At 38.1% G+C, this 70,996-nt stretch overlaps 6 protein-coding genes across 7 annotated transcripts; 5 read left to right on the top strand and 1 right to left on the bottom strand.

The window, feature by feature from the left end:
• Positions 1–236: 236 nt before the first annotated feature.
• Positions 237–14,532, top strand: ppardb (peroxisome proliferator-activated receptor delta b). The gene is made up of 8 exons (XM_028452504.1): positions 237–625; positions 3,897–4,289; positions 5,526–5,677; positions 5,808–5,946; positions 6,275–6,477; positions 8,493–8,699; positions 8,791–9,034; positions 11,602–14,532. The coding sequence occupies exons 2-8, from the start codon at positions 3,956–3,958 to the stop codon at positions 11,847–11,849; spliced, it is 1,527 nt and encodes a 508-aa protein (XP_028308305.1). The 5' UTR covers positions 237–625; positions 3,897–3,955; the 3' UTR covers positions 11,850–14,532.
• An 809-nt stretch (positions 14,533–15,341) lies between these two features.
• On the top strand, positions 15,342–20,942 carry mkrn4 (makorin, ring finger protein, 4). 2 transcript variants are annotated; one of them, XM_028453542.1, is made up of 8 exons: positions 15,342–15,516; positions 17,767–17,895; positions 17,976–18,211; positions 18,282–18,349; positions 18,432–18,718; positions 18,800–18,907; positions 20,006–20,105; positions 20,180–20,942. In XM_028453542.1, the coding sequence occupies exons 1-8, from the start codon at positions 15,485–15,487 to the stop codon at positions 20,291–20,293; spliced, it is 1,074 nt and encodes a 357-aa protein (XP_028309343.1). In that variant the 5' UTR covers positions 15,342–15,484; the 3' UTR covers positions 20,294–20,942. The 2 variants fall into 2 exon arrangements, with proteins under 2 accessions (XP_028309343.1, XP_028309344.1); XM_028453543.1 differs by having other exon boundaries at positions 15,378–15,516; positions 17,791–17,895; positions 17,999–18,211.
• Positions 20,943–22,130: 1,188 nt separating this feature from the next.
• On the top strand, positions 22,131–34,216 carry fance (FA complementation group E). The gene is made up of 10 exons (XM_028453335.1): positions 22,131–22,510; positions 23,499–24,066; positions 24,604–24,648; positions 24,777–24,833; positions 29,148–29,291; positions 29,374–29,497; positions 32,084–32,159; positions 32,260–32,326; positions 32,435–32,560; positions 33,930–34,216. Exons 1-10 carry the CDS (start codon positions 22,305–22,307, stop codon positions 34,032–34,034), a joined length of 1,518 nt encoding a protein of 505 aa, XP_028309136.1. The 5' UTR covers positions 22,131–22,304; the 3' UTR covers positions 34,035–34,216.
• A 1,262-nt stretch (positions 34,217–35,478) lies between these two features.
• Positions 35,479–38,641, top strand: rpl10a (ribosomal protein L10a). The gene is made up of 6 exons (XM_028453336.1): positions 35,479–35,562; positions 35,995–36,066; positions 36,149–36,229; positions 37,952–38,100; positions 38,175–38,347; positions 38,428–38,641. The coding sequence occupies exons 1-6, from the start codon at positions 35,558–35,560 to the stop codon at positions 38,596–38,598; spliced, it is 651 nt and encodes a 216-aa protein (XP_028309137.1). The 5' UTR covers positions 35,479–35,557; the 3' UTR covers positions 38,599–38,641.
• Positions 38,642–40,948: 2,307 nt separating this feature from the next.
• LOC114466929 (lymphoid-restricted membrane protein) lies at positions 40,949–45,808 on the top strand. Its single transcript, XM_028452805.1, has 10 exons — positions 40,949–40,960; positions 41,033–41,099; positions 41,194–41,254; positions 41,345–41,372; positions 42,783–42,923; positions 44,043–44,174; positions 45,047–45,206; positions 45,281–45,321; positions 45,397–45,447; positions 45,536–45,808. The coding sequence occupies exons 1-10, from the start codon at positions 40,949–40,951 to the stop codon at positions 45,806–45,808; spliced, it is 966 nt and encodes a 321-aa protein (XP_028308606.1).
• Positions 45,809–48,867: 3,059 nt separating this feature from the next.
• Positions 48,868–68,054, bottom strand: inavaa (innate immunity activator a). The gene is made up of 10 exons (XM_028453260.1): positions 67,978–68,054; positions 58,513–58,609; positions 56,721–56,854; positions 55,088–55,210; positions 54,750–54,984; positions 54,589–54,642; positions 53,199–53,418; positions 52,958–53,107; positions 50,386–51,025; positions 48,868–49,497 (listed from the first exon to the last, which is right to left on the bottom strand). Exons 2-10 carry the CDS (start codon positions 58,574–58,576, stop codon positions 49,405–49,407), a joined length of 1,713 nt encoding a protein of 570 aa, XP_028309061.1. The 5' UTR covers positions 58,577–58,609; positions 67,978–68,054; the 3' UTR covers positions 48,868–49,404.
• Positions 68,055–70,996: the final 2,942 nt, after the last annotated feature.

Below are 70,996 nucleotides of genomic sequence, written 5' to 3' on the forward strand. Positions count from 1 at the left end.
ATTTGAAATCCATGCGACCCCACTTGAGGTCACGACCCCAAGGTTGAAAAACCCTGTCATAGGGATCTAAACAGTCGCCTGTTTACTTCTGTAAAGCTGCGCAATGCTATGCTGTAGTTTCGCTATCAGTAGGAGTGTGTGTCCCCAAATAAAAGTCCAAACAGGACCTTGACTGGTCACTGTGTTGGGTGAGAGGGTGAGGGGAGGGGAGGGCTGTGTGTTCTGGCATGTGACGCAGACATGGAGGAGGCGGGGGGACCCACACACGGCTCTCAGCTCTGCTCGGTCGGGCAGCGGACGGCGGCTCTGCTCTGTGTGCTGTGGAGGATTAGCAGTGAACGGCGGTGATTTGCATGTGATGCGGTGGCTGTCAGCTCCAGTCTGGCTCTGCCGTCCCCGCTGCTCTGGAGGTCCGCCCGGCCTGGATGAGTTGGTGTGAGTCTCGCTGACGTTACTTAGCTCACGCTATCGGCTCACTACTGCTGGGCACTTCAAACAAGTTGTGAGAGGATCGATCCCGGACGGGACTGTGTCCGTCCGCTTGTTTGTTTTAGCCTGCACGGACTAGTTGTTCGCCTGGTGGCTCGGCGGCGGCAGCAGCAGCAGCAGCGCTACAAAAAAAGAGGTAAGATGACTTTAAACTGTCAGCTAACGTTTATTTAAAGGCACACATGGGAATGTGGGTCAGCCACGCTCACAGCCAGTCCCTACTTACTACTTAATATTCAAGGTTAGGCGCTAACTAGCTGACTTAGCTCCTAGAGCCCACACGTATGGAAGGCGGCAGCCGCTCAGTGCTACACCCAACAGTTTTCCCTTTAAAATATCGTGTTTATAACTTGGCCGTATTTTCATTTACTGTAGTTGCGTATCCGGTTACACTCCAGTCAGTGACTCGAAGAATCCACAGCAGCGTTAGCATTACATTTCCAAAAAACCAGTGTGACAGGTTGTCACCCGGTGTTTTGAGTTAAATAGTTTCCCAATTAAGTGATGACTTGCTCTGTGAACGAGGACCAAACATGGAGCTGCCCTCGTAGGTGCCGTATTGTTTATATCTCAATAACTTAATTTGGCACTAAAATGTTGATAATCTGTGTATGTACGTAATCTTAGGCAATTGCATTGATTAGAAACGTACAGGTGTCGGTAATGTTTTATAAACAGGTCGTAAGATAGTGACAGCGAGCTCATCATTTTTCCGGTGGGCAGGATTCCCAATCGAAATGTGACGTTTTTTTTTTTTATTTAAAAATTATTATTAATATTTTAGAAATGTTGCAACTAGGTTATATAAAACAAAAAGAGAGGGAGAGATTTTTTATTTTATTTTTACTTTTTATTTTTTATTTTTTGACAGTCGGAAATCAGCCCAAGTTAACTTGGACACCAATAGATTCATCGCACCGAACAAGTCTCAACGCTATACTTAGTTTTTATGGCAACAGACAGTAGTGAATTACGCGTTTCTTACTGTCTTCAACATGAAAACACATTTAGACTACACCTTTAAAACTGAAAAAAAAAAAAAAAACAAAAAACAAAAACAAACATGCATGAACAAACAAAGGGAGAGTCTAAAGGTGTTTGTCAATGCAAAGTTGCATATTTGTATTTGTTTATCTATATATGCATTAATCCACCAGGAGGCCTGAGATTTAAAAAAAAAAAAAAAAAAAAAAGTATCCCCCACCCCCAAAGCCCTCTCCTCTACTCTGTGCAGCAGTGATCAACATTGCTCAGTATGTACACAGGCATGGAGCCCGACCCTAAAGCACCCACCGAGTACACTGGAGCTGAGGAAAACAATAATACAGATGTCTCTCAGACCCAATGAAGACAGCACACAGATAACTGAGCACAGCCTTGGGCCATAATGTTTATGCCGTAGGCCCTGTTTGTCTAAAAAAAAAAAAAAAAACTTCAATTAATTTCCAATTTTGTCCTGACCTGCATGTTCTACTGTAGGATTTATTTTTGTTTTACAGTTTTTAGAACAAGAATGTGGACAGTGGTTGATAGTTATAGCCAAGAATCTAGGCACTAGGCCAGTGGTTCCCAACGTTTTTCTTATTCTTATCATGACCCCATTTCTATATCACAAAAATCTGGTGACTCTCATAGACTTTATTCTCTCTAAAATTAGTTTTTTGATCATGGTTGTTATAATGTGTTCCAGTATTAGTGCACAAAGTGACAATATGCACCAGCGTAGAGATTTTTATACTGCATTTTATTTTAACTTGATTCATAATTGAGAAAGTGAAATTATAGAAACACAATTGTGTGAGATTCCGTGTGGCATTTTAATTTGATTAAGATCATTGTTATTTAAGCTCCATTATTTACCGCTTTTAATATTCTTTAAGCTCGATGAGCTTTCTTCCTCTTACTGCACTGTATATCTGTTTCTGTGATATTATGTGTTGTTTTATAATTGTAAAAAAAATAGATCAATAAAAAGTGTAAAAAATCAAATTTTAATGAGCAATTTTTGTTTTATTATTATTATTAGACATTTCAGATGACCCCACATAGGGTCACGACCCCAAGGTTGGAAAAACCCTGCCCGAGGCATTGTATGGTAGGGATGTCCTGATATAACTTTTTCACTTCCGATATGATACCGATATTGATCTGATACAATATCTGCACAAATCATACATACTTTTATGACTTATTTTGTAGTGTGTAATGTTAGAAAAGGCTTGATCAAGTGATGTTATTCAAGCAGAGAATAATAGTCAGCAACAGTAGGTTACTGTGTTGGAGTGTCACAGTCACCTATGGATAGAAGTGCTGGAGGCCGATAAAATCCAATATTCGGTTTTTTGGCTGATATTGGACCGATATCCGATATCAATATCGGATCGGGACACCTCTAGTGTGTGGGTGTAAGTTGATCACAACAATGCTTTTTTTTCACTCTTCTTTTCCTATTATTGCAGGTGATCTTGTTTGTTTTTAATGTTTTACAGATTTATTTCACACACTTCTCTTTTGACTTTTTAATTGGCTTTTGTTTTTCATGCCAGTTGCATTAAGGTCAAATATAGTTGAAAGGGAAGCAACGTATCAGTTCTTAATCAAAAACCGATAACGCAACAGCATCAAAACATATTTGTTGACACTTGCAATGAACGAGCTGACGGTGTTGTTATGAAAATGTTCTACCGGTAAATGTTTCCTGTCAGTTTGTATTAAGACTGAAGCCTAGGTCATAACATTTAAAACCTTTTATATTTTGATGAAAAACAGGCTGTTTTCAGTAGATCATTATATGGTGACAGAAGTACTTGGAATCACACAGTTGATAAAGAAAACAGCAACTGTCATTAGTTAAATTGTGATTTAAGAACAGAGTGGGATGAGTATCGATGCCCAAACTGTAGAAGCACCTCTGTTTTTAATCATAGAAAGCTTCAGAAAAAGGATTTGCTAACTTTGTCTACACACAAACACGCAGCACTCCTGTTCCTGTTCCCTGTGCTTCCTTGGTAATCCAGGCATGACCACACAAGCGTGTGGATATCATGACATAAGCCTATTACAACCAAGGTCAACTCAGACAAACCTAGTAGTAACCTACAGAGTGCACAACATGCAAACATGCTAGTGTCAAGGATCATTAAACCCAAGTTCTGTTTCAGGTAGGACAAAAACACCAGATGCAGTCGTGATTAAATCCACTTTGCAGATGTTTCTGCCTCAGAGCTTTTTTAGGATTAAAGTCTAAAGTGAATTTGCTGGATCCTCCCAATCGTCCTCTCTCTGATACATTTGATATTTTGAATCTAGTGATGCCAGGCTGTTTCTTCTGTATTGAACATTTAGATATTTGCATTTTGTTAATATTTAAACCTGATTCCTGATTCCTTTTTTTGTTTTTTAAACAGTGGAGCTATGATGGCTACGTGACAGGAGATGAACTGCTGTGTCAGCTCCAATAGGAACCATGGAGGGGTTTCACCAAACTGCCACAGAGCAGCACGAGGGAGTAAATGGCTACTCTGAGCCCAGGTCCCCTCAGCAGGACACAGCGGACGTCAGATGGATAGCACCGGTAGAAGAGTGCGAAGGCTCGGACAATGACGTTGGCACAAATGTGTCGGACTTGACAAACCTGTCGAAGGTAAAGTCCAGGGAGAGCGAGGATGAGGAGCAGACGGAGGATAAGTTAACTTCTGATCGACTGGAGGTCGACCAGAAGAGACGACAGAAAGAAGGTGAAGATCAGGAGGGGAACGATCACAACAAGCAGGTCAGCAGCGCGTCGTCCAGCAACACAGGTGAGACTTTGAATTTAAGGTATTTAATGTATTACCAATAAACAAATCATGTGCAGCTTTTTATAAAAAAAAAAAGCACATTAAAAGGACTTTTTAGAACGATTTAATACCTTGGGAAATAGACTATGGAGAGTCGCCATTTTGGACAGTATATGACTCAGTTTCGTTGATCGGCAATGGTGCATTGTGGGAGGTAACAAGTCTGTTTACATTGTGGGAAGTGTAGTTTTTCTGTTGGCTCTCGGTGCAAAGCAGCCGTGCGTGACCTCTCCTTCAGTGATAAAGTGCAGCATCCTGGTTGTATGTTAGGAGAGGATTAAATATAATTTTTCTAAGCAACTACCTGACGGACAGAGCTGTTGTTATCAGCAGAAACAAGGCTGTGTAGTGAGGTGTTGGAAGTGCAAAAATATGGCTGCTAGAAAGCGGTGTGAAAGGATATCTGTTTATTGATGTGATGAATGATGCGTCACTAACTTCGGGGATCAGCACCTGATGGCGCCCTAACGAGCAGGTAAGTTCTCCTTACAGAGTTCATCATTTACAAGGAAATAAGAGGGAACAATCTGGTGGGGATGCAATTCGTGCCATGACACCCGCCAATAGTATCCCCTGCAAGCAGAAATGTAGTAGTGCTCTGAACAAGTACGTTTACAAGCTGCATTGAGACTTTCCGTGGAGGAATTGTGTCAGATCGTGTCTGATTTCAATCGTAACTTTGGCTTTGTGCCCATTAGCTTAGCCCACAGATCCCTCTAATTTCAGCTCTGCTTAAAGCGGCCCTCGCATATCACAGTATTTGGTCCGAATGGAAATGTTTTAAGTGTGTATCCCGTACGGAGCAAACGTCTGGCTAACTCTGACCTAGTGTCATTATTTGGCTAGGAGACGCAAAATAAATGTTCCTGTGGGGTTTTTCCTCTTGTTGTTATAGCAACCCTTGTCTTTACACGCCGCCAATGTTCAGATTGTGTAGAAGATTAACTGAACACAGTTGCCTAGCAACAGCTAACAAGAATCAACAAAAGTACGTCATATCCTGAGCAAAATGTTAGTTTATGCCCCAAATTATAAAATCATTCTAAAAAGTCCTTTTAATGTGTTTTTTTTTTTTTCTTTAAAGGTGCTTATATTTTGTTGTTAATTGGTAATATGTTGAACACATTATTGTTGTATAGATTTGCACTACAGGTACACTTTAACATCTTTAATCATCTTTTTTCCCTTTTAATGCAGATCTCTCGTACTCTTCATCACCTTCGCTGTCGGAGCAGCTGCGTCTGGGCCGAGAGGAGAACCCAAGCTCTGGGATCAGTGTGGAGTGCAAGGTCTGTGGGGACAAGGCCTCTGGCTTCCATTACGGGGTGCACGCCTGTGAAGGTTGTAAGGTAATGGTTTGATTTCTCTCTGTAGATCGAATTTGTTATATAGAAAATAATAATAAAAAAGAAAAACTGCTGTTTGGATCTGTATCCTTTGACTTTCCCAACATTTTTTCTCTTTATTTTTTTGGCTCAGGGCTTTTTCCGGCGAACCGTCCGGATGAAACTGGAATATGATCGGTGTGAGCGTTCCTGCAAGATTCAGAAGAAGAATCGTAACAAGTGCCAATACTGTCGCTTCCAGAAGTGCCTCGCTCTGGGAATGTCTCATGATGGTTAGTGTAATCATGTCCATGCAGATCTAGGAGTAAAGCGACTGTAATAGAACAGTGAGATAAAAAAAAAAAATATTAGTACACAACCAAAATAATCCTGAAAACATATCTAAGATGGAAAAAAAATATTAAATCTTAAGTAAACACCAAACTACTCTTATTAGTTTTAAAATCAACTTCAGTTTTTGCGATATTGATCACAAACTAAGCTGTATTTGTGCCGATGTGGTACAAATTAAATTCTCTAAACCGATCTTCCAAAAAAGAAGCTTTTTAGAAGCTCTGCCCCAAATGAGAGCAGCGTGTGTGTGTGTGTGTGTCTGCACAGCGATCCGATACGGACGTATGCCTGAGGCGGAGAGGAAGAAGCTGGTTGCAGGCCTGATTGCAGAAGAGCTCAACGTCAGCAAACCCGGTGGCTCCGACCTGAAGACGTTGGCCAAACAAGTCAACACAGCCTACCTAAAGAATCTCAGTATGACAAAGAAGAGAGCACGCAGCATCCTTACAGGCAAAACCAGCAGCACATCGGTAAGGCTTCTGTAGGAGCTCTGCATGCAGCACAGTCATGTTTGAACCTTCTTTGGTCTGCATGCCTTTCATTACAGTCCTCCGTGTTGATGCAGTCAGCTGAAACATATGAAAACAAACACAATGGCTGTGTTTGAAATGGTATACTACTAACGTACTACTCATACTAAGTCTGATGTCTAAATTAGTATGTAGTGTTCACATTTGATAGTAGGAAAAGATTGAGTACGCGACAAATACTCTGATGCATACTATATCGGGACATTTTTTAAGTATGCACAGTGGGCACAATAGTCATACTCAACCGCCCCATAATGCATTGCGAGCGGAATGTAAAATCGTGCTGGGACCGGCTTCAACCTAAAAACCAAACATCCTCTTTTCAAAACAAAAGCATCTCTTCTTGTTTTCCATTAGTGTTTTGATGCTTTTGTAAATAGGGCTCTTGTTTTGAAGTTAACCGGAAGTTTAGTCAGTAGCACAATGGCGCATTGGCGGGTTTCTGAAACTCTCCGTGAGTTTTATGGATCAAATGAGCACATGTTGATATTCTACTCGGTCACTTTCTCACTTAAAATGCTTTCAGAACTTTCAAAGGTGGAGAATGAACTGAGATATTTAGGCTCAGTGTTCTTCAGGTTTTTGTCGTTGTAGGTTCGAAATGCATCTTGGGAAACTTGGAAGTATGCTTTAGTGCAGCGACTCTCAACTAGTTGGTCGGGACCCAAAAGTGGGTCACCGACCTGTACTGGGTGGGTCGCAGACAGCTGGTCAAAAATAAATAAATACTTAATGTTGCATGTTGGACTTGTCTTTTATTTTGAAAGAAACTTTTCTTTTGATAGGCATGCTGTAAAATGCATGTTGCACAGGAAAATTATTAGATTTGTCTTAAAAAAAAAAAAAAAGATTCTATATGTGTGTTTTTAACAGCTTTTTTTGAAAAACTAAATTTGGTTTGTTGAATTCTTGGGTCGCGATTTAATGAATGTGGCAAAATGTGGGTCCCAGGGTGAGACCAGTTGAGAACCCCTGCTTTAGTGAAAACAGCCTTCATCTTAATCATACTTACTGTATATAGTAGATAGTACTGTATATACTCATTGAGTTTGTAGTGTATAGTACGCAGTCTGCCATTTCAAACACAGCCAATGTTCATCATTTTCGTCAACCCGCTTTTTGGACAACTACCGCCTATTTTAAAGCAAAGCTAGTGGAGTAACGTGGGCACTGGAGGCACACTCCTCTTTTTACTGAGAAGAAGAGATAGATGGAGTAGAGCGAAGAATGGTCCAGGAAACTCAAAAACCTGCAGTTTCGTACCCAATGTTACCAAATCAGCGGGTTTCTTGCTATATGTTACGATTTTTCAGACGCTCCTGGTCGCCTCTGATTTAAAATGCGTCCTTTCACCTATTCCTTGTGTGTAATGTGAAGTTGCAAAAGTGATGAGAATGAAGTTTGTCTTTTTTCTAGTATTTCATACCATGCACTTTTATAAGGATGAACTTTAATACTGATGAACCTTTTATTTGGACAGACTTTTACTCGACCTTATGTTGTTTTTATGATAACTGTGTCTGTCTGGCTTGAATCTTTGAAGTGTCCTTGAATGTTGTTGGGAGGGGCAAGTGCAATTTTATTGTACTTTGTGTAATGACAATAAAAAGATTCTATTCAATTATCATTGCTGCAGCGAAGCATCAGGACATTAAATTCCAACTGCAGGTGTATTCTCAGCTTGTTTTTCCCATGAGTAATGAATTCTTGTGGTCTATCATCACTATGCAATAAGCGTTTTCTGTTTTTGAGATGTTTATTTTATCCTTTCACTGCTGATTAGCAAGAGCTGCAAAAGTGATTTGACAATGAAGATACATTTTATTCTGTGTATAGGTGAACAGTTTGACACCAGGTGCATTCACACGACTCTCAGTGCTTCTGCAACTTTCCATGAATGCCATTAGAAAATCTTTGCCATTACCGACCAGTTGTTTTTGTGGTCCCTCTTTCAGCCATTTGTGATCTACGACATGGACACGCTGTGGAAAGCAGAAAGTGGTTTGGTGTGGAGCCAGCTGGTCCCGTCTGCTCCCCTAACCAAGGAGATCGGGGTTCACGTGTTTTACCGCTGCCAGTGCACTACGGTGGAGACCGTGCGAGAGCTAACCGAGTTCGCCAAGTGCATTCCAGGGTTTGTGGACCTCTTCCTCAATGACCAGGTCAGTCACCACCATGTTTGTTTTACAACTGGAAAATTTCCAGAAACCCGCTCAGGGACACTTATGTTTGTATGTGTTGCACTATCTGCAGGTGACTCTGTTAAAGTATGGCGTGCACGAGGCTATTTTTGCCATGCTGCCATCTCTCATGAACAAAGACGGACTTCTGGTGGCCAATGGCAAAGGCTTTGTTACGAGGGAGTTCTTGCGCAGCTTGAGGAAGCCGTTCAGCGAGATCATGGAGCCAAAGTTCGAGTTTGCTGTTAAGTTCAATGCTCTGGAGCTGGATGACAGTGACCTGGCCTTGTTTGTTGCTGCCATTATTCTCTGTGGAGGTGAGACACACTGCTGCATGAACAGTTGTATTACATATTACATACTGTATTAGTTACTGGGCACGGTATGAGCCAGGGTGTCGCAAGGCCAACCCAAAAAAAGTGATACACAGATTCACTCCTGTGGGAATTTAGAGAGCACACACGTTTTTGGACTGTATGATGATAAGCCAGTACTGGGTCATTTCAACAAATGCAAATGCACTTTGGTCTAAAAAAAAATTCTGAAATTTTGTCCAATTTTTCCGTGATTATTCAATAGGCAGGTAAACTGTAAATGTTTAGTTTGATTTAGAGTTTCTCTAGGTACGTAATGGCACTGCTGGGGGTACTTGAGAGAGAGAAAATGGGAAATTAACAAAATAATAATTAAGAAATTTGGGGTTTTATAATGTTTATTTTTAGTTAAATAATAGTCATAATAATGATGATGGAAATGATCTTGACTAGAACATGAACTGAAAATACAAAGGTCAGTTAAGGTCCCACACAAGGCGGGAGATGACTGGAAATGATAAAAACTATAGAAATAAATCTATTCAGGAGGCAATAAATACTGTTTTATGTACTTATTAACAAAATTAGAGTCTTTAAAGTGTGTGCGATCACTCATTCATTCCATCGTCATCATCAAGTTTTTTCATAGAATTCTGAGCAAAATGCTGCAGTTGGACAAAGAGGGGAATTGGATTCAAGAATAAGAGAAAGGGAGCCACTGGTTTGATTAATGCTTATTGAGATATAGCCAATTTAACGAGGGACGTGTCAATTTTTGTGCATTTTTTTTTTAAATTTTATTTTCAGCTTCAAATATCTCGGGAACTACATCACATGGGAAACTGAAATTTGGTTTAGTAATAAAGCTCCACCTACTTTCTCCGAATATACAAAAACATCTGCTATACATCCTATCTGGTGGACATGCCAGCCCCTCAAAATTGTAAAAATGTTTTCTGGTTTTTGGGCTCGAACATAAACAAAGTTGTTCAGTAAACAACTTAGCATATGCCTCAGCTCCCTGTCATTTTATCAGCTTTGAGCTATGTACATAGACATCACCATCAATGATTAGTCATATATGCATTGGTTCTTAGGTGACTGTCTCTTGAAATCTGAAAAAATACTTTTGTTTTTTTAAACTATTTTCATTGGCCCATAACTGCATGTGGGAATGTAAGAAAAATAAAATCTGATTTCTGTTTTAATTTATAGTACAAAAATTGCTCTTTCTTGAGATATAAAACAAATTTTCTTTATGTGACTTCTTAAACTTTTAACTTAACTTTGAGGCTATTTCACCCGTCTTTTACATTAGGCCATTGTAGATTACCCATGTGCCTTATAAGCCTTTGTTATTTATTAGTTTTTCACTAGTAACCTAAGAAATATCTCAAAGTATTCATCTGATCAAATGATAATCACTGAACAATTGGTAAAAATGTCAGAAGTGCGTGGAATGTCCTGAAAATGTGTTAAAATTACATTAAATGACCCAGCTAGTTTCACATCCATAATAATTGAATAAATGGATGAAGTTTTTTATCCTAAAGTATTGCTGTTGTTATGAAAAGCTTGAACTGTGGGTAAAAAGTGGAGTGGGTGTAAAAAATGGAGAAATGTCGGTTTACATCTAAACATATTTCAGTGTTTTGTACACAAGACGCATAATCTAACACTTAATAATGTAATGATTAAAGGCATTTTAGTGAATAAATAAACAAAACATTTGTTAATGTGCTTTGATCAGTAAGTATTTGTGTTAATAAATCTATAGGTGAAAAAAATACGAGAAGACTGGCTTAGATCTTTTCTAACTTTCATACTTAACCGCACAGCTGTGTTAATGTTGGTACATTTTACATAAAAAGCTCCTAAAGCAGGGGTGTCAAGCTCATTTTAGTTCAGGGGCCAAATACAAAGCAGTTTGATCTCAAGAGGGCCACAGATTTTACGTAGGAAAACGAGTAATTTTAACATTATTGTGCCCTAGTTTGCACTTTTACGTACATTTCCTAGATTTGTGACACATTTCTATTTAATTAGGGAAAATGTTTTGTAATAATTTGAGGAAAATTAAAAGATTTTGTAAGAATTATTCTTTATTTTTTCAATAGTTTAACATTAAAAATGACAGCCATTGTGCAATATATCCACTATCCAAGCAAAAAAAAGTGACAGATATAAGTTCCTGCAGGATCTTCACTTACATTTTTTTTTATTTTGTGACCAAGTTTTATTTAATTTGGGAAAGCTTTGTGGAATAATTTGAGAAATATCTCAGGATTTTGGAAAAATTGAGAGTTCATTTAAACAAATTGAGACTAAAAAGCACAGCCATTGTATGATGTAAGCAGTGTGAAAACTGTGAGCCCTGCAAATATTCTGGAGTTTTGTTGATTTTGTGTATTTGGAGGGACTGGGATATCTACAGCTGAATTAATTATTAATTTACACATACGCTGGCCCCTACATCTTGAGTTTGACACACGTTCTAAAGACTCACTGAGACACGAGTCGCTCTGAACTGATGTGTTTTGTTTTTTTTTTTGCGTCTCTTGTCTTTCCAGATCGTCCGGGGCTGATGAACGTGAAGCAGGTGGAGCAGAGTCAGGACAGTATCCTCCAGGCTCTGGACCTTCACCTCCAAGCCAACCACTCGGACTCCGCCTACCTCTTCCCCAAGCTGCTGCAGAAGATGGCCGACCTACGTCAGCTGGTTACAGAGAATGCACAACTTGTCCAAAAGATCAAAAAGACTGAGTCAGAGACGTCGCTCCACCCACTACTACAAGAAATCTACAAAGACATGTATTAGCATTCTCCTGCTCAGACTGCTTTTAGCAATACTGTTACAGACTGAACGGACATAAAAATCAAAAATAATACACTGCATCAGTTTAAGTACTGTTCACCATACGGGCATGGATTTTACACACAGATGGGTCGGACACACCTGTAGAGCCTCGACCTGTCTTCACAATGTGAGCGTGAATCCCAGCACTGTGTGTGTGCGCAAGAAAGAGTGATAAGCATCTGGAATCATTTGCTGTGAGCCCTAGTTTCCCACGCTGGTCACCTAATGGGAGGATTGATATGTTTTTGCACTGCGGCTGCTCCAGTTTCTCCCTCGCAGCAAAGCTGACCCCACAGAGAGAGAGAGGGTGGCTTCCTCCTCCTCCTCGTTCACCTCGGCTCTGTTTTCAGGAAAGCATATCATGTTCTGACACCATGTGGCATCGTAGACAAAGGCGTGTGATCACTGAAGCGATTGTAACAATCTCAGACTTTAATGAAGTTTAAATGCACAACAGGCATTTGTTTACATCATTACCCTCATCTGTGGAGCGCTGATTGTAAAGTTGCGCATGCCTAAAGAAACGGCAACTTTTCGCAACAATGTCAATGTTAAATGTAAATGTTAAATAATAAATCTAAATGTTAAATATAAATTTTGAATATAAATCTAAATGTCATGGGTGAAACTAAATATTTAGCTGATGTAGAATTTCAACAGAAGTAATAAAATGAAAGATCATTGACGTCTAAATCTAAAATATTAAATCTAAATCCATTCATTCGTTTTCTGACCCACTTGTTCCTGTTTTACAGGGTCGTGGGGGTCTGCCGGTGCCTATATCCGGCTCACACTAGGCGTTACGCAGGGGTCGCAGTCCATTGCAGGGCAACACACAGACACACAACCACTCACACTCGTATTTACTCCAATGGGCAGTTTACAGACTCCATTCAACCCAACAGTCATGTTTTTGGATTGTGGGAGGAAGCCAGAGTATCCGGAGGATACGGGGAGAACATGCAAATTCAGCACAGAAAGGACACAAGTGTCCACCCCAGGGTTTGAACCCAGGACCTTCTTGCTGTGAGACAGACATGCTAACGACTAAGCCTCCATGTGCCCTAAATCTAAATATTTAATTCAAATGTTAAATCAAAATATGAAATTCTAAATGTTAAATCAAAATATGAAATCTAAATGTTAAATCAAAATATGAAATTCTAAATGTTAAATCAAAATATGAAATCTAAATGTTAAATCAAAATATGAAATCTAAATGTTAAATCAAAATATGAAATCTAAATGTTAGACCACGGATAGCGCTCGTTTACGTCAATTATCTTTTATTTTGTTACTTCCAGTGAATTTGCTTATTAGCCAAGTATTTAGTTTCACCCATGACATTTAGATTCAACATTTAAATTTAACATTTAGATTTAATATTGACATATTTTTACAAGAAAAGTAAAATAAATTTCACAAATATTGCTGTAAATCTGGTCAAAATTAACATAAAAAATTCACATATGTTTTTGTTGCCAACTGTTGCAAAGTGTTGCAGTTCATTTTAGCATGCGCAACTTTACAATCGGCGCCCCATACTCAATATCACAACCCACATCATCATCATCATCAGTGGTCATCGTCGTGCCATTTGGTTTGAGGAACACAAACTGGGCTGGATCCAGCAGTGTTGAGCTCTTGTATAGTATGATTGTGCAATATCATTCATTTTCCATTGGTCAATAAAAGTGGGATCTCAGGTTTGTGTCTGAAAACCAACTGCTTGAGCAGTATTTTGCAGTCTGTGCAGCACACATTTCATTTCTGAGGTTGACACTATGAAATCACGACGCAGTGAAGTACAACGAACAGCTGATCTGTTCTTTATGTCTGACATCCAACATATGAGCTTCCCATCTTAGAAAAAAAAACATCTTATGTTGGATTAATCTATGTAATTCTGTTAATAATTATTTGTAATTGTTGATCATATTTGTCTTGGCGCAACGTAAGTATATCATGTTTTGTGTTCTATGCCTGCCTGTTTCAGTCGTACCAAATATCAAGCAAACCATCAGACTTCCATTTTTTTTATTTTTTTAAATGCAAGTATTTGTATAAAACCCGCAAAACTGAACCATGAGAAGTACACACAGCGTCCTGTACAATGTTTTGAAGTGTATTGAAGATGTACACATCAAAGTTATACTCTCTGAGTACGCTTTGATTTGTCTGCATGAAACTGTACAACACGCATCAGCGTGAAGATGCTGTGTCCGTGAGCTCCTCTGTTACCTTTCATATTCTTTGTTTCTGTTCCACCATGTCCACGCTTTTGCACTCAATCCACGGTCAGTGTGTGCTCTTACTGTCGTCAATCCCTATCTACCTCTAATGTTAAAGCGAACTACATTATTCCACTGTCTCCTCTCCCTCACAGTCATTTTTCTGCCTTACTTTCTGCTGTGGGTACACATTTTTGCAAAAATGTTATACTTAAGGTTTGAAGTGCCAAAGGTGTGCATAGATGGACAGAGAAATAACACATGTATGTCTGTAAGTAATGGATTGATGTATTTCTTTACACAAAGAAAGTTTGAGACTTGAAATATTTTTTTTTCTTTATGGTTACATGTAACCAACCTGCAGAATTAGTCAAGTCATATTTCTATTATAAACGTGGATTACAAAAAATAAATCTTGTTTTTTTTCTTCTTAAACTTACAAAAAATTAAAATTAAAGAAGTTAGTAGTTAAATCATACGCAAAAACTGCAAATCACAAAGCAGTCGGTCTGACATTTATTTTAACTACATATGAAAGAACAAAACACTACATGACACGTTGACCTATGGTCAAAAAAGCATCTATTTCCTTATATCGTCACCAAAACAAAGATTTATGTGTTTTTTCTTTTAAAAAATAAAATAAAATAATGATATATATATTAAAAAAAAATTTTCATTTAATAAAATATTTGCATTAGGAATGACATTTTAATGAAAGAAAAAAGGTGTTCAAACGTAACTTTTTGGTATTTTATTTTATATTAACGTACATAAGTTTTATATAATGTTAAAACTTTCATCATATTTTTTGTTTTTGGGCAATCATTTGTGTAATTATATATATTCAAACTTTTGTCATCTTTTTTGTATTCGGACAATAATGTGTCTAATATATTATTATTAATATCATTATATAATTACACAAATTATTGTCCAAATACAAAAAATATGACAATTGAAACAGTTTTTTTCAAATTGTTCAAATGGGTTTGTTTTTTTTTTGCTTTGCCCTCAAATGTTTATTTACATTTCAACACTTCTTTTATTTTCTAAATTGAAGCATTTGTTTTTTAGTTTGAATAACAACAGGGACATTTTGATGACATTTACAACCCGGCCGTGGCGTTAGACTGCGCACTTTGTCGAGTGTTGTTATGACGTCATACTAATGCGCGAGTAGTTGATATGGGGGCGTGGCATAGCCGCTGTTGGTCCAACAGGTAACGTGCGGGCTACGTCACAGCGCCGCGTTCCTATTGGTCCGTGGCGCCGTTAATTGGTGGAGAGTAGCGGCTGTTTTCTATTTAGACACAGCGCTGACCGTTTGTCTTTGGCTACCTTCAACGCTCACAGAGAGGGTTAATGGACGACCCCCGGAGAGAACGCCTCTGTTGGTGAGCAGTGACCCACCGGAGATAGACCTTTAAATTCCTGCTAAAGATGCTGTCTGGGACAGTTTATATTAGAAGTGTCATTTAAAGCAAAGTTAGGCCTGCACAAATTGACGTTAGTCGATAGCTGCCATATTATTGAATAGTTATCTATCTGTGATAATATTGACCTGCAAAAAAAAAGTTGTAAATTATTGGCAATTTGTGGTGTTGGTAGTTTCCATGGCATTTAAACGCAGCATTTATTTGTGGTGACTGTTTACAAACGCCAAATGCACGATATAGTCTTATTTTATTTATCGAGCCGTTTTTTTCTTTAACTCCTGTCAAACTGTCATTGTGTAGTCTCGAAAAAAACTGTTTTTAAGCCTTAGCTTGTTTTTATTTTGGTGCTTTGAGTCTATAAACATTAGTCTGACTCTTGGGTGACTTTTAAAACATGTTTTCTCAGGTAAAGTACATTTTAGGCAGTGTTTGAAAGAACAGTCCCTTCAATTATGATTTATGGAATATAAACGATATTGTCGGTCTTTAATCTAGGTTTTTTTTTTTTTTCAATCACCGTCAATTGAATGACAAGGTGCTTTTTGTAAAACTAAAATTCATTATCTCAATACATTAACAATAATTGCTGTCAATGCATTTAGAGCAACTGTTTTTGGAATGGAGAGTCATATCTTCTAATCATAAATGTTATGTGTTGAAACCACATAACATTAGCCCAATGTCTCTACCATTGGCATTTGAGCCAATACAGTGGTTAACACGTCCCAGTAAATGATTTTAAAACAAGAAGGAAATCCAAGTTGGCTAACCCTATGTTCATTATTTAAAGGGGCCATATCATGCTAAATCCACTTTTTTAGCCCTAAAATGCATTTTGTTGTATATTTAGCGTGTTTAAAAGTACAGAAAAGTTCAAATTAGTCTCTTCAGGTGCTCCGTTGATATCTTTATATTCTGTTTTGGTCATATTTTTCAATGTATTTTGATTTTTCTATTCTCTATTATGTTTTTTGAACAATAACGTCACAGTATTTGCAGCGGAACTGCCAAATTAGGACATCAACTCCAGGCCCAACACTTTGAGCAATCCGCCATTTTTATTTCTCACTTTTATTTTGTAGTCCAAGCTCCAGGATGCCGAAGTTACGTGAGGAAAGGTCAAAATGTTCGGTTGTTGGATGTAGTAACCCACACGCTTCATTACACCGTCTCCCAGCATCAGAATATTTTCGAAGTGCCTGGTTTAGTTTTATTTTTCATGGAAATGTACCCACATCTGTGGGTAAGGTCATTTTTGTGTGCGCGACGCACTTGAAGGTTGACTGCTTCGGCAACCTCCGCCAGTATAAAGAAGGATTTGCCGAAAGACTTTGTCTGATTGAGGGTTCAATTCCTTCTATCTTGGGAGACGATGAACAGAGCACTTTGGTAAGCTGTAAATAACGCTAAAAAGTGTGACGATAAGACGTCCCGTCATTGTTTTGTTAGCATTAGCAGTTGCACCATTGTCAAATGTTAGCACTGTGCTCATTTTAGATCCTTGATGATATGGCCTACGTGATTTAATTCAAGTCTAAAGTTTTCATTAGTCATTTCATTCTGCCGTTTTTGTCTCCGAAAAGACTATTAAAATGCATTTCGTGACGTGAGCTTGGCGCTAGCATTAGCTTGGTGCTTGTGTTAGCTCACTTGTTAGGGTTCTGCAAGTTCATCATCATTTTCATCTCGCTGCGCCGGGTCCGACTCTGGCTCGAACATGTAAGGCTGGATGGACAAGTCTTCCGTTGTTGACATTTTGTAAATAACGTGTGAATAAAAAGTTTCTGCCGCTAGACAATCGTATCTCTTCTATCAAACTACAAAAATGGCCAAACAGGGTGGAGTTGAACCGAGTGTCACCTCTGCAACCTGGAGAGGGGGCGGGGTATGAAGTGTCAAATTTGCATTTAAAGAGACTGCACCAAAACGAGTTGCTCTTAGAAGCACATCAGAAAAGGGGCCTGTGGAGCTATAATAATGAGGAATTCAGACCCAAGCATTGCAGTTCCGCTTTATATAGACCACAACTGTTTGATTTATATGTAAAAAAGGAAGGATTTAGAAGCATATGTCTCCTTTAAGGAGGAACTGACAAAGATCTAGTTCAATTTAGAAATTGAATTCACTTCTGCAATAAATAAGAAATATTGATGCGCTGAAAGCAAAGTTGTTTCAAATGCTATAAAGTGTTCCTCTTTTTCGTGACAGGAATTTCATTAATGGCTATTGCAGATTTGGGCCCAGGTGCATTTTTCGTCATGAATATCCAGTTCTGCCAACACATCAGATATGTCGGTACTTTCAGAAAGGTTCTTGCTGGTTTGGCGACCGTTGCAAGTAAGCTTACGACTTTTCCTTTTGGTTTAAAAGGCATGCTGAATCATGTTTCAATCAACTGATTACCTGTCTTCTTTAAGGTACGCTCATATCATTCTGCCAGAAACAGATGCTGCAAGAAGAGGTTCAGTGCCAATGGTCTCTTCCAGAATGGTGGTCCCTGTTCCTCCTAGCAGGAGAGGCTCTGAACCCTCTTATGTGCAGACTGGGGTGAGGGTGGGGCAGGATGGGAACTCGGAGACACTGCACATCACTTCAGACACTCTATATGCTGGCCCAGAACCTGAAGCAAACGTCGTAGGACAACCAGCGCAAGGTTTGTTTTATTATTTCCTACTTCAAATGAAGTTTGCTTTTTGTCAGATATTAATCTCTGATTTCTGCAGAGGTCGACTCTGACACTCCCCAAACATTGGAGTCAACACAACTAAGTGCAAGCAGTGGGCAAAATGAGGTTTGCATTAATCGAGACTATCCCAGTTTTTAGAGATGATTTTTATAGCCGTGAAATCTTTACCTATAGTCTTTGTCTTCAGGAGCCTTCTTCATTTGAGAGATCTGAGGAGGATGCCGGTACCTCCCCTCAAGCTGGAAGTTCTTCTGCAGCTGCTGCAACCTTCAATGCCCAAAGTGAAGATGAGGTGCAGCGGCCCTTCCTCCTCAGCAACACCATCATCTGTGGGATCTGTATGGAACTGGTGTATGAAAAGCTGGATCCCAAGAGTCATGTTTTTGGAATCCTGCCGAACTGCAATCATCCCTTTTGCTTGCAGTGCATCAAGACCTGGAGGAAATCTAAAGACTTTGCCCCGGATGTGGTGAAGTGCGTCACGTGTAAAATAAGACCTTACCTTGTAGAATGATCAGTGGGCCAATTAGAATCCTTTCATGCTCTTTTATTCAGGACCTGCCCACAGTGTCGAGTGAACTCTCCTTTCTACGTGCCAAACAAGTACTGGGTGGAAGGACCTGAGAAGCAGAAAGTAATAGCTGTGTTTAAAGAGAAAGTTGGGTATGTTTCAGCTTATTTACTGTAACGTTAGATGTGAAGGTCATGTGCTTGCTTGTGTTGATGACATTAAGAGACAATCTGGGGTTTCAGTCGCTTACAAAAATTTAAAATATTACTTTTAAAAAATTCACTGCATCCAAAAGTTCAGACATAAGTTTGATAAGATTCTTACAAACTTAAACTATAGATGTGAGGTAGAAAATTTGGGTGTTGCTACAAATTTCAGATAGATGCAGATTGGAAGAGAGTGGGAAACTTATGGAACGCAAGCTCAGGCTTGATCTCCCTCTAGCTAGCCAACTTTGATGAGGGTGTTTAGAAGGCCAAAACATCCCCCGAGTCAAAGGAACGCTACTGATGATGCGTCCCAAATTGATATCCTTCCCATATCTGAGACAAAGCTCCCAGACATGGGCTTCTGTATTTGTGGAACATTATTTTTGGAAGCTATTGTTAACTCTACGGTAAGGTTGATAAATCTGCTCTAAAATGAGTTCTTGAAACAAATGAGATGAGGCTAATATTTATTTAGATAAAACATTTTAAAAAGCAAGATTCCAGTGTGCTTCTTTGAGCTTCAGTTCAAATTAATAAGTTGAATAGCCCAAACCTTAAAAGGTCAGCTATAGTAAGGAATTCAGTTTATATGCTGTGAAATTACTGCTTGTTTTGGTTTTCCAAATGAAGTGAAGGGATTATATTTCAATGCCTTTGTTGGCACTCCATCCACCCTCCCTCCCCCCAATCTACATGAGGGGCGGGTGAAGCACCAACTAAAGGCTGCCCCCCAGTGGCTGGAAATCCTTTCCTTTTTCCACCCTAAACCTCTGATTTTCCCCAGTTTTACACTGTCCTCCCCAATAGGGAACTCAGTTGAAAATCTGCCTTTTCCCCTCTTATCTCCTCCTGTTGTCCTCTCACTTTTCATCTACATACGGGGCACCCTTGTGGTGACCCACAGTTCTCCCGCCCTTGTCCTCCCATGTTATGTGATTGTCTTTTCACGTTTTTTGAATGGGATGAAACTGAAATGTAATTTTGGTGCTCTGTAACATGTGCACTGACAAATAAAGCTGATTTCTGATTCTCTTTCTCCAGAAAGAAGAGCTGCAGCTTCTATGCACGGTCCGGCTCCTGTCCCTTTAAAAAGGACTGCCTTTATCGTCATGACCGACCTGCATGCCACAGGCCTCTGCCGGTAAATCAACGATTGGATTAAGTAATGTAAAAACTCATAACCCATATTGTTCACTAGTGTAAACTCTTTCACAGTGTCTTGGGGATGACGATGAAGATGAAGACTTCATGACTGTAGAACTTTTTAGTCTTCTCATAGCAATGACCTTGCTGGATGGTGATGACGATGAGCTTCTTACTTCAGAGTAGTAGTTTCTGAGCATTTTTGCCTATTACTCAGTGCCTGAAAGCACTGAAAAGGAATTTCGAGAGAAATCACCAATTTGACCCGTCTATCCTCGTAGGCTTTGCTTCTCCTTGAGTAGCCTTTAAGATCAGGGAAACGAGCCATACTCTGAAAACCTGTGCATCGAGCACGTTAGAGTACTGCAGGGGATGATATTCTCAACTCAGAGCTGAGCTAGTCTGAAAACACACACTGAAGTCTGCATAGAAAGTGGTGTACATTGACTTTGCCCTTGATTAGAATAGACTTGTTAATAATGTTCAGTCCTGTTGATGATTTATCCCTACAGTCTTAACCTTGTCAGACTCCTGTGCCTTAGATTCACTTCTAGCCTCTCTCTGGATTCACACAATGGGATTGAGTTTTCCCTTTGAGCAGTTTGCACAATTTTGAGGTTTTAAAGTGTGTGGATGGTAGTTTTAATTGCCTAAAGTAAAAAAAAAAAATAAAAAAAAGTGCCGAAACCTATTGTCCTTACAGATTACGGACCTTATTTCCATTGAACATTAAAAAGAAGCCTTTTTACTTTCTTTGGCAAGATTATTGAATGTTAAGATTTTAGATTTTTAAACAAGTTGTACTTGTCGACAGAAAATAAAACATTGTTTCACATTTCGTCTCTGAAAATGTCAATTTTTATTGAAGGTGTAAAATGTTCTGCTTTGTAGTGCTTTAATTGCTTGATTCATGTCAATTTGTTAATGGTTTCAATCTGTTGAGAGGCATTACTACTCTCACATGTCTGTAAGAAGATAAAAATGTGTTTAGACCCAAAGTTAAAAGAAACATGGGTCATCATGGAGCAAGGTAAAAACATGACAATCCGATTATGGTTTACTGGGTCAGGCTGCAAAATGTACCCTAGAGAATCATTGGTGCATATACTCCCCACAACAAGATCTTCTAAAGCTTTGGGTGGCATTTTGTCAAAGCTAAACTAAAAGCAAGATGTATACATCCTTGATTAATATGGAATTGATCAGTTGGTCTCTCAATGCAATTGGCCTAAGACAAAAAGAACGGGCAGAGGTGAGCCTGCCTGTCCGAACACAACATATCTGGCTGGATACGTGCTTGACTCCTGGGATAAGGGGAGGGTCGTGTGTCTGTCCAAATTTTTTCATTGAGGATGTGGAAGACAAATACATAATTGGATTTATGGTGGTAGGCATGCTGCTGATTGGAGCTGGCAGCTTTCTGACCCATCGCAAAGTCCGTACTATGTTGGCAGCTGTTTTGGGAAGGCTGCCTTTCTTTCCTGATGGATGGGGCAGGGCTCTTAATATTTGTGTTTTTAATGTGGGGTCACCTAGAAATTAAATGGAGTCGTGTGAAATATCTAACTGGTAAATAAAAATACTAATTTGAAAAATATATTTTTTAAATGTAAAACACAATTTTAACTGTATTCTATATGCATTTGTAATCCAAAATATAATCAAAAAATAATTCCAGAGTGAAATTTTTGATATAATGGGGTCATGATCCAAAAGAGGTTGGGTATGGAGGTAGGTTTGTGACTTTTATTCAATTAAAAAAACAAACAACTTTTCAATAAAAAATTGTTTACTTCAATTAAAAAAATGAAAAATAATTCAGAGCAATAATTTGGGTATTTATTTTTTTGGCATTTGAACACATTTTACTTTGAAAACATTTATTTTTGATTGACGTAAACTTGGCTAAAAAAAAATTTTAATGGAGATTTTTTTTGTTGATTAATAGACAAATCTAACTCCATAGTTGGGAGCCATCTTTTTAGATGAACCTGTTGCACACTTTAGGTCGGTAGGTGGCGGTAATGCGCTCAAAGCTGATCTAACGGCAGCACAAACCAGAAGAAGTGGTGTGCTCGTAAATATCTATAATATAAATATCTATGGTTGAACTTCTATCGTCTCCTCAGCAGCTCCAGGTGAAGTTAATTAAATGTGGTCAGAACTGCTTTTATTCTGAGCTCTGTTTGGGAGGCTCATGTTGCTGAGTAGTTTTGACGGGCAGAAGAGGCTGTTGGCCCGGGCTCTGATGTCTGGAGTGTCCGGGGCTCACAGAGCCAACACAGTCCTTTATAAACTACAGCGGACAAACCAGAACATTCTGTGTGACTTCATAGACGCTTTGAGCAGAGATGAGCTCAAACAACCACAGCAGGAGGAGGACGGAGGAGAACCACTCACTGTGTGAGTAACCAACGACTCATCGGTTTATTAGTGAACTCGGGTAGACGAATGGCGGTTGCTATCCGTACGGTTGTCGTATCAATATACTGACATTCTGTCCGTACGCAGCGCCCCTATTTGGCCAGTTTAGTCAAGGTCACGTGACCGGTCAGTTTAGGTCACGTGATAGGTCAGTCATTGGTCAGTTTAGGTCGTTTGGTGATAGGTTTAGGGTTAGTTTTAGTCAATCCTAACCCTAAACCGCGACGTACGTGTACTTCGGTAACCGTACCAATAGCACCTACGGACAAAATGAATCAAATACAATATTATATTTTAAAGTTGTATTGAAATGTTTGTTTTTTGTTTGTTTTGGCACATGAGAGAGAATATTCTCATCTACTTATTTATTTATTAATTTTGTTCCAGAAGGTGCATAAGTTATCTTCAATTCCGAATTTTGAATAATGTTATTGAGGTTGTTTTTGTTTTTTTCCTTTTTTAAAAATGATTTCTTTTCAGTTAGTTTTATCTGTTGTGGGTGTGTGTGTGTTTTTTTTTTTTAAATTTATTTTATTTTTTTTTATGTCTATTTTTTTTCTCAAACAATAACTTATTGTGTCCTTTAGTGTCATTTTAATGGGAAGAATGGAATTGCAGCTTTATGCTGAACAGGGATGACCTTTGATGTGCACAAAATGTGTCTATTTTTATCAATCACATAGATCATAACTTAACAATATATATATATATAAAACACATTGCACTAAATAAAATAAATAAAATATAAAATAGTTTCTTGTCTTTATACTGCTGCGGCTGTGCTTTACTTTGGCTTGTCAATTAGTTATTTAAATGATGTGCTAATGTTAAATAACAGCAATATTGCATTTTCTTTATTTACAAATGAGATGCATGTTCTGTTTTAATGACAAAAAACAACAACATGCTAAAAGAGTGTTGACGTGTATAAAAATAATGTTGATTTTAATTTTTTTCTTCCCTCCAGTAAACCTCTAGTTTGCCTGTTTCCAGCTTTATTCAAACAAAACCTGCTGTCCTTCCTTCATCTGGTGTCCCCGGCTCTTCCTGAGGACAGACTCCTCCGTTTGCTCAAGTGCCTCCATCAGGACTCTAACCCCAACCCCTGGATCACTGCTATGAGTTCCCAGCTCAAACGAAACCTGCGCTGCCATTATGAGGAGCCTCTGTACAGCAAAGCTACCAGCCTCAGACTACAGGAGCTCTCCAAGCGTTTAGTTAATCCTGATCAAACCAGTGGGTGGACAAAGTGTTTCGGTGGTGAGATAAAGGCATATAAACCTCAGAGTGATGCTGACACAGCAGAGCTGGGCTCACAGAGGAAGAGGAAAAGCAGTGGGAATGCTTTGGATGCGGGCGGTGACCAAATGGGACAACAGAGTAAAAGGATGAAGTTGGATGTCAGTGTAAACCAACATGTCGTTCAACACAAGCAAATCATGAACAACAAGACACCTGAACGATTAGAAATAGATGCTGTAGCAGAAACGGCAAAATCTGACAGTCTGAGAAACAGTCTGCCCGATCACATAAAGGTACAACATTTGTTTGATCTTATAATAATCTGTGTAATATCATAAGAAATGACAATCAAGTAGTGCATAATATCCAAACTAGGGCTGGGCGATATGGACCAAATATTTTTTCTCAAAATGTCAATATACAATATAAATCTCTATCATTTAATTTTAAATAAAGTCTGTCCAGAAAGACAATTCTTGGTTAAATTTGCTGATGCTAAATGCCACACAGGCACATTTATTAACAAACAACTGCACAATATGTGCCAGTTTAGTCTGTTTCCTCCTTTAATGGACAGCAGGTGTGAGTGAGTTCCGTAGTGTGGCTTGTTTAGGGAAAGGTCTGGGTTAGGATGCACTCGGAAATCTATTTTAATTCAAAATAAGCTATAAATATATATATATTGATATAGGCAATATTGTAATTTTCTATATCACCAAAATAGAAAACTCGATATATCTTGATGTATTGGCCAGCCCTAGCTGTTTTTCACATTGGCCAAAAGAAGCATCTTTTCAATAGTGACAAATTAAAAGTTGTACTTTTTTCAGGCCTCTGCTCTTCAAATCAAAGACTTGCTGGACAGTCAGGCAGAGGTGAGATTCATATCTGTTCTCTAGTTTGGATAGCACACACACAAATAGTGACACTTGGTGTGTGTGTGTGTGTGTGTGTGTGTGTGTGTGTGTGTGTGTGTGTGTGTGTGTGTGTTTTCTGTATTTAGTGGGAGCAGAGCTTTACAGATGTGTTCAGAGTGCTGAACGACTGCGACCTCCAACAAGTATGTACTCAAAATGTTCAGCAGTGATCCAAAAAAAAAAACTGACTTTACTTTCTAAATTAATATGACTTAAAAGTGATTTTCCCCTTTAAAAAAAAAACAGTTAACCAAAGACAAGTTGGGTTCAAGTCTGCAGTGGGTTGGTTAAAGCTGTTTAGTTCAGTGAGTTTTAAGTGTTTTTTGTCATGCAATTATTATTTTTCCCCTGAAAGTCAATTACAATTACGTTCTCAATTGCTAAAGTTCAAATTAAATCGACTAATACAGAGCGTTTATTGAATATCCCCATAGAATTTAAGCTTTCTGTTAGCATCTCTTATGACAACGGGTCAGTCTGACCCGTCTTAAATCAATTGTAAAATAAATTAAAAAGTATTATCTATCATCCAATTTGTTTTTTATCTCTTGGTTACCTTGCTGCTTAGTGGTTAGCACAGCCGCCTCACAGCAAAAAGGTCCTGGTTCAAGCCCTGAGATGGACAATTGGGTCCTTTCTGTGTGGAGTTTACATGTTCTCCCCGTGCTGCGTGGGTTTCCTCTGGGTATTCCGGCTTCCCCCCACAATCCAAAAATGTACTGTTCGGTTGATTGGAGTCTCTAAATTGCTCGTAGGAGTGAATGTGAGTGGTCGTGATAGGCACCGGCAGACCCTCGCGACCCTGATAAACAGGAACAAGCGGATGGATGGCATATATCAGTATACGCCTTAATTTCAGTTTTTTTAAGAATAGTGAAATTACCCTGAAGAGAAGTGACAGATAGTGGGAAAACTTGATATAAAACACATTTTAATAATTAACATGTGTGCAAGCCTTAGAACTGTAACATGATTCCAGAGGTTTGCGTTTAATTAAATTTTAATTAACAGTTTTTATAGAATATCCACTTTAACTACAATTGGCCTTTCACAAAAGCCCCGCCCCCCTTATATACTTTTGCAATGTCCGTCAACTTCCTGAGTTGGTCTTGTCTGTAATGGCTGATATCCTTCAGATCCAGGCAAAAGGGGTTACAATATGCTGTGGAGGGATACATTTATATTCAAAATATTAAAATAAATAACAAAGTGGACATTACAACTATCAAAGCAAAAACATACCTGACCAGTCATGCTTCTAAACTGCTGGGTAAGTTTTCTTATATTATATTGTTCGTATCCTCCTTAAGCTATAAGAGCGTTACCAAAGCTAATGGGGATCTTAATAAAACAAACTGATACATTAGCTAGCTAGCTGAACCTACAGCTGACCCAAGGCTAATAAGATAGCAGCTAATAATGCTGCTAAGTGGTAGCAAAGCCTGTTAATATAGATTGGGAGACTTGTTTGCTTCAGGAGGATGTCGACTGAAATATTGATAGTAGGGGTGGGAATCTTTAGGCACCTCACGATTCGATTCGATTACGATTCAAGGAGCTTCGATTCGATTCTAAATCGATTATTAATGTATTTTGATCCATGTTTTATTCACAAAATATCTGTTGTATTCACTGTGTCCACGCACTGTATAAAAATATATATTGTATGTAGTTAAAAAAAGAGATACATTACCATTCATTAGCCTTTATTACACTAATGGAAAAAGTATGTGAACTGAAAAAAAAAAAAAATGACATGACATTAGCTTCCAGTCATTAGAGATAAAGTGCGCAGTTATAAGATGTCCACGCATCACATGTCACTGCTATCCTACCCGCCTTCTGCAGCGATGCTATGACTTCTGTTTTGGTTGGTTGTAAAGCTTCAGGATGGCCGTGTATCAGTAAAGTAACGTGAAGAAGGGATGGTATATCTCGGCTCCAAGTATGCAGCAGCGCATGAAAGCCCTGGTTTTCCTCAACCGAGTAAGGATGTAAATCCTTAGCAATAAATGTTGCAATTGACTTGTTAATCCACTTTATCTTTTCCGAAGAGGGTGGAAGCTTTGTTGTGACTTGTTTGATTGTTCTCTGGTTAGCAGAGGAACTTTTAGCCACAGCATCAGCCGACTTCGCCTCCTTCTCCAGGTGAACGCGTGCTATAGAGCTTCTCATGTTCGTTGTGTTCCCAAAGTACTTCATTTTAGTGTAACAGAGCTTGCATACAGCGTGGCTCCTGTCATGTTCACTTCCACCGCGGATATTAAAGAAATATCAGATTTTAAGCTGCACGGCGCTGGTTTTAACACCCGCACGTCCATGCTTCCTTGTTGTGGTGCTGTCTTTAAAGTGTCCCTCTGAAAATGCGCTGCACGCCACAGTTCCGCTGCCTTTTAAACGGCCTCTAAAATTTTGATTTTCGATTACTGGAAATTAAAGAATCGATTCAGAATCGTCCACCTCCGAATCTCGATGCATCTAAGAATCGATTTTTTTTCTTCTCCCACCCCTAATTGATAGTAATATTGTAATATGATAGTTGCTAATAACTGTATACTTGTCATTGTCGCCGCCTCCCCCTTCATACCTGGTATGGGAATATATAGTTATGTCACCTTACAAATCAAGCGTTATTTTAATTTTGCTGACCATACACATGAGATAACGTTAAAAACATACACATCTCACATACAACACAAGCACACATACTGACATACACACTTCCCTGTGACATTTTTGTAGTTGTATTGTTCATTGTAGACATCGCTTCAGTTGTGTTTTTGGCTTTGGGAACAGAAAGAACACGACTCCCCCGGCCAAACTCTTGGGGTACCTGGTGGTCTCCGACACAAGCGATGAGCAGCACACTGCTTCCCCATTGTGCCTGCACTGAGCATGTCGGACCTTGTTTACATAGTAACAGTTGCTCGCAGGTATGATTGGACTGACTGTTTGTGGGCGGGGTTTTGCCAAAGGTCAATTACAAAGTCAATTGTCTGAACTCAATTACAAATTCAATTATGATTACAACAGGAACAGATTTTTGTGTAATTCATTAATTACACAATTATAACTGACCCCAACCCTGGCTGTTTCTTTTGGCTTATGTCTCGTTCTTGGAAGAAGAAAAAAGATTTAAAAGTGTACACACATCCCTGCCGTGAAATTTTACTCCAAAATATTCTAATGTTAACATTCTTTTGACGTATTTCTACATTTTTTTTTTTTTTTTACAATTACACCCTTCTCAGTGAACAAAAGTTCCCTAAATCAAAACTTTTTTCATTTTAACTGCTTCTGGTTAGTTTAAGGCAGTGCTTCTCAAAGTGTGTGATGCGCCCCCCCCCCCCCCCCCCCCCGGTGGGGAATGGAGGTATGACAGGTGTGGCACGACAAACAGGAGGAAATCTTCAATTATTAGACTGCTTTAGAACTAAAGTGCAAAAATACATTAGTTGTTTTTATGCAGGTGATTAATTTAGTTTTTGATTTATTATGAAATGTGACGTACATTTTTCCCCGTTAGTTCAATAGATTTGAAAATGTGTTATTTGTCAGGATTATTTGGGGGGCAAGGGGCTCAGGTGGGGCTTGAAAGTTCACTTTCGTTCAAAGTGGGGTACTGTATACCGAAAAAATTTATAGAGTCACTGGTTTATATTAGGGTCAGTGATGGTTTAGTGTTTTTTTTTAAAACATGAGATTTCCGGACATTCACTCTAACCAGCAGTGTTGGAAGTTTTCTTTCTTCTGTGCCTTTAAACCAGACATGGGCAACTGGCTGCCTGGGGGCCACATGCGGCCCTCGGGCTGATTCTGTGCAGCCCCCAAGACAAATCCAACATAGATTGTAATTCAAGAAATTGGAAGTAATACCAAGCCCAAAGATGACAGCGAAATGCACAGAATGTCAACAAAAATACACAAAGCAACAACAGAAAAAAGCACAATTAACTTTCCAAAGCTACACAAAACAGACTCATAAAACATTAAAAGGGACATCAGACACACAAAATAACTACCTAAACACACATGCTATATATACATATATACAATAGACATACAAAATGACTTCAAAGATGCACACAATTACGCAAATTGTGCACAGATTAACAACAAACATTCTGAAAAACAAAGAAAATGGAAACATAACACACAAGAAATAACAAAAACACAATTATTTATAAAATACACAAAATATCAGGAGAAATTCCCCAAATAACAGATACATATACAAAAAAAGTATATAGAAAAACACAAAATGACTGAAAACAACAACAAAACTACACAAAAAACAGAACAAACAATGTTCCTTCCTCTGTTAATGCTCAAATTGGTCATTATTCTAAATGCTGACATGATTGTTGATGATGTGGTCCTCAGATCAGACAGTCACTTTTTTGTGGCCGTGCTGTGATAAAAGTTGCCCGTCTCTACTTTAAACATCTTGTCTTTAGGTGGAAGAGTTCTGCAGGATACTGTGTTTATCAGACATTCCTGAACACACCCTGCCTAAGGTGTGCAGCAGCATCCTGGCTCTCTCTCCTGACCTCAGCTACAGCACTGCAGCCGCCCTCATCAGGAGCCTCCTGCTGCACAAGGTCCAGCACTGATAATACAGTCAACATGCAGAGTTGGGTTCCAGCTGAATGTTAATGTTTTTTTTGTTTTTGTTTTTTAAAGGTTCTCCTGCTGACAAAACCAGCCTCCAGGTGTTTGGTGACTGCAGTAACATCGGTGTGTGGCCGCTATCCCAGACCAATGTGCCACACTCTGATTGGACCAGTGCTGGAGGAGAAGAACATAGGTGAGGATGGGATTCAGTTTCACATAACACTTTTTTAAGTGAAATGTGCCTTTTTAAAGTCCTGATGTTTCACAATGTCATTGTTTTTGTCAAAAGAAAATGTGGAAACTAATAGTGTGACGATATCTCCATATGGCGATAAATCACGATAATTTTTTCGCACGATCGATTATTGATACGCTCGCGCTAATTATCGAATTTTTTTAATTGTTTTTATTTTTTTTAATTTTATTATTTTCAAAACCTTTTCTCCTTTTTCACTAAAATGTGAAGGAAGGTCTTCACAGAAATGTTGTCACTGTTGAAGGAACCAATATATTGTTTACTGGAATATTGCACTATAATGGTGTCACTAGTAAGAAAGACCATATTTTTTGTTAACAGAAAGCACTATTGGAGATACTTATTCATTTACATTGGTATGTTGACACTTATTTACAGAAATGTTCGCATAAAATAGTGTCACTGTCCATAGGACACTTTTTCAATTTATTGACTTTCAGAGATATAAAATAAAAATTGTATTTTTCCACTTAATCTTTTTTTTTCTTGTAATAATAATAAGATATGGGTTTTAGATTACTTAAAGTTGTTCAAGGCTTATTATTGCATTGGTAACTTAAATAATCTCCGTTACTTCTTGGTCGTCATGATTTTCTGTAAGCGCTCGGGTGCGTGTTTCCCTTTAAATGTTGTCGGCGCAAGGAATTTTGGGTCAGAATTATCTCGTCTCCTTTGGTAAAGGATGCATCAGTGTTTCCTAGGCTAAAGGAGATAAAAAAAGGAAGTATTGAGCCTCCTTTCCTGCGCTTAAAGAGAACTTGGACGCTCTTTATCACGGCCACCACTTCAACACTTCCGGGGGTTAAGGAACAGTGGATAGGAAAGGAGATCTAAGGGACTATTCGGACGCAGCCCTGCTCTATGTCACTGAGCTAATTAGTACATGGAAATGTCACCTGTATGCCAGACAGCAGCTGTTAGCGTTTAAAGGTGGATTTCAAACTGCTGACAAAAATTCAATTAGGACAAAAATCCCAAAATACTTATTGCATTTAGACAGCATAGAGATATTGGCAATTTGTTTTAGCAATAATTTACTGGCTCAAATAAGTGAAAAATCTGATGTTTAAAAATGCCATTTTTGCATTGACTTAAATTATTAGCACGAGAGTGAAATTTAAAATTCTGCAAAAATTCTGTTTTTGAGATAAAATTCTATTTTTTTTCCCCAAACATCGACAATGACTCCACAGTTTTTGTCATTTTTGATGAACATTGAAAATGCATTTAGCAAGAATTTGCAAGTATAGGTTTACATTATCGTTTACAGTCAGACATTTTGTTGCACTCTAGGCTCAATTTTTGATTAATCAAAAATCTGTTTATAATTTGTGTAGTACAGTCTAAAGATATGCTGTAGCACGTTTGGGGTCAATTGAGCAGAAATAATGGGAGGAAATAGGTTCAATAAGTTGTACAGTTTTTTGGAGAAAAAAGAGTGATGGACTTCATATTTTTTCTGTCGGTTCAATTGTACAAAAGTGTCTACAGTATTTGGGGCTGCAAATCTGTAGCACATATGGTTGATTTGTTGTGATTTTTTAAATATGTTGAACTTTAGAGGCTGGTTGTAGCACCACTTTTAGAACTATTGGCCTGTTTCTGCAGCTGAGGATATCTGGCATGAGACCATGAGACTGGACAAAAGTTGGTGATTGCTCGTGCATGAGAAGTATGATTTTGTTCTTCAGAAGAAAAAAAATATATAATTTATAATTATATTATGCAGTAATGTAATGATACATATACATTTTAAATCAGGGTACATAGTTACAGTAAAGTTCTTAATAAGATATATAAGCTAAATACAACTGAAAATGCACATACAAGGCAGTGACAGCTTTAAAAAACAAGGACATTTTGATTTCTTTTTTAATTTTGGTGGCTTTTTTTTTGGTATTTTGTCTGATGAATTTAAGAGACTTGAAGTAATCAGTGAACCAGATAATAAACACACATGTTTACTCATTAAAATAACAGGTTTTATGACATAAGAGATAGTTGAGTATAAAAAAAGAGAAGAAAAAAAAGAATATGCAAGATAACAATAGTTTCTGGCAGCTTAGACTGCCTGGCCCAAAGGAACTTTGTCTCCATCCAATGGAATATGACTGGTACTGCTGCTTTTTTTTTTTTTTTAAAGGATTTTTTTGGCTCTAGTGGCCTTTATATGACAGTTGCTTGACAGGAAAGGGGGTCAGAGAGAGCAGGGAATGACACGCAGGAAAGGGTCCCAGGCCGGAATCGAACCTGGACCCGCTGCAGGTGAGGAGCTATAGCCTCTGTACATGGGGCGGGCGCTCTACCCACTGAGCTAAACACCGCCCCGGTACTGCTGCTTTTAATGCCTTTTTAAAATTAAATAGTTGTGGGAATCAGTCTGTGGTGCATCAAAGTTGATTGTTTACGGAGCAGCAGGGGGAGATTAGTTGTTTTGGTTGAAATAAACGATATTGTTTTATTTAGATTAATTCCTCCTCATTGTTTTATTTAGATTAATTCCTCCTCATCAATGGTTTTTAGGTCCTCCACAGGCTGAGTTGCTGAACCGGCTCATAGAGGGATGTCTGGATTCCCACTACAGACTGCTGGTTGTTCAGTGAGTTCAAAACACTTTTACCATGTGTTCACCTGAAGCTGCTTAAATAGAAATGTACAATTGTTAGTGAATCAATCCTCCACACATGTATTTCTTTTAGGATGACTTTGAAAACAGTTTGGAGTGAGGCAGTGCTCTCAGTTATCCACAGCCTACTGGAGTCCAAGGTAATCCCACTGTTTTTCATGGGAAAAGGGCTCCTACTTTAGTACTTTAGTCATAATATTCATTGTCCCTAACATTGAGTCGTCTGTTTCCGGGTTTTTTTTTTCCAGCCAGTCTTGGACCAAGAACTGTTCTCGCAGTTTATTCACCAACTCGTCACCCATGAAATCCACTTCACAAAGTCTGTGAAGTTTGCAAAAATTGTGCTCACAGTGCTCACCAAATACAGCAGTAATGTGAGTCTGATTATTTTAAATGACGTGTGATCTCTCTGCACATTTAAAAACATTTTGGTAACACTTTACAATAAGGGTCCCTTAATTTATGCTAGTTAAAGCATTATTAAACATGAATTAGCAGTTTAATAATGTTAGAATAATCATTATAATGTATTATAGCTAACAATAACTAACATACCAGTTAATGCATTAACAAGCAGTTAATTAATGCTTGGCAATTCAAATATTATTTAGTATTAATAAATGTTATGTAATGTAACATTTATGAACAGTTTATTAATTAATTAATGAAATAATTATAATAGCTAACATTAACTAACATATCAGTTAACGCATTAATGAGCAGTTGATTAATGCTTACTCATCCAAACATTACTAAGCATTAATAAATGTTATATAATGTAATTATTTATCCTATGGATGCATCACTTATTACTATGGTAGTAAAATGCAATGTCCCTCATAATCATTTACTTGCAGTGTTTATTTGGACTGTGTATGTCAATGTCACCACCAGGATGTCCTTACCTAACATTAAAGAGTAACTAAATCCCTGCTTTCTGCTGAGCTGCCACTAGGAGGGAAATTCAAAAAAATGCCTTGATTATGGCCGTTACTGCTGTAGCAGTAAGACACGCCCACACCGCCGTACGCAGAGACAGACGGTATTATACACACATAGCGAGTTCATAGGATATGTCACTACAACCACAGGCACACACAATCACGAAGTGAAGCTCACACACAGCCTTACAGACATCACTCAGGGGAAAACAGCCCTGCTCTCTCACCACCTCACACACACAGCGATAAGACGTACACACACGTCTGCGCACACACAGAGACAGACAGGAATACACTCATAGCATGGATGTGTCTGTAAATACACACATAGCTTGATGAACCCTCTGATTAGGCTGTCAATCAATGTTCACTGTGTGCTGTGATTGGAGGAAACCCTCCTCCCTCCTCTCAGCTTTTATAGGAGGGGCGGGGCCAACAGTGAAAGTTAATGACGCAGGGGAATCTTAAAGAATCCGTTTCAGCCAATAGCAAAATTAACTTGTAATAGCTGGCGTTCAACCCTTAGAGGCCAGTAACTCTGACATTTTACAACTAAATACGCAGCATTAAAATACTTTTACTAAAATGTGCAGAGTGGGACTAGGATCAATAAACAGCACTACTTAATACCCAAATACATACAGTATGTATTCAGGTTTAGTTACTCTTTAATTAAGGTATTGTGTAACATTAGTAACCTGACATAAACCTTAATAAATGTATAAGAGTTCCTCATAAGCATTACTTAACCATTAGTTAAGCCTTTCTAGACCCATATACCAATGTTTTGTTTCTGTTTCAGGTAACGGCTGAACACAAACAGTCTTTATCTAAATGTTTGATGCAGAATGAAACGTTCCTGAAAAAGTCTCTTCAAGCTGCTCTGAAGCGAATCGGACCAACGTGATGATCATGCTACGCCTATAAATAAACACGTGACATAATATGACTCAAGACAGGACATATATTTTCGTCTTTAAGTTTGACTGTGACTTTCATTATCTTTTGTAAATCTTGTAAACTCTTTTGCCTGACTGTAACTATGTTCCTCTAAAGTGCAGTGGATTAAATTGTATGTTTTCATTATGAGCGTTTTCAAAATTCCTGTCTACAACTATAACCTTGGCTGTGAAATCAGATAACACACAGCAGCATTAGAGATGTGATCTTCTACATTAGTAGGTGGTAATTTGACCCCTATGTAGAAAAGCTGCTCCAGGATTTTAAATTTTTGGACATCTATTTACAGATTTGATTACAAAATAAATAACTTTAATGTCTTCAACTATTATTCCTAACATAAAAATAGAAAATAAAATATATATAGATGGATACTTTATTAAATATTGGTTTTATATGAAGCTTTAATTACTAAAGTAGTCCAAAAGTCTTTTACAATATCAAGCACATAAACTCCTTCACACACCAATGGGACAGAGCTGCCATGCAAGGTGCTAATCTAGCAACTGAGGATTCAGTGTCTTGTAATTGTTAGAACATATATACCATTCCATGTTGATTAGTAAAGAGGACATTATTACTTTGCATACAATTTAACACATCTGTGACTAAATCTTCCAAGAAAATTGTTTAATTCAGTCTAATGAGATCACTGTAAGGACACGCACAACTGGATGCTATTCCTAAGGTCCCTAATAAGGTGAATAGTGTTCTAAAAAAAAAAACACATGGTGTGGGTTTGAACAAAACTCAACTTCTGTGAATTCTTTCAATTTGACTCCAAAACTGTTAACTTTTATTCCGAAGCTGAACTGTTAAATACTCTGCAGTTTTCTGTTTGCAAAATTAAACATTTTCTTTTTCAATTTGTGCCTCAAAAAAGGCTCCGTGATGGAGGCTCCACCACAGTGAAGTCCATTCTCTCACTTTTAGTGCAGTGCTGCCACAGTCATTACATGGTTTGTAAAGAAGCCATTACCAATGAACGTTTTCACATTGTAACAGTTTATTCATAAACAAGGCTGAAGATACTCATTGCCTCAGATCATCTTCCACATTCACACCCAAATTATGGGATTTGGCTCATACATATCTCATAAGTTCGTTTTTTATGGTTTAATTGGGTAAGTTTTACACATTAAAGGCAATTTAAAATATATTAATTAAAGTGGCAATTAATGGATTCTGATTGTGAAACAACTGTTTTTGTAACGTAAATTTAATTAACTGTTCATTTCAAAAATATTTAAAGGACGCTTTCGTCCCCGTTTTAAACACAATAAAAGCTTTAATTGTATGATTATTATTTTTCATTAATTTGTCACTTTACTGACTTTTAGTGGTTTTATAAATTTCGCAGAGGAGCGTACGGCGTCCCAGGTGACGTCACCGCGTTGGTCCTTTATTTGACGTAACTTCCTCCGTCACTTCCTTTTTCAGTGTGGCAGGACGTAGGAAGGGGCCGCTAAAATGAGGTTTGGGCCTTTTTTATCATTTAAAGTCGCTTATTAATGGTTATTAATGTCCTTATTAAGTGGAATAAATGTCTAAATTTATAAATATATTGTACTGGGTGGTTTGCCGAGTTATTAGTCTCTGCTGTGGAGAGTAAAGTAAGGCAGAAGTTTCGTGTGCCGGTTAACAGTGTTTAAGCTAGCAGTGTGCTACCTTCAGAGACACAATCCACTATCATCTGCACTTTTAACATGGCTTAAGATATTTGATCGATCATCAGAAGTGACGAATTCACATTATTGAATTGATAGGTGTATTATTTTATCAGTATTGTTTGATTTTCATCCTTTTTTGTGCTGTAGCGTAGCATCGCCGTTTCACTAGCACAAGTTCTTAAAATTGACTCTGCTGGGTGTCCGTAGCTGCTCTAATAAGTCTTGTCTTTCTAACAGTAAACTCACCAGAGATACGTTGTATGAAGCTGTAAAGGAGGTCCTACAGGGCTCCTTGACCAAGCCTAGGAAGTAAGTGATCATACACGTTATTTGACTGACTGACTCCGTAAAGAAGAGTTGTATATGAATGATGAATATTCTGTTTCTTCAGGTTTGTGGAGAGCGTGGAGCTGCAGATCAGTCTGAAAAACTATGATCCCCAGAAGGACAAGCGTTTCTCCGGCACCGTCAGGTTCGACTTTTTACCTCCTAACCCGACCTTTTCCCTGTGCGCCTCCAGCCCAGTCAGTCCATTCTCAACACCTAGTATTTAATCTATAATTGTTTAGAACATTAAAACCACTGACAGGCCAGAGGCAGACATGGAGAAGTTCTCTGGGTAGTCTGACTAAGCCCACTCGGCTCGGGCAAAGCAGACGGACCCCTACCCTGGGTCTTAAAACATGAGGGGAGGCTTTGAGTGGCTGGACTTCATGTTCATGTCCTCAAGCCGACCAATTTACATTTTAAACGGTCAGCTGGACTCCGGCCTCTGTGGTGGTATGGGTAAGAACTTTTCTGCTCTGTTTTATGTAAGATTTTGAGCCACGTTTACCAAATGCTTAAAATAATATGCACGTGACGGAAATGTCTGCATACATATTTTTTAGGGCCAATACCGATTATTGGTAATCAAAGAAAATGATAACTGATATTTCAAAAATAAATAAAATTATATTTTCGTCTCAAAATTTGGGATTGGACTGAATACAGTATACCGGTTTTGGTTTGTTTTGGTTTTTTGTTCACTGATCTGTGATATAAAGACCTTAAACCAGGTGTTCTCAACTGGTCTCGTCCTGGGAACAGTTTGGTCATTAACTTGTGACCCACTTTTTGTTTTTTGTTTTAAGAATTCAACCACCCAAATTTGGTTTAAAAAGAAAAATAGCTTAACAAATCTATACATTTTGCTTTACAACATGCATTTCACAGCATGCCTGTCAAAAGAAAAGTTTCTTTCAAAATAAGACGAGTCCAACATAAGAAACCAGTTAAGAATTGCTGCCTTAAACTATTGTTGAATAAACTCCGACACAAATCTTAGTTGAAAAGTTTTAAGCATTTTTTTAGATCTCATATAAAAACAAAGTGTAGCGATTTCTTTAACAAAAAAAGTTAAATGTTAACTTATTTCACTACATCATGCAAGCTGTATAAAAACGTTACTGTAATGAATGATATGATTGTCAAAGTTAGTAGAAATCAGTCAGAAAATGAGGATTACATCTTAAACATGTGAGAATGCGTTAGTTCTAAGACCAAAGTCTTGGTGCACTGCATGTGACCAGATCTGAGACAAGGGGGTGGGACTATAGGTCATAGTGTCCATATGTATGTAAATGAGACTTTTTTTTTTTATATATTGTTTTATGAACAAGGCCCCAGGGCTGTAAACCGAATGAGGACAACACGTAAAGCTTGGATTAATTCTAAAACCAGGGGCTCAGAAATACTAATTTAAGTTGTAAACACTGCTTTTCTTTAAAGGACAGTTGGTCTATTTATTGAACAATCCTACTATTGGTTCCTTTTCATTGTTTAATTCACAGCTTTTTGAAATAAATTGAAATTGCTTTAAACGGGGATGAATAGAGTCAAACAACAAAAACAATTGTTAGAGCTATAGTAGAGGGACCATCACTACATCTGGACAGCTGTTTCCCAAGTTTGAGCTTAGAGAATTTGGAGTTGAATCCTGGCCTAAATAAATGCAAGCTAAAATCTCTAACTGAAACTTTAAGAGATTCTTTACAGTACATGTGTTTTGGTTCTGTTGAAAAGCACATTTATGTAATAATAAACACTTTTAAAAAATAAGTTAAACTTGCACTTTTGTAACGTCTTCATTTTTTAAAAATATTATGCACCCCCTGTGTGTGTATTAATAACACAATAATAATGTGTTGTTCAGGCTGAAGACTCTCCCCAGACCAAAGTTCTCTGTGTGCGTCCTCGGGGACCAGCAGCACTGTGATGAGGCCAAAGCTGCTGACATGCCACACATGGATATTGAGGCCCTGAAGAAGCTGAACAAGAACAAAAAACTAGTCAAGAAGCTCGGTAGGACTTAAATGTGCTCAGTTGTTTACTTACTCATCAAACCTTACACTAATGGCATGAGTTTTTCCTTACAGCTAAGAAGTACGATGCCTTCCTGGCCTCTGAGTCTCTCATTAAGCAGATTCCTCGTATTCTCGGTCCTGGGTTGAATAAGGCTGGCAAGTTCCCCTCCCTGCTGACCCACAACGAGAACATGAACACAAAGGTGGACGAGGTCAAATCCACCATTAAGTTCCAGATGAAGAAGGTGTGTTTGTCTAGGACTGCTTAGTGTTTCTCCTCCTCTCTGTATGTTCTTTGTGTTCACCACCTTGTTCTGTGCTACAGGTTCTCTGTCTGGCTGTGGCTGTGGGACACGTGAAGATGACAGAAGACGAGCTGGTTTATAACATCCACCTGGCTGTCAACTTCCTGGTGTCTCTGTTGAAGAAGAACTGGCAGAATGTGCGTGCGCTGTACGTTAAGAGCACTATGGGCAAACCTCAGCGCCTCTACTAAACGCCCTTTCTTCTAATAAAAGTGGAGTTGATCCAATTTTCAACGGCTCTGACTTCTTCTTGGGTTTAACATTTTGATGGTCTTCCTAAACACATTTATTTGGTTTTGTTCTTGAATGTATGATTTATGAACTACAAGCTCAAATTAAATACCAGTAGCTGATGACCTTTTTGTCCATACCTAGAATAACGATGATTGTCTAGAGTAAACATTTTTATTTATTTTACTTTGCAACATACAAGACCATGATGAAGATAAATACAAAAATGCCAGACACCCAAAATATTTACAAATATCTACAAATTACAAATCCTTTACAATTTATTGCAATAAGTGTGTAAGACAAGAAACTAACTAGGAGGGGGGTGGGAGAAGAATATCTGATGGTGGGAGTTGGTCATTAATTTGAGAAACTAAAAAAAAAAAACAATGTAATACATTTAAATAATAAATGAAATGCATCACACTGGTGCCCACTAAACATTTTAGTGACTGGAAATAAAGATATTAACTGGACGGTAGCCATAGACACCTTTGATTTTACTCAATAAAATATTTGATGCATTTAATTAATGAACATGAGTCATTGAAATGCAGCAGCTTTTAAAACTTGGTGAGTTTAATGGGTTCACCAATTTAGCAATAAAACACTTAAAAGTATTAAGTGTATAGCTCATAAACTAAATCAAATGTTTTTGGCCGCTTTTGCTCCTGACAAACATTAAACTTTTTATTAACACAACAGTATCTGACTCAATATTGCAAGTCTCCAAGCGGATGTTTGTTCAAATCAACTTTTCGGTCTATTCTTGAAAAGAATGTGCTGATGCTGGAAGACCAAAGAAAACACGTGTGGTCGACAGAAGAATCCTTTTCAAAAATGTTCTGTGTCACATAAACAGGATGAGGAGAGATTGGTTTAAAAAAAAAAACCCAAAAAAACCCATCAATCACCAGAATGATGAGCAAAAAGTCTGAGGAACATAAACATCCAAACCACTATGTCAGTGAAACGTGAAGGCTGAGTAATACTGTGGACGTGTTTATGCTAATTTTACTCATATTCAACCATTTACAAACTCATTGGACAATGCTTCACATTGTAGATAAATAAGATACGCCACACCCTGAACAGGATACCAGTCTAGCACAAGGCTGTAACCTAGACAACCATCACGATTTGGATACCCAAACCTGGGTAACACATGGTTTGGATGTGTGGGAAGAAACCACAGAGACACTGGGAGAGTATGCAAAGTTCCAAAAGAAAGTGTGTGAAGGTTGATAACACTACAAACTGCTGCATGGTTATTCAACTTTATTTATACTGGATAGTGCAAATGACAACAACAGTCATCTCATAGCACTATCAAAATATGAAATTCGTAATAAGAAGGAAAAAACCCAACAAAGTCCACATGAACAAGCATTAATGACAGTGGGAAGAAAAAAACTCTCTTTTAACAGGTAGAAATCTCCAGCAGAACCAGGTCCAAGCTGAAAGTCTACATCACGTGTCAAACGCAAGTCCTGGGGTCCTAATCTGGCCCTTTAGAGCATCAATTCGGCCCACAGAAGATGGATTTGATGACAATGGAGAAAACATGAGTTTTTGTGTAAATTGCCAAATAATTTGGTTGTAGATATCTCAAATTCACTGAAAATGCACAATATATTTTGGGGTTTGATGAATGCAGTCATTTTTTATTGCAAAATATGGAAATCTAATTTTTTTCAAAAATCTTGCAATTTATCACAAATAATTTCACTAAATTTCACAAAAATTGGTTACAAAATCAAATATTTTTTTATTTTTTTGAAGAGAAGATCCTGCAGAGGCTGATATTGAAAACTAATACACAATACTGTTAAAATGGCTTTTTTCCTTTTTTTTCTTTCTGCCCACCTGACCTCTGTGGCCCAGTTCAGATCAAACTGGTCCGTATTTGGCCCCTGAACTAAAATCAGTTTCATAGATCTGGTCTATATTAAAAGCACATGTTCCACTGTCCAAATAACTGCTGCTAATCTGTGACAACTAACCTTCCATTGTTGCACATGAATTCTCTACAGTCATGGATAAACTGAAGGACGAGGCATTTCCCCTTTAGTCCCTGTAGGTAGAAACTACCCATGGGCCTCTGGGTTCTGTGTTGACTGTGGATCTCTTAATAGGATTATCTATTCTCAGTAGAGGAGAAGCACAGAGGCAGACGTGAAGCAAACACAGACGTGTGAGAGGACATTTCTCTGGTCCGAGGCGCCCTGTGGTGGATTGAAACACGTCTGATTCATTTCAAACCAAACATTTGGATCACTGTGGTGTTGAGACTAAGCATCTGATGAGAGGATGAACGCTGAGGTGAGTCCTTCCTTTTGTTCTGTATTTGATTCTTCTGTGACAGGGTGAAGGAAGTGTGTGAACTGATTTCAGCCTGAGGCAGAGACGAGTCAGAGCAGCACTCTGCTCCCAATGCTGGACAGTGAGGACAGCGATGAGGGTAAATACTCTAAAACACTCAGATGATCACATTCACCCCCCCCCACCCCCGACTAATGAAACATACTGTTTGTAACATTTCCCTGTAAAACCAGAGGAGCATCCTGTGACCAGCTGGAGTGAGCTGTCCATCATAGAGCGCGTGGGCCTCAACAGGTGCATCAGCTGACTGCATCGCATCCCTTTTCATCCATGGTCACATGTCACATGACTGACCCAGTGTTGATGTTTTTCTTTTCCCGACAGTGTGGAGGTGTCAGAGAAAGACTTAGAGGTAAATCACTCCTATTCACTGTGCATCGTGAGAGGGTCACAGGACACTGAGGACAGATATGCCCCCCGTGCGCCCCCCCCACAACTCTATAAAATGAGTATCACTGGAAAGCCTAGGACCTCTACAATACAAAATCAGCTGGTAACAGTAAAAATCTTGGCATGCACTGTATGAAACAGACCTTTTTGATGACCTACCCAAAAAAAAAAAATAAATAAATAAAAATTTCAATTGCAAAGTCCATAAAATTCACAACGTTTGACATACTTTGACATTATGATACACCAAAAGAAAGCTTATTCAATATATATTTGAATATTTCTCAATATGTCATATGTGAGGAGTTAAACTGGTTAAAGTGATAACAATGGGCAGTGGTGGCCCAGTGATTAAGAAAGCAAACATGTAACCGGAGGGTCACCAGTTTGAATCCATTGTTGGCCATCACTGTGGGACCATGAGCAAGTCCCTTAACCCTAACTGCTTCCAGGACTCACTTGAAAAAGAGATTCTTAATCTCAACAAGACTTACCTGGTTAAATAAAGAAAGTGTCTATTTGTACGGTTACCATACGGACAAGCCCCTGTGCTATTGGTACGGTTACCGAAGTACAAGTACGTAACGTCTAGGTTTAGGTTTAGTCTTAGTCACGCGACCTAAACTGGCCTATGACTGACCTATCACGTGACCTAAACTGACCTAAATTGGGGCGCTTCGTATGGATAAAATGTTGATATATTGATACGGCAACCGTACGGATAGCCACTGCCTTAAATAAAGGTGTTTCCCGAGTTTCTCTAAGGATTCACAACAAGCAATCTAGTGGAAATGATAGAATCTAAGCTTTCATTTGGTGCCAGTTTGGTGTTTGTGTTCCAATTGTGAGGGTAACTAACCCATGGCATTTTGAAGTATGTTAACGTCAAGAAAATGCTGACCGAGGCATTAGAATGTTGCATCTCTTCCTGTGACTTGGCTCTCATCCTTCCCCAACAAAACACTCTGAACTACTTGAAATCACATTTTATTTTTTCACATCATCTCAAACAAATAAATAAACAAATATCCAACTTTTCTTGGATAACAATTGTAATTAATCTCATTGGCACATCAGTTGAACCTGATGCCCTTGACCAACCAACCCGTCTCGTCCGCATACACGCTAAACCTTATCGTCACTGTTACTGTCGTTGTTGTGTATGTATATAAAGTAGTCATCATCGTCCAGAGCAGGAAACATGGGGGCATATCTGGCCTATGGCCTAGGAGTTTATTGATGTGATGATAATGTTTTTACATAGACCAGGTACATCAGTGTTGTGTTTAATAGCATTTTGTGAATCCATCATTATTGTGGCAATCATTCCTTAATGATAATGATTTTCTAAACTTGGTGTGACTATTCTCAGACCACCTTCTCACAGATCGCTCTGGCTTTCCGCTGTGATCAGTACACTTTAAAACAAAGGCTGCAGGCCGAGGAACACGCTCGTAATCTGGCTGAGGAGAACATCCAGCTGGAGCTGACCAGAGGCAGAGAGACCCTGGAGGTACCCTGGTTTAAAGTACACGTGTTACATTTGAGCTTTTTACCAATACTGTCCAATACAAGGTTCCCATTTTCAGAATCAGAATGTTTTATTGCCATTGTTGATGAACAGAATTCACAACTAGGAATTTGCGTTGGCTTACAGGTGCATAAAAAAGGTGCAATAGCAAACAATAAAAAATACAATAAAATAAGAATAAGGCATGCAATAACACGTTCTTGATAATAATAAAATATATATACTAAATAAATATAATGTAATAATATATACAATTGATATATATATATATATATACACAGACTTCCTCCCCCATCAACCGCATTTTAGGACACATTATATGAATGGAAATAATGATGTATTTCATAAATAAACATCATATATGCAAAATAAGAATAGTCAGTGTTCAAACACATCAAGCTTCTATATATATATATATATATATATCAATGTCAACCAATCTTACATTTTATGACAAATATCTAGTTACAGTATAAGCTGAACTACTTTGGTTTTGAGACCCACCATCAGCTCTTGATAACATGTTGGGAAACATTAGAAAACACATTTTTATTTCCTTTTTTCGATCCATTATTTAATTTAGTTTGAATGAACTGAAATCTATTATTAGCAGGGTGCATTGTGCCTTAGTGGTTAGCATGTTTGCCTCACAGCAAGAATGTCCTGGGTTCAAGCCCTGGGGTGGACACTTGGGTCTTTGCATGTTCTCTGCGTGCTGCGTGAGTGGTTGCCTGTCTGTGTGTTGCCCTGCTATGGACTGGCGCCCTGTGCAGGGTGTACCCCCACCTAATGCCCATTAAAAGCTGGAGACCAGTAGACCCCCACTGACCCTGAAGACAGGAACAAGCAGGTCAGAAAATGGATGGGTGTTGTTATTAGTAAAAAAATAAACTCAATTGAATTATTAAGGTTGAATTAAGGATTTCATAAAAATGGCATTTCAAAATGAAAAAAAAAGATAAAAAATTAACTACTACTTCTTCAAAATAATTTTTATGTATTTATTATTTATCTTGTAAATAAATACTTGTGACCATATGAAAAAAGGTCCCTGCAGTGGCTTATCAAACGTTATAATAATGTGAGTGTGTGTAATTTCAGACTCTGAAGGACCTGTGTTTGGACAGTAAACGCAGCAGCATCCTCCAGAGGCTGGAGTTGTCTCTGGACATCCTGGGAGGGACTGTGGAACGCATTTCCAACACTGCAGAGGTGCTCGGTGCCGTACACCAGGTACTGTACAAGAGTTTTCCTGCTTTATTCACAGAACACTGAAGTAGACGAGTATTTTATCTCTATGACACTCACTCCACCCATTAGGACAGGGATGTCAATCATATTTTAGTTCAAGGGCCAAAAACGGACCAGTTTGATCTCAAGTGCTGCAAATTTTAGGCAGAACAATGAGCAATTTCAACATTATTCTGCCCTATAGATATATGTAAAGTAATGTAATTTACTGACAATATCCAATTTTTACAGTTCCTTAAGTTTGTGACCAATTTTTATTCAATTTGGTAAAAATCTGTGGAGTAATTTCAATGAAATTTCAAGGATTTTGGAAAAGACAAAGATTTTTTTTCAACAATTTGCGATTAAAAATGACTGCCATCACGTGATACAAGAGTGGGAAAACTGTGATCCCTTTTTCATGTCATCACAGTGTTCCAGGTGCTTATATCACACGATTGCAGTCATGTTTAACGTTAAACTGTTAAAAAAAAAAACCCTCAAAATTCTTACAAAATCTTTATATTTTCCTCAAATTGTTACATAATATTTCTCCTAATTAAATAGAAATTGGTCACAAAATCTTGAAGATCCTGACTGATATCTGTCCCTTATTGCTTGGATATTGTCAGTTTCTTACATATTTAGTAATTTATGTATACGTAAAAGTGCAAACCAGGGCACGATAATGTCGAAATTGGCCCCTTTGAGATCAAATTGCTCTGTATTTGACCCCTGAACTAAAATGAGTTTGACGTCCCTGGTCTAAAGGGCCAGATTTGGCTCCTGGGCCTTGATGTGCAGTAGGACATTAGATCATAGCATCATCTCGATCCTTTTGAATGGAAGTGAAAGCATCATCTCATTTGGAGCAGGAGGCCCGTGTGAGTCGAGCCGTGGAGCTCATGGTGGCCCATGTGGAGAGTTTGAGGAGAAGATATGACAGGAACGCAGCAGAGCTGGAGGAGGCCAGGAAGACCCTGCAGCATCAGCAGAACTCCTTCAGAGGCAAATCAGAGCACAACGCTGGCTCAGGTCTTAGACAGTCACAATTGTTTTGTTCTGTTGTGAGTCTGGATTGTGAGGGAGTCTTGTTTGTTTTGCTGCAGATCCAGAGGACAATGAAAATAGGACGAAATGCTTTCCACAGGTTTGGAGTGATTCTGATGTTCAGTTGATTTGATTTTGGTGGTAAATTGTCTTCTTTTTTTTAAAAATAAAACAGAACAGTCTCCGTCGGAGGGTCAGTATATCACTCATTACCAATCAAACACAGGTAGGGGGGTTTCCTGTGTGAACTCATAACACTTTCCTGTTTTTTTTGCATGATTCCTGTCATTTATTGGGTTTTTTGTGTTTTACAGGAGAAGAAAAAACAAGACTCCAAGTCCAGCTGCTGTACTGTGAACAGAGAGGACATCTCTGTGGAGGACAGGTGGAACACACTCTCCTGCTTTGTGCTTTCTTTGGACTATTTCGGACCAAAATTGTGTTTTTTTTTTAGCTCGGTGAATCCTGAGGAAACTCCATCAGAAGCTCCATCTGATCATCTTCCTAAAGTCAGCCCAGCAGCCCCCAATCCCACCAGCATCCCATCGAAACAACTGACTGTCAGAAAGACACAGAACAAAAAGTAGGGCCAAATGTGATGACACAACAGAAAATTGACTAGAAGTTTGTTTGTCATGTTTTATTCCTATTACAAAACAATGTATCAGGAAGCGTTTTAATTCCAGCAAGTTCTTTTTGAATAAAATGTTAAGGTTTCATTTATCCTGACAACTGTTCTCCAGGAAATGTACTTTGATCTCCTGACATGTTTTGACTGTCAACTGCCAGTCTTCTTCAGGTGTGTCTGCTGACCGTTTTGATGTTTCCTTGACTTCTGCATAATAATTCTAGCAATGTCCTTTTTGTCTTCTTTTTTAATAATATGTCAAAGTTTATTTAACGGGTTTTATTTTTTTTATTTAAAGTTATTATTTATTAAGACAACCATTCTTCAGGTAATTTACTTTGATCTGACATGTTTCGACTGTCAACTGCCAGTCTTCTTCAGAGACATTTGCTGATTGCTTTGATGTTTTTTTGCCTTCTGTGTAATAATTCCAGCAAGTTCTTTTTGAATAATATGTTAAGGTTTTATTTATTAAGACAACCGTTCTTCAGGTAGTTTACTTTGATCTGACATGTTTCGACTGTCAACTGCCAATCTTCTTCAGACACGTCTGCTGATCGCTTTGAAGTTTCTTTGCCTTCTGTGTAATAATTCCAGCAAGTTATTTTTCAATAATATGTCAAGTTTTCATTTATTCCGACAATTTTTTAAGAAAATTTACTTTGATCTGACATTTTTTGACTGTCAAATGCCAGTCTTCTTCAGATGTGTCTGCTGATCGGTTTGATGTTTCCTTGACTTCCACGTAGTAATTTCTGCAAGTTATTTTTTAAGATTTAGTTAAGGTTTCAATTATTCAGACAGCTGTTCTTCAAGAAATATACTTTGATCTCCTGACATTTTTCGACTGCCAACTTATGATCATCATTTGAATTATACTGCATGAGTTAGAACTAAATTCAACAAAACCTTTGCTGCGCACAGAGCAACTGTTTTTCATATATCGGTAATCTACATAAATGAGTCACCATCAGTAGGTAGTAAAGCTGGATCTTCACTATAGACCTGGTTGGTGTTTTTGTTCTGTTCGTACCGACTTCTGACGATGCCTGTGTTTTTTTCCAGCCTCTCTTTGGACACTCTCCGATACAGACAAAAAGGAAAAGCTGCGCTCTCAAAGAAAAAGGAAAAAAGGAGCGCAAATACCTGCAGACAAACATCATCAGACTCGTAAGTGTCGACAGAATTTACTCAAGGTTTGCATTTTCTGTAAAAACAAATCTCCCTTTTGGACAGGTTAAAGTGTAGACCACATCCTCCGACCCACTGGCTGTATCGCTGTCAATGGACGCTCATCTGCTCCAACCTGTTTGTGCTCCTCTGTGTTCTGTCACTGATCTACTTCCTGTGGAAGCTCCAGGAAGGAGCATTTGGACTGTGATGTGATGCGATCTGTGCGACTAGTACTCATCTACAGTGCCTATCATAAGTATTCATCCCCTTGGATGATTTACCCAATTATTGCTTTAATAAATAAATCAATGTAAAATAAAATTTGCTTTTTTCACACAAAAATGTATTAGAAATAACTGTTTAATGTCAAAACAGAAAATCAATAATCAGTAAATCAAAAACACACAATATATATATAATTATTCATCCCCTTTTAAATTAAATGGTCTAATTGAATGGTGGTGAATCTAATAGTTGCCAAGTCTCATAATTATTGAAATGAGAGTCACCTGAGTGGTGTGGGTGTGTCTAAAGTGATTGCGGAATAAAACACCTGTGTCTATAGGGTCCAGTGACTGGTTGATTAGTATTCCAGGCTAGTATTACACCATGAAGACAAAAGAACACCCTAAGCAACTCAGAGAAAAGGTTATTGAAAGGTACAAGTTAGATGATGGATACAAAAACATTTACAAACATTGTAAATCTGCCAAGATCCTCGTAAACTGAATGACCGTCCAAGTATTAGACTGGTGAGAGAAGGCACCTGAACACCTATGACTACTCTGAAGGAGTTACAAGCTTCAGCTGCATAGAGGGGAGAGACTGCACATATAGTGACTGTTGCTCGGGTTCTTCATCCATCAAAGCTTTATGGGAGAGTGGCAACGAGGAAGCTACTGTTGAAGAAAGCTCATATTAGATCTTGACGAGAGTTCACAAAAAGGCACGTGGAAGACTTCCTGGCCAAATGGAAGAAGATAATGCACATCACCAAAAACATAATCATCCCCATTGTGAAGCATGGTGGTGGCAGCATCATGGTGTGGGTATGTTTCGCAGCCGCTGGCCTTGGAAGGCTTGTAAAAGTAGAGGGAATAATGAATGCTGCAAAATACACTGAAATCCTGGGGGGAAATCTCCTTCTGTCTGCAAGAGAACTACGTCTTGGGAGACGATTTATTTTTTAACAAGACAATGATCCAAAGCATACTGCAAAAACTACACAGGAATGGCTCAAAGGCAACCAGGTATGTGTTCTGGAGTGGCCGAGTCAAAGCCCAGACCTCAATTCTATAGAAAATTTGTGGCTGGACTTGAAAAAGGCTGTTCATGCCCGACACCATCGCAACCTGACTGAGGTTGAGCAGTATTGTAGCGATGCGCAAAACTTATTAAGACGTGTCCACAAACTCAGTGCTTTCATCACAGAAAAATATGCATCTACTACCGCTAAATACTGACTTCTAGGGGGTGAATAACTATGCAAACAATTATTTTTCTTTAAATATTTTTGTTTAATTGACATTACTTTGTAGAAGCTCATTTCTGTTTTAACATTAAAGAGTTATTTCCAATAATTATTTTGCGTGAAAAAAGCTAATTTTCTTTTCCCTTGATTTATTTATTAAAGTAATAAAAGGGTAAATCATCCAAGGGGGTGAATACTTGTGATAGGCACTGTAAATATAGCAATTAAACTTGGTGTTGTTTCTACGTTAGTGTCTCCATTTTGTGTTTGGGAACAAAATCTCCAAAGGCTTTTGTCATGATTTTATTATAAATATACAAAAAAAAAAAAAATCTAAATAGATACAATCACTTAGTTAGTACAAAACAATTCTGCATTTAAAAACATTCAACAAACCACCACTAAGGGCATCAGTGATCATAGTCAGTTCAGCTTACTTCATCTCATGGTTAGACAATAAATCTGTCTACATATATTCATACCAACCGCAGAAAGTTATAAAAAGGTATATTAAACTTTGAGGAATACGTCTCTATGTCGTTACCTTAAATAATAGATAAATACAACACAATGTGAAAATTATATTAGAAACAGGAAAACAAATCTGCAAATTACTGAGTGTGAATTTAATGTGCAAACAATGTTTCAGACACAAATAAATCCTTAATTAAACCTGTATTGATCCGTTCAAACCTTTTTATGAATCACTTTGAGTCTGAATTCACCTCAAATCTATCACAACACAACTTAGAATAAATAAAACTGGCTTTCACCTTACTTTAGGTTTCATTTTATCAACGATAGGTCCACACTTTAAGCATCGGGTCAACAAATCATCTCACAGAGAGTCCGAAGGATTTTTAAATACAGACTTAAATCGAAAGGAACGACTCGAGCTGAGTCTGACTCGGCTACACTTGGCTCACGATTTCAGCGTCTTCAGCGACGAACCACTGAACAGGAGAGCCGTCTGCTGCTCTCTGAAGGACCAGATTCCCCGAACCCTGCAAAATAAAAGCAGATGATAATAAGAAGCCATTTAGACAAGAAATTCAGTGTGTGTATGCATGGCAGTCACTTAAATCAAACTTTTTTTTTTCACCAAGGTACATCTTTTCATTTTAAATAATTCCAACGCAAACCACCAACTGAAAATGTTAAAAAATTTAACTTTGTAGCCTGTATTAACAATATACAGTCATTCTTCTTAAAGTGTCCTAATAGGAATCAAATAAACACAAAAAAAGTTTTTATGATCTTTCATATTTCTTCTTTAGAAAAAAAGAGCAATTAGTGTTTTTAATAGCAATCAAATGAACAACAACAAAATCTATTATGATTTTTCACATTTCTTTGTTGAAATGAAAAGTGCAATTAATAATCTTTATCTTATTCATATAATGTATGTAAATATATGTTTTATTATTATTAATAACAATAAATAAATGAATGGTACATTTATATGTTCATTTTCACAGGTGTTTTTCATATTTTTACATGCATTTTTCATTATTCCACATGTTTTTTGTTTAGATTTTCATGTTTTTTTATTTATTTCCATTTTCACATTTTTTAAAGATTTTAACGTGTTTTTAAAATATTTTCACCTGCTTTTCATATTTTTACGTGTTTTTTATATTTTCACATGTATTTTAGATTTTCACGTGTTTTTCAGAAACGTCATATTCAGAAAATCTGAAAAACACATATGAAAATTGTGGATATATTTGTGAATATTTTTCAAACAAGTCTCTCTTCATAAATATTGTTTGATATATTTCTTAAACTGAAGTTCTGGTCTGATTATCTCAAATGAATCCAATTCACAGATTGAAAGGAGACATTTATTGGGGATCATTCCCATCATGCAGGTGTTCTATCTGTGAGCTCACCTGGTGAAATAAAGGCAGGTGTGGTGATGTGGGGCTCGTCAGCCCCTCCAGCTTCTGCAGCTGGTTCCTTTGATGCCAGGACTTGAGCTCCTCTGAGACGATGTCTCGAGGCATCACCCTGATGGCGTGGTTGGGGTACTCTCTGAGCGATGGGGCTCGCACCAGTCTGGTGTAAGGAGGAGGAGGCTTTAGGATACTTTGTGGGGATCCTAAACCCTCCTGCATCTTCCTTTGTGAAGCACTGCGTGCCACGGGGGAGAGAAGGGACTTCCCTTCATCTGGCTCCTGTGGGGATAGAGGACTTTCCTTCACCGTGGCCTTCATGTTATTATTTAAGCCAGAGAAACTGGAGAGCCCATTGTTCTGTGCTCCAAAGTGGAACCCGTACGGTGGCGGGCAGAGTTTTGGGATCTCAGTGGGTCCGTTCCTGCCAGGGGAGCTGATGTTGGAGGAGGAGGAGGAGGAGGAGTGTTCGGAGCTGCTGTCCTCAGAGCTGGACTGGTAAGGCCTCAGAGGAGAGTATTCTGGAGAACGCACCAGGAAGTCAGCAACACAGCGACGCTGAGGCAGCCGCGCCCGTCCACGACTGATGTCTGAGCCCAGGCGCTCCACACACGCAGACGCCTTGCTTTTGGGAAGTCTGAGGAGGACGTTTGACATCACATTAATTTTTTCCATTACAATTAGGTCTTCAACTATCCATGTTCAATTACAATTACGGGGACCAGCACAATTACAGTTAAAATTAAAATGATGATCTTTCCCCTAAAATTCATTTATAATTACGTTCTGAATTACAAAAGTTAAATTAGAATTAATTGAGTCAGCGTGCATTCAAAGATTATTTTTGAGTGCGTCTGAGAATGATAATGATGAGGAAATACGATTTTAAACACCAAGTAGCTCGTACTACTTTAAGACTAATGTGTTTGTTGTCGGTGTGAGAAGCTCAAAAAATGATTTGAAGGTTTCTACAAATATTTTAAAAAAAATGAATGGGGCAAAAAAAAATCTGCCAATATGCTTTAGAAAGCTGAATCTGGGTGTTATTAGTCATTTTTAGGTTATTAGAGAATAGTGAAAATTGTGTGGACTGACAGGGGAAGATTGGTGGTGTCAGTAATTATGTATCTATTTGGTTAAGGGACAGAAATATAAGAGTTAACTTTTTCTAACTACTCTTTTCCAATCATGAAGATGTTTCCTTGAGACTGTGATATTATATGATGTAATATATGTTGGTTTACATTTTCATGAAAGGAACAAAAAAAATAAATAACAATAATCACAATTACTGAGTCTGAATTAAATAACCCCGTAAAACGTAACCTCCCTCTTGTGTTAGCATTCTGTTAGCATCTCTTATGATAATAGGTCAGTTTTGACCCATGTCTTAAATTAGCTATAAAATACACTAAAATACTATCTATCATCTAATTAGTTCTTTTTTTTATCTCTTGGTTGCCTTGTTAGGCTTCGTAATCCATGAAAATATTGGTATTGATATTTTTTGTTTTGATTTCTTTTTTTGATTTTATTCTTTTAACAGTAGCATGATTCTCAAGAGAACTGACAGGTAGCGGGAAAAGTTTATATGAAACACATTTTAATAATTGTTAATTACGTACTGTATGTCTAAGCCATAGAACTGTAACATGGTTCCCCGGGTTTGTGATGAAATTGTAACTGACAGTTTTTATAGAATTTCCATGCCAAATACTGAATGCAATTACACTTTAATTATGATTACAACAGTAACATATTTGTATTTGGCAATTGAAAATTGACAAATACATTGTAATTGTACGAGTTATAATTATTTTTCTTTTCGCAACTTGCTTTGTCCTGGAACTCCTCCTAGGCTATTAATGCAGCACTAATGACTTATGTCATCTCATAGGGGCAATGTCAAGGATGTGCAGTCGACCTTTTTTTGGTGCAAAAATGTCAAGGTCGCGTCAAGTCTCAAGAACCAAAATGTTCCATATCTCTACAAATATTTGTCACACAAGTTCGATGCTTATATTTACGGAAAAGCTCATCTCAAGTGGAGTATTTTATCTAAATACATTGAAGCTAACTTTGGCCACAAATTGAGATACAGTGCTCAGACTGCTACCATTGAGCAACATTTCCTTTCAATATGTGACCTGCAAGTAAAATGATCGGTAGGGGTCAAAGTTCATGATGTCACAAAAAAAAAAAGAAAAAAGTTTTTTCCTTATAACTTGGCCACAAATTGAGATACAGTGCTCAGACTGGTACCATTGAACAACATTTCCTCACAGTGTGTGACCTTGACCTTCGCTCAAGGGCAGTCTTCTGTTTTTCCTGCATTATTTAACTTGTCAACAAATCCAGATACAGGTTGTCATTCTTGCCAATTTTCAAACGCCAAATACGTATTTGCCTTGCGAATACAGGTCTTGCCTAGTTTTTAAATTATAATTTACAATTATAATTACACCATGATTGCATTTAATTATAATTGACCCTAACCCTGATTCCATTTATGATGTTTTCACTTTTCTCTTTCCTAGATTAAACATGAGTTTATCCATCAGCTGTTTACCTAAAGGACTGGGAGTACTGGCGGCGCACGAGCAGCTCTGGGGTGGAGGGGGCGCTGGTGGAGTGGTTCTGACGTAGCGCCGAGTTCTTGACGAACTGAGTGAGAGGGATCCTGCAGCTGTCTGAGGAGACGTGGGTCCCTGGTGGACTGCTGCTCACAGAAAACAACAGCAAGGTTAGGAACTCCATACAGTCACACACACACTGTTCCACTTATCGACGCAAACACTTGAGTCTCACACCTGGACCTGCTGCTGCTCGCAGACTGAGGACTATTGGTCTTCTGGTAGGGTTGGTCCAGGCTGGACTCCTTCCATGGAGAGTTCTGGATGGGGGAGCGTTCAGTGGTGAGCTGAGCTGAGGACTGATGGGGTGACAGTGGAGGGTGGACCGACAGCTGGAGAGGGTCTGCAAAGGAGGTACACAGTGTTGGAGGAGAGAGGGGGCAGGGGGAGTCCACATCTGCAGAGGAAGAGAATTTTTTTTTTACTATTTATCATTAAGATATTTAGGACTTTCAAAAACAAAAATAGCTTTTAATTGATGGCATACACACAAATGTTTCACAGTGTGAATTTGTCAAGCAAAATTATTATTATTAATACTTTCTTATTCTTTACCACACACAATCTCAAACAACAGTATTATATACTTTCACTTTCTCAAATATAATTCTAGTTAAAATAAAAGTAGGAAAAAAAAAAACAACTTTTTGTGCACGAATAACAAAGATGTATAACAAACATAATTAAAAACTAATTCTAGCGATATGGGGTCGCCTGAAATGTCTAGTAAAAAAAAATATTTTTTGAAGTATTATTTTTCAAATACACACCATACACAATAAATATCAAATAACTGTATCCTATACTTAAACTTTCTCAAATATAAATCTAGTTCAAATAAAATGCAGTCTAAAAATATCTGAGGTGGAGCAATAATCCTAGCTACTCTGTATTTGTAACACATTTTAATAAACTAATTTTTTTTATAATTTTTAAAAAAAATTTTTTAATAACTAATTCTAGAAGAAAAAAAATTCTGAGGTTGACAGATATTTGGAATATCAAAATGGGGTCACGACCCAAAAGAGTTTGTAAATCCGTGTATCATTCGTTTTTCATGACGCAACAAAAACATGAAAAACGAAAAAAGCACAAATTATTTGATATTTGTTTCCAAAACCAAAATGAAAAAACGGAAAACGCCTCGTTTTTCAAATTCAAGCTCAAACACGTTTATCCATTTTCTCCATGACCGATTGGCCAAAGTACGTGACCCGGAAGTTGTACTCTGATCCGGCGCTAACGGCTATGCTAACGGAAGTTCGGCATGACAAGATCGCTGCTTCCAACTGTGCATCCGAAATGTGTCCTTTTCGCTTTAGCTGGTGTTGAGCCCAGAACCTCCTCACGGACATTTTGGAGGATTTAGAGACTCCTAAGTGTTGAAGAGCTAAAGATATCGCGGAATGTGTAACGCTTCACTTCCGGGTCACGTACTTTGGTCAATCGGTAATGGAGAAAACGAATAAAGGTGTTCGTTTTCCGTTTTTTGTACCGAAGCAAAAGAGCTTGAATTTGATAACCGATTGTTGTAAAACACTGCATTAACATAAATGCATAAACTCACCATCATCCAGAGCCACCACATCAGACAGGGAGCTGTCATCAGACATGTTCAGATCTGCACACACAATAAAACATGTGAGACGTTGGAGGTGATTCAGGGAGTGTCACTGTGCGATTCAGCTCCAAACAGCAGCGTGTCGTCACGGCAGCAGCTTCGCTCACCTTTGTTGTCCCTGCTGGAGATGGTGAGGCAGGGCGAGCTGCACTCACTCTTGACCCGGTGCTGGAACACAGCCTCCTGCAGCTCCTTCACTTTCTTCTCTTCCCTCTTGCACTGCTGCAGTCGACTCTTCTTCTGTGGTTTGCTGAGCTTACCCTCCAGGGAGAGTTTACGGGCCGCCTCGTAAATCTGCCGCTGTAGAGCCAAGTCTGTTTCTAGAGACTGGAGCTCGGAATCCTACAGTCAAAGATGAACCAAGCTTAGTTTTCATCTGGAAAGTGAACGCTGCCTTAGCTTAGCCATGTTTTTCACCTATAGAAGACTGTGATTATGTCCTTACCTGCTGATCTACGTGGATCAGACACTCATCCAGCTTGAACGAAGCTCCAATCCTCCTTCGAACCTGAGGTGGCTTCTCTTCCGCTATCAGAGGATAATCTTCTGACAACGTACCCGTCAGTTCCTGTTAAAAGAAAATAAAAGTGTGGAACTGATGACAACTATTCCTTTAAAGCTCACAGACTCCACCATCAAGGACATGGTGGTACGTGCACCCCTAGGGGTACACGATGGCGCTACAGGGGGTACTTGAGAGACAGAGGTAAATGAACAAATGAAAGCATTAAAAATATGAGTTTTTGTAATGTTTATTCTTAATCAAAAACTTATAATCATACTAAATAATACCAGCAACTCACAAAATGACAAGAAAAACACACAAAATAAGAAAAATATACTGAATAATAATTTTAAACAAAACAAACGACAACAAAATACACAAAACGACACCAAAAACACAAACATAGAGAGAAAAAAATACTTTCTATTACCAGCAACACACAAAACGATAACAAAGATGCACTAAAAGAGAGAAAAATACACAACATCCCAACAAAAGGGCAGTGGTGGTTAAGGAAGCAAACATGTAATTGGAGGGTCACTGGTTCCAATCTCACCGGGGCCCATCACTGTGGGATGTTGAGCAAGTGCTAACTGCTCCCCGGACGCTACACTGTGGCTCCCCATTGCTCCTCAGGGATCGGTTAATGCAGAGATTTGAATTGCTCCCGCCCCCCCGGGGACAAACGAAGTTTTAAAAAATAAAAATACACAGAAACATAAAAAATAGGGATGTCCCGATACAACTTTTTCATTTCCGATATTGCTGCCTTGCGTATCGGCCGATACCAATATTAATCCGATATCAGCATGAATCATACATTCAATTTTTTTTAAATTTATTTTTCATTCAATAAAAAATCATTCCTTATTTTGTAATGTGGAATGTTAGAAAAGGCTTGATCAAGTGATCAGAGAACAACAGTCAGCAACAGTAGGTATGAGAAAAACTGACCCATTTATTATTAACCAGTTTGTTAAATTTTAACCTTCAACATAATATCAGTATTCTACAATTGAATAAAATTCATAAAAAATGAATTAATATATATCGGTAAATCCGGAAATTTGAATCCGATATTCGTTTTCAGGCTAATATTGGCCCGACATCCGATATTAATATCAGATTGGGACACCCCCAATACAAAACGACATAAGAAACAACCAGCTGATACCAAAAACACAAACACCAAAAGAGAATAATTTAAATAATACCAACAACACAAAAAAATTACAACAAAAACACAAAAAATAAGAGAAATATATACTGAAGAATAAAAAAAACAAACGACAACAAAACAGAAGATACAAGTGTCAGTGTTGGCCCCACATCAGGAGGGAGACGACCGGAAATGATAAAAACTACAGAAATATTTCTATTAAGGAGGCACCAAAATACTGTTCATTCCACTTCTTTACAAAGTGAGATTCTTTAAAACGTGTGTTATCACTCATTCATTCCATCATTATGCTTTATAGTTTTATTTCACAGAATAATACTGAGCAAAATGTGTTTGTCGGACAAAGGTGGTTCTTAGGGAGGTTTGAGAGCCACTGATCTAGGAGTTACTTACTGCCTCCCTGATGCAGAGTTGACGCAGCTCGAGCAGGCAAAGCCCCAGACGATCCTCCAGAGATTGGTGCTTTAGCTTCAGGGCTCGGGTGTGGGTGCTGAGCTCCTTCAGTGGAGAGGTTGGACTGTCTGGACCTGAACAGAAACAGGCACAGGATGTGGATTATCACATTAGTGTTCATAGAAGGGATGCAGTAGTATAATCTGATTTAATACACACATGGTAAAACTGGTTCATAATAAACAGGATCTACATCCGGGATGGTTAAGACTATTTGGCATTTTTAATTTTCTTAAATATTTTCCTTGTTTTTATTCAATTGCAGACAGAAGTTAGCTTTAAAATGAATCTTAATTACTGTGTTAATTATATTTATGGAAAATCTAATATTGGTGATCCACCCAATGTCCATATAACTGTGTTTACATTAGAGCTAGTACTGATTCTGATCTCTAAAATATATCTTTGATTTACTTCACAAGGGCCCAATTTGATTTGTTAATTTAATTTGATTTTCAATTCAGTTAAGGAGATTTCAGTCACAGTACCAAATCAAATTTACTCTACTATGGAAGACAATCTCAGAGATCAACGACTTACAGATAAAATAAGATGTTCACAAATACTTCTCACTACAGACCAACAAATACATCCTAAAAAATCAATTTATGCTGATTGTACCAAAGGCAAGATTGTAACTAAAACAAAGATGTCTGTTTGTTCTAGGGTTTAAATTGTGGAATAATGCAGATAAAAAAAAATAAAGATGACAGTGACACTATTTATTTAAAAGAAGAAAATGTCACAATATATTTAAGAAAATTATGTAAAGCAGTAGAAATATGTTTGTAAGAGTATAAAGTGTTCTCTGTTATGTTGTATGGAGGAAAAATAAAAAATACACACATATATACTGTATATGTGTGTGTATATTATTTTTTGTATTATTTGAAAAGTCAACTCAAATGTACTTTGTGGAATGCTTGCATTTCTTTTGTGTATTATTTGAGAAAGGTAACTTAATTGTAATAATTTATGCTGGGTATATGAGCATTTTTGCTTCCGTCCGTTTCAGTCTTGTTATATATTTAAAAATTGTGATTTATATATAATTTTGTGATATATATATATATATATATATATATATATATGTTTGAAGATTTTGTTAGACTGAAACAAATGAACTGAATCTCAAGATCCAAGGCTGTAAATAGTAAAAAGTAACTCTAACCTGGTACAGTATCAGCTGATGGCCGATATCTAAAGTTGATTATGGAAGCTGATATTTGAGGCCAATATACTTTTTTTTTTTTTTTTTTTTTAAAGTACATTGATTATGAAAGACAATTGAAACACTTATATGATTTAAATGTATATATTAGAAATGAAATTAAATACACCAATAGAACTCTTAACAAAATCCTTATCCTATAAAGGATATAATAAGATAAGGATATAATAAGATCAGGCACTATTATATTATATCCTTATCCTATTATATCAGCTTTTTATTTGTAAGCCTATTGGCTTCTACCTCTCCCATGTACATGCTATTATTATTATTATTATTTATTAATTATTTTTGTTGTTGTTGTTGTATATTCATACATTTTTCTAAAGTGATTAAAAAGTGATAAAAAAAACAAACAAAAAAAATCGACATTGAAAACAGTCCATATATCGGTCGACCTCTACTCTGCACTGCATTACACACAAAAGAAAAGACGTATTAAATAAGCTCTAGTTTTCATCTCACAGATCACACATGTTGCATTATTAACGCGTTCTCTACCAGAGTGCAGGATGATCCCACTGTCGGTGTCACTGATCTCCTCTTTACTCTCGACGGCCGTCATCTCGACTATGTGCGTTCAGCTTTTAGTTTCCACCTGTTCAAATAAACAAAGATGAATGATTTACAGAAGTATATATATATATATATTCAGAGGTGTAAAGACTATTGATATTTCCTACTCAGTAGAAATATTCTTACTTGATAGAAATTGTACAAGTCATACATAAAATACTTAAGTACAAGAAAAAAGTAGCTCAATTAAATAGTACTCAGAGTAAAAGTTACAAGTTACTTTCACCCTCCATGTTTATTTTTTGGTAATAAATCTTGCCACGGTTCCCTTGCATACAGTAAACATCTCATGTATAAATTTATAAAGGAAGAGACCAAATCTTGCACAATTGGAAGTTGATTTATTTTGCACAAATGCATCTGTATAAAATAAAAGGTTTGTCAAAATGTACGATTGTTATTTAAATAAAATAACAAATGAATTAAGCGTGAAATTAAAAAACAAACACATTTATTTACTCTAAAACAGTGCCATACCAAATGTGATATGTTGGTAACGGGTAGAAACCCCAGCCTTACTGGAGAAAGTTGCTGGACGTTGATCAGAAATGGCACAACTAAGCACATGGAATATATTCAATGTGCTTTAAGATAGGGCTGTGCGGTATATATTTTCCTTATTATATAACTATTTAATATACCGCCGTACCGGTTAATTTGATTACATAACTTTCGTAACGCTACGCTGCGTTTCAGACCAGGCCATTTTCACTGTTGAACTTCCAAATAGGAAGGTAAACAGTAGCGTTCTGGTGTTAGTTACGATGTAAATCATACGTGTAAATGAATAAGAAAGACACAATGGAAAGCTCCGAAGCTGCGTGTGAGCATGTGCCTGCGTGCGGATGCCTCTGCTACAGGAGAACAACACTCACGGACATAGACATTTTATACATATATAATGTCTATGCTCACGGAGACACGGTTAGCTTAGCATGTCGGCAGTAATACACAAAAAAAGAGAGCAAAGAATCACACTTTGTAATTCCCATAACTAGGGATGTAAAGATTAATCGTAAGGCAGTTAAAAATCGATTCATAGGTATCATGGTTGATATCGATTTTCTGAAAATTGAATCGCAGTACTTTTTTTATCCACAAGTGTTAGCGGTGGGCGGAGTCTGCTAATACTTTCTTTCTGGCCGCCTTCTACTCTTAAATATGTTAATAAATGATTTATTACCCCTTTAGCACCGAAAGAATATCTGTAATATTACGTGAATATCTGTAACAGTCACAATTTTCTATTAGCTCTGTCTGCTAGCATAGCTTCTCTTCTTCACTGCAAGATATCTGCATGCCAACCGACCACTGTGTTACCAGCGCCCTCTGCTGGTCCAAACAAATATGACGTAAATCAGTGCAATCGTTTTTTTGTTTTGTTTTTTTAAAGTCCAATTGTTAAGGCACAAAATACATTTTCAGTTGCACTTTTAAAAGAAAAAGAACTATTATGCAGTTTTGCATTGTTTATTATAGAACCAGAATTTAAATTAATAGGCTTCATTTTCATTTGTATTATTCCTTTATTTATTTCATTCAAGATTTATTTTTAGTTAAATTGCATTGTTTTGAATAGTTTATCAAGGAATTATTTTGACAATGAAAAATAAAAGGAAAATAGTACAGCATTTTCTAGTTTTTTTCCCAAAAAACAAATTTGTCTACAGTCCCATTTTGTAAAATAAATCGTGAGAGAATCGTATCGTGAACCCAGTATCGTGAATCGAATCGTATCGGGAGTTGAGTGAATCGTTACATCCCTACCCATAACGCAGAAATAAATCCTGGTGGAGCTGCAAACAAAACGCATACCTTATTCACCATAAGAAACCACCACACCACTGAGTATGTAGCATTTAAAGCTAGGAATCAAGCTAATGTTAAAGCTAAGCTAGCGCGGCAAAGAGCCATTAGGCTGCTGTTGCAAACTTGTATTACTACTAGTGTGGAAATATTCTACAATATTCACTCATTATGACAGTAAAATAGAGCATCCTAAGTAAATCTACTGCAGTAATTCATCTCTCAACCAGTAGAGAATGACGTGAACACCTGATTATGCATAAAAAAAAATACCGTTAGAATTTTTAAAAATACCGTGATATATATTTTACCCAGCCCTTTAAGACCATTAAGTGGAAATAATCACAAAAAACAGTAACGGTTTGGTGTAAAAATGTAACAAATTACTTTACTTCTTTTAAAACATTTTTAAAAACAAGTAAAAATACTGATTTAGAAATATACTAAAAAAAGTGCAAGTACACATAAAAGCAACTCAATTCCAGTTACTTTCACCTGTGTATATATTTTTATATATATATATTCTGACCACGTGGCTTCATTCATTCTCCTTCTGTTGCTTTACTTAACAAGAGTAAGTCAGCGAGTGCTCCTTTTAAACACTGATCAATGCAACTTTCACCCCCACCATCACAAAGGAGCCCCCCCCCCCCCCTCCCTGTTGACTCGACACATGTGCAGAGGTTAATCTAAATCCTGGCGCCATGGCGACGGCTCACGGTGAAGCTGTTTCAGGGAGCGTGTGTCACCGTGAGGAGTGTCAGAGGGCGATCCAAACAACTGGGACACCAAAAAAGAAAGCAGATGGCAGCAAGAGTTACACCCCCCCCTCACCCACACTCCTGCATTGCACCTGTTCCTCCCCATGCCCCCCCCACAGTCTCCCATTCAACCAGTGTCCACAAAGCCTCTGGGGGCTTTGAAGTGGAAGAATGTCTCAATGCTGGGCTTGTCCGACACCAAAGCATGGTATCACAAGCCCCCTGCTGACTCCTGCACACACACTTTCACCACACAAATCTGCTTTATTGCCTCCTCGGTGACTTTACTGCCACACAACAAAAACATGTGACTAAAGAGGAATAAACACCATGTGCAGAAGGAAACGACTGCGAAAAGGAAAATAAAACAAATAAGACAAACACGCTGGAAGTATTCCTGATACATGAGTCACTGGAAATCAGTCAGGAGTCTGTCTGTTATACTGCCTTCGAATGAAATGGTCCTTAAATACTATTTATTTCTTTTACTTTGCTTGAAGGTTAGTCAACTTCTTTTGGTGATAATTGCAAAAAGAATCATTAAAAAGAAATGATAATTGATACCGAAAGCAGTGCAAGACGTCATTAAGTGCATTATACTAATTTACTAATATACTAAGCTGTATAGACAGATACACGTTTTTTTTTATAGTTTGGAAAAGCAACTAAATAATGTTAGAAAACAAGCAGTTTAACATTAAAGAAACAGAAATGAAGCCTTCATCTTAAAAATGTGTACTAATCCCAATCCAAACTTCGTCATTATTATGTATGTCATTAAAGCTAATATCTGCAGTTTCTGAGAAATCTATGTTTATGTTAACCTGACAAGAGCCAGATTGATGTGTAGCCCTCCCTCTAACTCAGGTTCTCCACATCGATCTGGGTCATGGTCAGGCGAATCCTTTCGGAACCAGGGAGGGACGTGAACAGAACGCTTGAAGCTGATTGAGCGAAGCGCCTGTCCACCATGACTTGTTTTAGCCATTCACTAATGGCTACAACAACAACAAGGCTCCGCTGGTAAAAACATACATCTTCACCGTCCAAAAAGGCACAAAGTTGATCTTTCAAAAAAGAAATGCTGGATTCTTCTAAAGCTGACTTCATAGCAGCTTCCACACGTTCATCCTCCTGCGTCGACAGCTTTGTGTTTTGATTCAGAGCTATGCTAATAGCGGTAGCCCAGCTAGTTCCTCTCCCCACAACTGCGCATGCGCCAGTTTTGCTTCAACGCTTCTGCCTTCGTCCCACCCGGTTATCCCACCCTAAACCACAACACTGCCTCATGATTGGTTCGAACTGGTTCGGTTCGCTTACGAAGGGTAAGGGCTGGAGCAGCACAAGATGGACTCTGGTGTTTGTGAACACCAGGAGAATCCATTTTGCAGGCAAGGTTATGTTTATGTATATTTCTTTTGAAATGCGAAAAAATGACTACCTAGTCTTTTACTATGGTCTACTGCCGGTGGTCGTTCATATACATTAATAAATACAAGTCCCGCCTTCATCCTATAGGCTCCTATACAAAATGAAACGAGTGCTGTGATTGCCCAGCCAATAGGCTTCGACTTCCTGTAGCGGATACTGTCAATCAAAGTGAATGCGGAACTGTGCATGGAAACAAGGCCGCGCTTTACAACAGCAAACAGGTAAATATGATTTTGGCTCTTACCTGACCCATAGACCTATATCAATGCAAGCTTGTTATGTTCCGCAATGCGCATGCAGAAAAGTAGAGGCGTGGCTTCTGGTAGATTGGCAGAGGGAGGAAGTGGAGCGGTTTAAGGCGGGACATCAAGACGTTTCTCAGAAACTCCGGATATCAGCTTTAAGGTTGTCCCGATACAACTTTTTCACCACTGATGCAAAAGCGATATTGCAAGCTTGCATATTGGCCGACACCGTTATCAGCACGTATCATACATACTTATTTTACTACTTATTTTGTATTGTGAAATCTTAGAAAAGGCTTGATGAAAAGACAATACTCAAACAGTGAACAATAGTCATCAACAACAGGTCTGAGAAAAACGGACCCATTTATCATCAGCCAATGACTTGCCTTGCTTACATTTCAACCTTAAACATTAGAATAATCTACAATTGACTAAAATACAAAAATCAAATACAACACAGTGAAAAATTATCTTAATATGTTCAATTAAAACGTTTTATTATATCGAAGATTTTAGATGTAAGCTAATATAATCTGAAACTTTTTTTTTTTTGCAGATATTGGACCGATATCTGATATTAATATGGGATCAGGACACCCTTTAAGTAATTTGCATCCTTGTCCCAGTGCCAGAAATACATTAAAGCCAACAACCTGTTTCAGCAGTTAATGAAGAATAAAAAAATGATATAACTAAATACATGATGACATCACACTAAAAGGAAGTATTGCTAAGGTCTTCTGTTCATAATCCTTGGCTCTGCTGATTTTCCGTGTTTGGAAATTGCCATCCGGCCTCTGAGGAAGACTGACAGCCGGAGTGAATAAGAACCTTCTCCAGCAGGATATTATTGTGTATCCCTGAGCTCTGACCCATTCACCACAGCAACTCATGTGGACTGACACAGCTACAGGCAGCCTGTGGCACATTGAAGCACAGCCAACCAGTTTGAGCCGGTAAAACAACACTGCAACAATAGCCTTGTATCCACAATTTGCTGCCGGTTGCAATATCTGCCAACAAGAATTCACAGTAAGAATGAAGTAAAAAAAAACTTCTATGCATCCGTCTCCATTACTCCACATTTCACAATGCCATGTGTAAAAATGTAAACAAACTGTTTACGGCACATGTCAAACTCAAGGCGCAGGGGCCAAATCTGTTCGTTTAGAGCATTCAATTACGAAATAATCCAGTTATAGATATCACCAGAATTCACCAATTTAATGAAACTCTACAACATTTTTAGGGGCTTGCATTGCATTTTCCCCCCTTTTTTATATCACATGAATGTAGTCATTTTTAATTTTCAAACTAAAAAGAAGTCTTTTTCCACAAATTTCGCAATTTCTCGCAAACAATTCCACAAAATTCCTCTAAATTACACTTTTTTTGTTAACAAAAATCAAGAACTTTTAAAGTGAATTGATCTGATATTGGAAACTAGGGCACAATGATGTTGAAATTGTTCTTTTTTCCCCCACCTAAAATCTGCGGCCCACTTGAGATCAAACTGTTTTAGAGTTTGACACCCCTGGTTTACGGTAAAGATGAAACCCAACTTTTGAGCGACAATTTCAAACTTTCTTTCTATTTGGACTACATGATGCTCCGTTCATTGATCTTTGAGGCCAACACTATGATTTTCTCTAATAAAATATGAGGAAGCAGCTTTAAGTTGCAAATCATTATAAAAAGGCTGATGCAGCATGAGAAAACTTGCATAAAAGTTCAGCATTGGAGCCAAAAGAATGAGCCTGGTAGGAAGATAACTGGTCTTTTTTCTCATGTGATAGCCCTAGATAATGCAGTCTCTACCCTCAGACGTGATTAAAGTAGTAACATCATCCTGATTAGAATCATGGCTCATGATGAGTCGGGAAGGGAGATGAGTGTTCCACCCATCCTCCGTCGGGCCGTGACAAAGTAACATCGACGGAAGTCAGTGCTTATGGCAGAAGATCATGACGCAGGTTTACTGTCTCCCACATTTCCCTCACCACCCTTTCCCATGAGGCCTTTGAGGCTGCACAGTGCTGGACTGCAGCCATCACTGCCTTGCTCATTACCACTGCGGTCAACCCTGGAATTACCATCGGGGACTAGCCTCACTGAGGAAACCAGACTCAGGCATGCTCAAACCCTGTAATTAAGATTCTCCACTGAATGCTGATACTACGTAAGAAACCAAAAGACTTTACAACATGCTTTATTACTTCTGAGTCTGATTAGACGCCAAAATCCATTCAGCAAAATGAATTTCTGTAAGCACGTTCTGGCTTACTGGTGGAGAAGTGCATCAATGAGAATGAGCCAGAGATGGAAAAGAAAAACTTAAAGTGTTACGTTACAAAGTACGTCACTGGACTCCAGATCTGTGCCTTCAAGTTGGAAACTCCATAGACAGCAAAATGCAGACTGTGGGTTGTGATAATAATAAAAGTATCAAATGCTAAAAAATTGACAGCTTTTTTTTTTCATTAACAGCAGTTATACTGTAATGGGGTTTTTAGTTTCCCTAAGATATTACAGAAAGTAATCGGCACCAGGCCCGGGTTCACAAAGTCCGTGGATGCCATATGCTGAGCAGCAGACACAGCAGCTCAGTCCCAGCTTAATGACAGCGCAAACACATGGGACAAAAAGAGATGCCCCATTGTTCTCCAAAAACCATGTCTCTCTGAGTCATCTCTGACCATATGCATGGTCATCCATGGTCGTCTCATTCCTTTCCACATCCATGTACCTAGTCTACTGCAGACAAAACAATCAAAACCCTGGGGTGACTCAATGGGCATGTCCACACTGAGGTGTTGTCTTCAGCACTAATGTGTGTTAGCATGCAGACTCAAAGAGGCTGTGTTTATTCTGCTGTAGACACAAACTGTTGCAAACCAAGCAGCCTGTTGCTTAACATTTGAATGAGTGACTAAGGGTGCTTCCACACCGGTTTAGTTGTGTACAGGTGATCATTTTATCATCTTGGTTTTTTGCGATAAGAGCGAAACTTCTAATTCGCTACAAACAACCTCTTGTGCAGTTGCATGAGCACTGAAGGGCACCGTTACTGGAGTAGAGACTTCTTTTGGCAGAAAAACAGAAACCTGAAGAAGAGGCTCTCAACATCGGGTCAGAGCGAGCGCTTAAGAGTGCGCACTGCATAAACTTCTGTCTCCTCTGTTTTTTTTTTGTTTTTGTTTTTTTTACTACATTCAACAATGGAGCAGCAACAAGTTGCCACGCTTTTGGTGATTTTAATGCCAAGTTTTGTGCCGTGGTCGGCTCTACTGATCACTCACAATTCTGTGCACTTTACGTCATCGCTGATACTTCTGTGTGGTATTGTTAAGTGATCGACCAATTCATTGGCCGGCCGATTTTTGCGTGTTTTACATGTATCGGCATCGGCCGATGCCCGCTGCTGCGTTCGCCGATCCGCTTTATATACAGAGCTGCTGCCACAGGCTGCTCTGTGTTGCTGGAGACAGAGGCTGAAGAGTGCAGAGCCCCTCCCCCCACTAGCAGAGCGTGAAGGAAGCTCTTCAACCCCAACGGCATGTTTTAAACTTTCAGAGCATCTTTTAACTGTTCAACTTAGCTGAAGTTCCGTGGTTCCGTGTAGTTGTCGCAGTTGTATTTAACGAGCAGCTGGCTGGAAGTTTGGTGTGTGTGTGTTTCTCTCTCCCTCCGTCTCTGCTTCTCAACATTACAGCAATATGAGAGCGCTGTGCTGAGGAGTGTTTTTAAAACTTTGAGAAGCAGTTTACTACTTGTTTGAATATTTATTCCTGTTAATGTTGATGTAATTTAGAACAGAAACTTGAACAGCTTGTTGCTTAATGAGCATCTGACATTACACTATTTTCCTCTGCTAATTTATGTTCTGGGGTTGTGTTGAAATGGACTATTATTCATGGTTTCTTTTTGTGTTTAATACTATTAATTAGTATTAATAGTATATATATATACTCAATAACCCTTTTAATAAAATATATCTTCAGTTAGGCCAACTTTTGTCAAAGCTATTTTCAGGATAAGGATGAACAGTTCTCCTTCGTATTTCAAAAGATGTTTCACTCCATTTTTTACTTGTTCTGGTTCTACATCACCCGTTTTTATTATTTCTTAAAGCGCTCCTAATCACCCTCGGCTTGTATTGGTAACGCTCCGAGAACCAGCAGAAACAATCGCTTTAGGATTTGCCTGTTTGATCTGTTCTAGACTTTGCGTGTTCACATCCAAGAGCATTTTAACCACTCTAGGATCCGTGTGTGTGTGTGTGTGTGTGTGTCCAGGCTGGATATTTACAAAGCCACCGATTGCAGGTGCTAGTTTTTATAGGAGGGGGTGGGGCCAAAAGTGGTGGTGGTGTGTGACGTAAGAAGCCAGCAAAACGTTACAAACCATCATTCTTAACCAATAGCAAAATTCAATTGTTATCAAAATCAGAAAGATTTTATTTGCCAAGTACAGCTTAAAACAGCACAAAGAATAATACCTGGATTTCAACCCATAGAGATTAGTCGCTCTTACATTTTTAACCAAAAATATGCCAAATTGAAATACTTAGACTAAAATGTTAAGAGTTGGACAAGAATCAATTAAGCGCACTACTTTATAACCAAATACATTTGTTTTCAGCAGAAATCCGATTATTTTGGGCATTAGTTTCTTGTTATTCCAAATTTGTCTACATAATTGAGTTCTTTCAAATGGCAGCAATGTCAAGAGTTGGACCGGAATAAATCAACGGCACAACTTTGAACCCAAATACATTTGTTCTCAGCAAAATAATAATAATAATAATTTAAAAAAAAATGATTTTGGGTTCAGTTAATTCTTACATTTCTTATTCATTTTTGGTTTGTAGACTTTAATATCATGAATAGCTGCTGCAACAGTGTTTTTAATCTTAAAGTTAATAGTGTGATGGCAAAGTTATTCAAAAATGCAATTACAGGAGGCTCTACTAACGAAGTTCTGTACTTTTGTACCAATCTAACCCACGACAATCATGACCACGTATAAAAGGAGACGAGCCTAGAAATGAGCAAACTAAACTTTCAATAACTCTACAGTCTCAACTTTTCTTTCTGCACAAAGGTGTGTGTAATTCTTGTGATGTTATTATATCAAGTACTCACAGTGTAATCTGCAGCTCTACAGCATCCTCTGCAACACTTCCTCAGAGTATTTCTGTCCTCATGTGGAACAACGCCGGGACATCTGTTCAGGACTAGTACACTTTCTCCACCTGGAGGGGGAGTTGGGGTTCTCTGATCCGCTCAGATAAACGCTCATGTTGGTTTTGTGTGTTTACAGATATTGTTAGCTAATACTTAATTATCATATTTATAACTTATCATATGAAATTTAACGGTTTTGAACTAATTAAGATAAGTATGTTCTGTTTTAAGTGAAAGTTCACCCCCCCCCCCACAGGTTTTCCCTAATGGTTTGGTCGGACCCTGGTGACTTGCACGCTTTGCTTATTGTGACGCAGCACACGCCGCCGTGAGTGAATGAGTGAGTATTAGGGGCTTTAAATTGCCTCAAAAGTGGCCCAGAAGAGAAGAATAGAATAGCCCGGGGCAGGGCGAGCCCAAGTATACAAAGAATGAAAAGCAACGAGGCAGCACAGCAGCACAGCTGGCAACCAGAGCCAGTGAACAAAAGTGGCTTTGATTTTCATTGCTAGGTGTTTAACAGTAATACTAGTCTAAATAGATCCATGTGTTCCTTCTAACCTGCCTCCACTTCACCAAAGCTTCACTGAACACACATTGTACACCAACAAAACAACCATTACTAGAGGTGTCCTATCCGATATTGATATTGGATATCGGCGAGAAAACAAATATCGGATTTTATCAGACTGCATCTAAAATCTCTGATATATATTATACTATATTGTGATTTATTCAATTATAGAATACTGTAGATATTATGTTGAAGGTTGAAATTGATGTAACCAGTTGGTTAATAATAAATGAGTCAGTTTTTCTCATACCTACTGTTGCTGACTATTGTTCTTTGTTTGCGTAACATCACTTGATCAAGTCTTTTCTAACGTTCCACACTACACCATAAGTAATACATGTGTGTATGATTTGTGCTGATATCGTATCAGATCGATATCGGCCAATACTCAAGGCCGCAATAGTGGCATCGTATCGGAAGTGAAAAAATTGTATCGGGATAACCCTAGCCTTTACACACACCTGCAAATCTGCAACATATTTCACACTAACTTTACACATACGACCCTATCACATGTGGTGCACATGCAGTAATAAGGTAAATTTACTTAAGTAGGCTATAAAACTATTGCTTTTGGGGATACTTATTAAATAAACCAGCAATAGATAAGTAAGACAAGTAATATTTGGCCACTTTTACTTGAATTAGAGTACATTTTGACAAGGAGTGTCTGTACTTTAATCCCCAAGAATTAGTGTCATTGTGTCACTTATTGTGGACATAAAAAAAATACATTTTCTAATTTATTTGAACAACTTGCAAGTGCTTTTGTACATCAATAAAAATTCCAATGTACAATTCTCTGCTATTTACCACGTTATGTCATGACATGTCTCTCAAGTTGTATTATTATTGTTGAATGGTCTCACTCCCCACAACATTTAGCCATTATTTCATCACATAAGTCTTTACATGCAAAATGTTGTTATAATATGTCAAGCATACAGTATTTCTATACATTTCCATTAGGCTTTTTCTTTCTAAATCTGTCCTGATTGGTTAATTTCTTCCAGGTGAGTTTTGACTTCCTTTAATAAAGCGAAGGATTTTAAGCAAGAGACTGGCTTTTGCAGGTGATTCATGTTGTTTTTCTATTTGTACATATTGTTTAAGGAAATGTACTTACTGTTACGCCAATGGTGAGGATCATTCGAGAAATGTACCAGAGCAACCGAGAGAAAAACTCTAATATGCTTCACAGTCAGAGTGTTTGCTGGTTCTAATCCTATAGCTCACATCAAACACACAGCCAGTCTTTCACCAACCCACACACTCTCTGAATCACTGCTTTGAGGACCCCAGAGATTTATTCATGTTTTTTTAGTTTATGTCAGGAAACTTTATATTATCAAACAGAAATGTGCATATTTCCATTTAGGGAGTCCCGCCCAGAGCCTTCTACTGTATGGGTAAATAAGGCCCCATTACTGTGTGATAAAATGATCAGAAAACACCTGTAGGCTTGGATACACAATAACACATTGAAGGGCAGATTCACAAAAGGTTTAGTGGGATTAAAACGTCACTCCACGCACGTCTTCAACACGTCAGAATGCGCCCTCATTCCATTTAGCGTGTTTCCCTCTAATGAATGTGCATAGTAGGTGCATCTCCCAAGGGGAACAAAAATATTGGAGAAGGAAATGCAAATAAATTAATGCAGGGGATGCAATGCGATTAATGAATTCTGGAACAGTTTGCAGCAATTGTTTTAGTACGGAAAAAAAGTACAACTGAGAAGCAGGTGCAGACACACACGCAGTTGACAGAAGACACAGCAGACATAGAAAAAAGGCTCCAGTTGTGTGTGTGTGTGTGTCGTGTTGATGTCAGGCCAGAATCAGCAGATCAGATGCGTAATTTACGCATGATCACTGATGGTGACATATGAAAGTGTGTGTGACACAGCGCTGCTGAGACCTGCGCTGGATGATGGTCAGTAGATCATCTTCAAAGAATGCAGACTGATTGACAGACTTGAGCAAAACGCTCATTTAAATAGGGGCGGTCTGCACCAGTTCTGCTCGTGCACTAATCATTGCTGCAATCTGAGTGAATTCTGCGCAGCAGGTGAGGAAATTGCGTCACTAAAAGATTTAGGGTATAGATATATGTATAGATGGATAGGAACAGACATAACTATGACTTTTTATACATATAAAACGGTGATAATTTAATGAGTTTTGTTATGATCACGTGTTGTACTTGTTTACAAAATCATCCTAAATTTAACTCTGACACAGTCTGTCTTTGTCTAAAAAAATTCAGCCATGGCTTGTGTGGTTTCACCAAATGTCTCCTGTTTTTATTTTTTTTTTAGCAGACCCATGGGTATTCCCAGCGCATAAGTCCTGAAAGGTCTGGTCCAGATGGCCGCTGCTTTCTCTTCTTGTCCCGTGATGG

This window comes from Gouania willdenowi, chromosome 7 (assembly GCF_900634775.1).
Source record: "Gouania willdenowi chromosome 7, fGouWil2.1, whole genome shotgun sequence".
NCBI classification, from domain to species: domain Eukaryota; kingdom Metazoa; phylum Chordata; class Actinopteri; order Blenniiformes; family Gobiesocidae; genus Gouania; species Gouania willdenowi.

Coding starts and splice junctions, on each gene's coding strand:
- mkrn4 (XM_028453542.1), top strand. CDS start 15,485: ATGGACGACCCCCGGAGAGAACGCCTCTGTTG. Junction 18,350..18,431: donor CAAGCAGTGGGCAAAATGAG/GTTTGCATTAAT, acceptor CTTTGTCTTCAG/GAGCCTTCTTCATTTGAGAG. Junction 20,106..20,179: donor CATGCCACAGGCCTCTGCCG/GTAAATCAACGA, acceptor ACTCTTTCACAG/TGTCTTGGGGATGACGATGA.
- LOC114466929 (XM_028452805.1), top strand. Junction 41,100..41,193: donor CAGTGAGGACAGCGATGAGG/GTAAATACTCTA, acceptor CTGTAAAACCAG/AGGAGCATCCTGTGACCAGC. Junction 45,448..45,535: donor TCATTACCAATCAAACACAG/GTAGGGGGGTTT, acceptor TGTGTTTTACAG/GAGAAGAAAAAACAAGACTC.
- fance (XM_028453335.1), top strand. CDS start 22,305: ATGTTGCTGAGTAGTTTTGACGGGCAGAAGAGGCTGTTGGCCCGGGCT. Junction 29,292..29,373: donor GGAGCCTCCTGCTGCACAAG/GTCCAGCACTGA, acceptor TGTTTTTTAAAG/GTTCTCCTGCTGACAAAACC. Junction 32,561..33,929: donor TCACCAAATACAGCAGTAAT/GTGAGTCTGATT, acceptor TTTCTGTTTCAG/GTAACGGCTGAACACAAACA.
- inavaa (XM_028453260.1), bottom strand. CDS start 58,576: ATGACGGCCGTCGAGAGTAAAGAGGAGATCAGTGACACCGACAGTGGG. Junction 55,211..56,720: donor AACTCTGCATCAGGGAGGCA/GTAAGTAACTCC, acceptor TTCTTTTAACAG/GAACTGACGGGTACGTTGTC. Junction 53,108..53,198: donor GCGAGCAGCAGCAGGTCCAG/GTGTGAGACTCA, acceptor TTCTGTGAGCAG/CAGTCCACCAGGGACCCACG.
- rpl10a (XM_028453336.1), top strand. Junction 36,067..36,148: donor TCCTTGACCAAGCCTAGGAA/GTAAGTGATCAT, acceptor CTGTTTCTTCAG/GTTTGTGGAGAGCGTGGAGC. Junction 38,348..38,427: donor TTAAGTTCCAGATGAAGAAG/GTGTGTTTGTCT, acceptor TCTGTGCTACAG/GTTCTCTGTCTGGCTGTGGC.
- ppardb (XM_028452504.1), top strand. CDS start 3,956: ATGGAGGGGTTTCACCAAACTGCCACAGAGCAGCACGAGGGAGTAAAT. Junction 4,290..5,525: donor CGCGTCGTCCAGCAACACAG/GTGAGACTTTGA, acceptor CTTTTAATGCAG/ATCTCTCGTACTCTTCATCA. Junction 9,035..11,601: donor TGCCATTATTCTCTGTGGAG/GTGAGACACACT, acceptor TTGTCTTTCCAG/ATCGTCCGGGGCTGATGAAC.